The 71,314-nt window shown below is 41.9% G+C and overlaps 4 protein-coding genes and 1 long non-coding RNA gene across 10 annotated transcripts in view; 3 read left to right on the top strand and 2 right to left on the bottom strand.

The window, feature by feature from the left end:
- LOC137606542 (actin-binding LIM protein 3-like) overlaps window positions 1–14,689 on the top strand; it is a 41,314-nt gene extending 26,625 nt beyond the window's left edge. Inside the window, exons 14-22 of one of the 4 annotated variants that reach the window (XM_068331830.1) lie at window positions 206–256; window positions 2,300–2,437; window positions 2,538–2,602; window positions 2,891–3,035; window positions 6,261–6,290; window positions 10,188–10,246; window positions 10,498–10,564; window positions 11,867–12,126; window positions 12,249–14,689. In XM_068331830.1, the coding sequence (XP_068187931.1) occupies window positions 206–256; window positions 2,300–2,437; window positions 2,538–2,602; window positions 2,891–3,035; window positions 6,261–6,290; window positions 10,188–10,246; window positions 10,498–10,564; window positions 11,867–11,928 (617 nt within the window). In that variant the 3' untranslated portion in view covers window positions 11,929–12,126; window positions 12,249–14,689. The remainder of the gene's footprint in view (window positions 1–205; window positions 257–2,299; window positions 2,438–2,537; window positions 2,603–2,890; window positions 3,036–6,260; window positions 6,291–10,187; window positions 10,247–10,497; window positions 10,565–11,866; window positions 12,127–12,248) is intronic. The other 3 variants (XM_068331832.1, XM_068331831.1, XM_068331833.1) reach the window with 3 other exon arrangements.
- Window positions 14,690–16,533: 1,844 nt separating this feature from the next.
- LOC137606264 (actin filament-associated protein 1-like 1) lies at window positions 16,534–35,269 on the top strand. Of its 2 annotated transcripts, none has more exons than XM_068331443.1 (19): window positions 16,534–16,663; window positions 25,686–25,814; window positions 26,849–26,929; window positions 27,083–27,168; window positions 27,248–27,365; window positions 27,487–27,576; window positions 27,685–27,899; window positions 27,980–28,159; window positions 28,287–28,367; window positions 29,307–29,409; window positions 31,609–31,764; window positions 32,142–32,356; window positions 32,448–32,593; window positions 32,710–32,791; window positions 33,008–33,116; window positions 33,341–33,508; window positions 33,600–33,766; window positions 34,235–34,360; window positions 34,438–35,269. In XM_068331443.1, exons 1-19 carry the CDS (start codon window positions 16,642–16,644, stop codon window positions 34,462–34,464), a joined length of 2,301 nt encoding a protein of 766 aa, XP_068187544.1. In that variant the 5' UTR covers window positions 16,534–16,641; the 3' UTR covers window positions 34,465–35,269. The 2 variants fall into 2 exon arrangements, with proteins under 2 accessions (XP_068187544.1, XP_068187543.1); XM_068331442.1 differs by lacking the exon at window positions 16,534–16,663 and adding an exon at window positions 17,040–17,082.
- Window positions 35,270–36,618: 1,349 nt separating this feature from the next.
- Window positions 36,619–55,021, bottom strand: LOC137605988 (fibroblast growth factor 13-like). Of its 2 annotated transcripts, none has more exons than XM_068330991.1 (5): window positions 54,820–55,021; window positions 43,842–43,952; window positions 41,379–41,482; window positions 38,463–38,661; window positions 36,619–37,463 (listed from the first exon to the last, which is right to left on the bottom strand). In XM_068330991.1, the coding sequence occupies exons 1-5, from the start codon at window positions 54,866–54,868 to the stop codon at window positions 37,324–37,326; spliced, it is 603 nt and encodes a 200-aa protein (XP_068187092.1). In that variant the 5' UTR covers window positions 54,869–55,021; the 3' UTR covers window positions 36,619–37,323. The 2 variants fall into 2 exon arrangements, with proteins under 2 accessions (XP_068187092.1, XP_068187093.1); XM_068330992.1 differs by lacking the exon at window positions 54,820–55,021 and adding an exon at window positions 44,409–44,646.
- A 4,881-nt stretch (window positions 55,022–59,902) lies between these two features.
- LOC137606769 (uncharacterized) lies at window positions 59,903–61,390 on the bottom strand. The gene is made up of 3 exons (XR_011037916.1): window positions 61,254–61,390; window positions 60,856–60,961; window positions 59,903–60,100 (listed from the first exon to the last, which is right to left on the bottom strand). It is a non-coding gene; the product is annotated as an uncharacterized lncRNA (long non-coding RNA).
- A 5,427-nt stretch (window positions 61,391–66,817) lies between these two features.
- The window catches only part of LOC137606349 (coagulation factor IX-like), a 4,737-nt gene continuing 240 nt past the window's right edge, over window positions 66,818–71,314 (top strand). The window contains exons 1-8 of the mRNA XM_068331580.1: window positions 66,818–66,962; window positions 67,846–68,018; window positions 68,093–68,117; window positions 68,221–68,334; window positions 68,425–68,556; window positions 69,408–69,844; window positions 70,350–70,488; window positions 70,838–71,314. The exon at window positions 70,838–71,314 is cut by the window's right edge and continues 240 nt beyond it. Of these exons, the coding sequence (XP_068187681.1) occupies window positions 66,875–66,962; window positions 67,846–68,018; window positions 68,093–68,117; window positions 68,221–68,334; window positions 68,425–68,556; window positions 69,408–69,844; window positions 70,350–70,488; window positions 70,838–71,314 (1,585 nt within the window). The 5' untranslated portion in view covers window positions 66,818–66,874. The remainder of the gene's footprint in view (window positions 66,963–67,845; window positions 68,019–68,092; window positions 68,118–68,220; window positions 68,335–68,424; window positions 68,557–69,407; window positions 69,845–70,349; window positions 70,489–70,837) is intronic.

Below are 71,314 nucleotides of genomic sequence, written 5' to 3'. Positions count from 1 at the left end.
CCTTGCTGCCTTTTAACTACTGTCTTACATGTTATTTACTTCCTTGCTATCTGCTGCTCTTTCCTGTAATAAGCTTACAAATGCCTCTGCATGTCCGGTTCTCTGAATGCTTAGCGCCGTCTTGGCCATAGCTGTTTATGACCCATGTTATCAGCTTTTAGATCCATTTCCTTAGTACTTATTTGTGTGTTGTTTCTTTTCTCAGCTTCAGAGGAAACCAACATCTACAGAAAACCCCCCATCTATAAGAATCAAGGTTAGCCAGATCAACAGAGCATCATTGATTCCTTTGCTTAATCACTGCATCCATAGATTGAAACATGCTCGACTGACTTCATTAAGCATTTGGGGGGGGGGGAAATTGAGCTGAATCTCAGCTTTAGTTCATGTCTGCCTAACATCAGCTGCTTACCAGACTTCTTTCATTCAGAGGAAATGAATTCATTTCCACTTCAAAAATATTATTACATCCCGCTTCAAAGCGGTGATGTATCGTAATTGTCAGTGTTCGTGTGTTCGTCCGTTCGTTCGTTCGTTCGTCCATTAGTCCACCAAATATCTTGGCAACCGTTGCCGATAGAAAGATGGAACAAAAAGCACATTACTTGGATGAAAATGAGATGATGACCTTGACCTTGAGAAAACTAAGTCAAAGTTAAACTTTTGTACAATCAGGAACCGGATAAGATAGAAAGACGAGGGAGAAGGCCAGAGTAAGACCATAGATCAAAGCTAGTGCTTAGATGATGACAAAATCTGACAGACAAATACAAATGAATACTTAGAGTGGAGCGTTAGCTGCCACCCTGAGATCAGATCAGTAGCATTCATTAAGCCACATGCTCAGTCTTTATGCTGCCTAATACAACACTAAAATATGGTATTAAATCAATTTATCAAGAAACGTGAACTACAAACGTGACAGTTGTGGCCACATCAGAGGTGAGATTACACATTCAATTTGTGAGATGAAGTAGTGCTAAATATTCTGAGTGTGAGGGTAATCCATCAGACTCAGCTGTCAGGTCTGACAGAGTTACAGTTCCTCCGAAACACCAGCATGATTAACGCTGAGCTACAAAGTGCTGACTAACCTCTCTGTCTTCTGCCTGACCAGGCAATCTGTGATCTGCGCTCTTGTAGGAAATTTGAATTTACGGCACGAAAAGAGCAGTTTTAATACTAAGGAAGAACCGCATAATGAGAGACATGTGCTGTAATTAGTTATTTAATGTATGTTGTTGGCATCTTGTGCAGTCGAATCAGCGTTATTAATGTAGCCAGAAAGAGAGATAGAGGGGGGAGAGAGAGAGAGAAAGGGAGAGAGAGAGACAGCTTGAAAATGGAAGCAAAAAGGAGATGTGAGCGACAACTGTGAAGCACAGAGAATAGCAGATGCAGCACATAAATGATTACTGATGGCAAATGATTACAGAAGAATTATTTTGTCATATTTTTATGCTCCATCTGTATGCATAATGAATATGTAGGTCACAAAAACCTGTTATCATTTTTATTGGCTCTGTGATATCTGCTTAGGATGTAAAAATGTTTCTAGGATCTGCACATAGAATGTTCCATCGGCCTGAAACACATATGCACGGCATCTGTTGTGCATGTGGACCATAAAAGATATAATAAAAGATACCAGCTAACGGACTACTGCCGAAAAAGAAAATGCAGACGATGTAAAAGAGGTAACACACAAGTGCTTTGTTGGATTTCAGTGTCCAGTTTAATTCATCAGAGGCTGCATTTACATTTAGAGTATCATTCAAAAAATGGACTCTGTCATGGTGCTCCTTTTTCACCGTTGAATAAAAGTCCAAATCCACTGAAGCCACTTTTTAAAGATATTATTTCTCTCATACCCGTGATGAGATATCAAGACTGCCTGCTGTTATGTCTCTGGCATGAAGGATAACTTTGCATGATCCCTCGACGTTGTGCATCACTTCCCATCACATTTTGTGTCCTCCTTTCTCCTCTCTGTTGCTTCGTTTTGATTTCTCTCCTCTTTTCCTTCCCCTGCTATGCCTTCCTCTATTTGTAAGTAAATGCACTTCTTTGTCCTTGTGTTTCCTTCTGGGAAGACCCAAACTCTCCCAGACGTTGTTGAAAGAACAGTGAAAAAGATTAATCCTAGACAAACAAAAATGTTTTTGTGAATGGTTTTAAATTATTCCGCTCCTCCTCAGTGGTCTATTTGTTAGCATCCGTCACTTCAAGTGTGTGAAGTAGTCTTTGAATGTTTTTAGTTACTTGTGTTGATGTGTTCTCTGACTGTCTCTACCTTTAGACGCGTCTCGCTCTCCGACAGCCAATAAGAGCAAGATCAATGAGAACCTCATCAACTCCAGCCGCCTCTCCACCTCCAACTGTAACGGCCTCTATCACCCAGAATCCAACTACTACCCGTATACCGGCTCCCCGAACAGTACTGCCTCCTCTTTTTGCACGCACAAGTGCTTAGAAACTTATTTATACTACATCCATTATCCAAATTAATCTAGGTCTTCTTTTATCTCCACCTCTAGTCGCCAGGGTGAGGAGGTTTTCATCAGGAGGAGAGGAGAATGGATGGAATCACAATATGAACAGGGTGGGATAGGAGCTTCTTCTTTGCCTTTTAAATAATAAATGTGACCTAATATTAAACTAATGGTTGATTTAAGTATTCCTTCCACCTTTAACTACTTTACAATATGATTGTCCTATAATCTTTTCTCCTACCTTATTTTATTGACCGTCTATTAACCCATGTATCCATTCCTTTCAACCAATGTCTCCATCTGTCTGTCCATTTGCCACTTTCTCTTCTGCCCTCTTTAACCCATCCTTTATTCCATCTTTTGTCCCATATTCATCTTCTTCCCTCCACTTCTCTCAGGGAATTGGCAGGATGATCCTGAAGGAGGAGATGAAGGCACGGTCAGGTTGTCATGACAATGACCAGTGGGGGAGCAGATGCAGTTCCCGTTGTAACAGCAAAGAGGCGCTGAACAACTTGGGATTCATCTCCGTCAATGGCTGCTGTAAGTCAATGGTTTTTAAGCTAGCAGCGCTTTTAGGCCCTAGTTAGCCTGTAGCACAGAATACCGAAGAATAGTTTTGCTGATATACGATCATCATCAAGAACAAGGTACTTCAGTGAGGAGTAGTGAAAAAGGTTGCGAATTACAACAACTAATATCTTAATGTCTATAATATTGCTAATACAAGACTTTCCACAAAATATGCTGGGAAGGGTGTGTGCCTGGAATAGTCCCAGGGTAAATCACCCGATGGAGTCCAGATGGTGGTGGTGGTGGCTGATGAAGCTGTTGAAGCAATCAAGTCAGTGAATGTGTGAAAACCGGGCTGTGATGGGGAACAGCAAGCATTCAAACAAGCAGCTTGAGTCGACTAGATTTCTAGAAAGAATCATCGTCATTAAAAAGACAGCAATAAACAGTAAGTTCAACACCTGCCAAGACCTTTCAAATAAAACCTTTTGGTAAAGTTAGAGGGAAAAGTCAATGGCTTTTCCAAAGTCAGACGGATTCATCCTCAGGTCCAAATTAAATTGTTTCTTTGTTTTTTTGTTTTTTAATTAACAAAATTTCATGATATTCTTTGTCAACAATAAAGAATTGCTGCTATCATGAATGAATTGTAGGTTTTAAATCAACTTATGAATGTCAATGTTTCCCAAAGGTGGCATGGTGACACAGTGCTGTTGCCTCATAGCAAAGGACCTGAGTTAAAATGAGGAACTGGGACGTGTTGTGTGATGTTTTGTGTGAGCTTCACAAAATCACTAAACTAGAAACAAAAATCAATAGATTTCAACTAAATTTCCATTTGGTTAATAATGTAAAGAATGTAAATTATCTTAAAACACTAAAATCATCCTTTTGGGCTGCAACAGAATTAAGATTGTGGTTTTGGCTCAAGACTGAAATCTGCATAAGATCCCAGTGAAAGTAATGGCCATTAAATAATATATTCACCTTAATGGGAGGAGGAACATGTGTTGTTGGCTGTGATCCTGAGTGAGTATTGTATGTGTGTGTGTGTGTGTGGGGGGGCTTCTCTATTAATTCTCTCATTGATCCTACTCCTCATTACATTCAGCACATGTACAGCAGAGACAGAAATGGAGAGAATCAGGCAAAGAAAGAGAGTGTTTAGGTGTAGGTCAAATGAGAATGAAAGACTGGTTGTACTAACAGCAGAGGGACGATGAAGGAGATTGAGAGTGAATTAAATTTGAAGGGGAACAAAAAGGAGTAAGAGGGAGTGAAAAGTAATTTGTAGCTGTTGAGGGAAGATGTATGACCCACTGCCAAGAGGTATATCAGGGTCAGAGAGCAGCGGAAAGAGAGATGAGGTGTGTGTTCAGATGATGGAGGTGTTCTTAATGAGAGCCTTCAGTGCTGCATAATCATTGTGGCTTTATGGGGCCAGCTAATATTGTACAGAGAAAACACAGCGTTGTATGATCATCAACTTCTTAAAAGAGAGGCTAATTGCAAAACTCAGGAACAGGAGAGATGACACTTTTCTAACACAACTTTGAAGTAAACCTCAAACCTACCAACACCCTTAGGGATGAGATGAGATCTGAGGTGACATCAGAAGTAAGAAACAAGATGAGACATAGGACTCAATACGAGATAAGACATGAGATGACATGAGATAGGATGAGAAGTCATGGTTGTAGTTCATCATGCATTTCATCAATAACACCGAGTTTTATGTGGCATGGGTGCTTTATAGGGTGTCAGATATATATCTTGGAGTTCTAAAATGAACAATAGTTTGTATTTAATCAGTTTTATCCTTCTGTCCACCAGTACGCCGTGTGAGGAATGTGCAGTCAGGGGTAAAATTTCACACAAACTGAAACATTCCTCCTTGGATGTTCTCAGTGTGAAACATGAAAGTTATCCATGTCCCGGTCGGTTATTTAGTCAACAAGTCCTTCTAATCATAGTTGAGGGTCATAGGGGTCACCAGTTTCCTCAGCAGGTAACAGTTTAGTAATCTGGATTGTTTCTACTTGGGTGGTGACCATCGGTGAAGACAGCCTGTTGATTTTTTGGAGGTGGTTGTTACTGTATGATAACTATTGATTAAAACTGTTTAACTTAATTTTGAAAGAGCACACCAACAGAATCTCCTCTGAAATGACAGTGAAACGTCGTGTTTAACTAGAGTGCTGATGCCGCATGACTGCGGCCGCGCTGCTTCATATTTTATATATTGTGTAGGTTGTGATGCTGATTTGTCTGCGTGTCGATGTTGTCAGTGGATTTTTCCGTACCTCATACATAATACATAAAACTTCGAAGAAAAACTTTCACTTTGTCATTTTTGTGTCCTGATGCGTAGAACAAACACTAACACCAGCTCACTGTCTTTGTTCATGAAGGATGAGAACAGCTGTCAGGAAGGAACAGTAAAGCAGCTGAAATTATGCTCATTACAACAGATACTCCCCCCAACACACACACACACACACACCCTGCTAATTTACATGTAAAACAAACAAACACACCATAGAAACGATGACCTTCTTGGTGGTGCTTATAAATACTTTTATCTTATTGCTCCGTTGGGACACATTAAATGAGCATCTTCAGTCCATTAGAAGCTTTTACACCGGTGTTCAAGAAACGTTTGGATCCGCTAACAGCAAATGTTTCTGCTAGAAATAAATTATGTCCTGACTGACCTTTTATTGATTATGTCAGTGTTTTAATGCATTGTCCACAAAGGAACGGCTTTTTCATGCACTGTCTGCAACCTACCAGGCATGAATTCCTTTTTAAAATCTTATTTTGTTTGATTTGGGATGTATATACTGTATATGGTATGGTATTTCATTGTATATATTGCTCTCCAAGGGCAGCATGGTGGTGCAGTTGGTAGCACTGTTGCCTCACAGCAAGAAGGTTCCATGTTCAGTTTGTTTGTTCCCCCTGTGTGTGTGGGTTCTCCGTCTTCCTCCCACCTCCACAAATATGCAGCTCAGTTGTATTGGTCATTCTAAATTGTCCAAAGGAGTGAGCATGAGAATGATTTGTATTTTGGACACATGCATTTATTCCCCAGGAATTACTGTTGAGTCCTGCCGCTACTGGAAAGACTTCAAATGGTCAAACACAGCTTCAGAAAATTCAGGAAATCTTTTCTGACTGTAACTGAATTTTGAACTAGTGAAACTAGAAAAATTAATACATGGTCCATCTCTCTCTTCTCCCCCCCCCCCCCAGCTCCCAGGTCCATCTCCAGCGCTGATAGTGGTGAGCGTTCCATCAGCATATCTTAATCTGAGTTCATCTCAGGGGGACGGCAACATAGTGGGTCATCTACCACCCTCTGATCCCCTTCATCCCGTCTTTAAGGGGAAGATTGTGATCAACTCCTGCACACGCACACACACACACACACACACACTACACACACTTGGGCTACAGGTGGGCAGATAAACAGTACTGTACAGTCGATCAGGCCTCTTTTATCAGCTTTTCTGTGGCATGTGATCAAGGATCAGCGACCTGCACTCCTCAGCCATCTGTGTCACATAGGACAGTTTGATTGTAAAGATAGCATCACATTAACCACAACAGACCTGCTCACTACCTCTTTTTGTATTACTTCATAGATTAAATGGGGTTTTTTGTGTGCATGTAGACTGCCATATAAAAAATTAAAACAGGAATTATATAAACTATGCCAAAACCTTGTCTGTGAGGATTAAATAGCAGCAGCAATTACAGAGAGGTACTTGTAGTATGATAAATGAAATAATGAAATGCTTGGAGTAGTTTTCTTACATTTGGAATGCTATAAATGCTGATGAAGCTGACTGCTTCATTTGTGAGAGAGATGTAGATGACAAAACCCAGTGTAGCTCAGCAGCACATGTTTTACTGACCCCTCTCTCTCTCTCCTCTACTACATCATGTCATTTTAGCATTGCTTTCATTTAACATTCCCTCACGTAACTCCTTCTCCTCCTTCTCTCTCTTGCTGAGTGAACAAGAGAGACAAGGAACAGAGGGTGGACAGAACAAGTGAGAGAGAAAGGGTTTGGTAAAACACTAAGAAGGAACTATGAGGCCAAGAAAGGAGAGAGGGGGGAGGTGGGTGAAGTCAAAGAGAAAGGAAACTCCAGGTGATTAGTATGACTCCACTGCCCTCTGCTGGCTCAGCTGCAGCAGCACATGCACCAAAAAGATATGCAGCTACAATCAGGGCTTTGAACCAGAATTTTTTGCCAATCGATTCGTTCCGAACAGAAACGGAATTATAACGTTTCCGGTTTTGCATTCCACCCATAAACTGACGTTCCTGAACCGGTTAGAACAAAAAAAAAAAATTAAGTTCCTGAACCGGTTAATAACGTCCCTTGTAAATATAAATACAGTGATACCTCTGTACTCGACTGCCTCTATACTCGACCAAATCGGTGCTCGACCAAAAAATTCGAGTAGAAAATGTATCGGACCCCGAACCGATTTTCGGTGCTCGACTAGCCGAGTTGACCCGAACGCGCTCCTCGGCTGCGCTCCTCGGCCAGCGGGTAAGCGTCAGTTCGACTCAGACCGCCAGCGGAGTAACACGTACGCAAATTACGTACGCAAATTACGTACGGAAATTATAGCAAAATATGAAAGTACTGTACGAGTGTCCGACCTCGCGTCGCAGTACGAAATGGCAAAGTCAACCATTTCCACTATCTTGAAGCAGAAGCACCTGACAATGGACAGGTTCCTTCTTAAAGAAAAGAGGAAGGCTACTGCCCAGCCAGATTCACCTCCACGGAAGAGAGAGAGAAGGGAGAAAACCCCTGGAGGCTCGTTACCTAGCGTCATCATGGAAGGGATTCCCCTTCCATGATGATGCTAGTGCCATCAACCACTCTCTAAAACGTAAAGTAAATTATACAAAATGGTTTATAATGCTTTATCTTTATCATGTACTGCTTGTGCACATTTACGTATTCATTTTTGTTTAGATACACGTTCTTATAATATTTTAGGTATTTTTCTAAATGGTAAGAACGGATTAAAATACTTTCCATTATTTCTTATGGGAAAATTGGTTTCGGTGGTCGAACAAATCGGTGCTCAACCACCACCTCAGAACGGATTATGGTCGAGTACAGAGGTATCACTGTATGTAGGTGCTGTATTTTGCACACCATAAGACACGCTTAAAAGCCTTAAAATTTCTCAAAAATCAATGCTGCGCTTTTTAACATTAAGCGTCTTTTGTGTACACTGAGTTCCAAAATCTATAAAAATGTTTTTCTGTGACTTTAGTCAGTGATCCACCAGATCGGCCATTGACGTCACTACGTACGCCGGCAGCGATGGACTTTTAGAGATTAGAGAACATGACGCGAGGCTACGTCCGGCACACCTCCGGTAGATACCGGTGTACAGTTTAAATGCCGGTACTGTACCGCAGGTATGCTGTAACCACATTTGTTTGGCTAAAGACTCCCGACAATGACGTCAGCGGAGACACGCTTACGACGCAAAATGTGGATTGCCGATCCTGGACTAACGTGTCTGCTTTGACTTTTGTCTGATGTTTTGCAAAAGCCGGCATCATTACCGGAAAGACACCCGGAAACGTCATGGTCAGCGATAGTGAAATTGTCGAGCTATTCAATGCAGACCGAAGATGAGGAATTGAAATACGTAGTACAACACAGTTCAACCACAGTCACCTTTTTGCTTCCGTTAGCTAGCATGCACCGACATGTGTGTAAAAGTAGAGAGTAGAGTATAAAACTTTATTTATCTCTTAAGGAGGTTCCGTCAGGGCAATTGATTTCTCCGTCGCACACAGCATAGTAAGTACACAAAACACAGAAAAAGCACACAGAAAGCACCAGCACATAGAAAATAGCACATCAAAGTACAGAAATAAACTCTGCAATTTAGATTGCGCCTCTATACAATGCGCCAAATGGTGCGCCGAATGGTGCGCAAAATACGGTAACTTAAGGACTTTTGAATTGGAAACTAAAGTAATTAGTTTATACGTATACTATAGACTATAATTATATATATATCCCTAACCTACAGTAAACAGTACCACTGCACTACACCACTGCTTTATGCAAGTTGTATCACTGTAGTTAAGGCTTATGCCTCCTACTTAGACACTACACGACATAAGACAAGAATAACTTCCACCATGTCATTTATTGCTGAACAACAGATCTTCATTGTTCTTCTCCCATAGCTCAATATTGCTACAAAGCGCTGGCAGTACGGGAACACACTGCTCTGAAAATGACTGCAGCCGATGAGTTAATGTCTAAATCCTACATTTTCAGATTGACATACTGCAGTGTTTACCTGTTATGATTAAATTGTGACTGGGAGACCTCCCTTTTCCTAACTGCTGCTGATAGCCGCTACTTCTCTCTGCTCTCATCGCGCGTCCAGTGAATGACAGGAAGTGAAACATGAGGTCAAATATTTTTATCAAGAACTAAAAAAAACCCAGTATTAACCGGTTTACAATTATTTTCTGTTCCGATTCTGTTTCGGAACATTAAAAAATATAAAGTTTTCGGTTTCGTTTTCATTCCTGACAAAATTCCAAAAGTTTCCGGTTTTCGTTTTTCGTTCCAAGAACCGGTTCAAAGCCCTGGCTACAATCAACGAGTAATATCAAAGAAGGGATGGATAAAGAAACAATTCTATCATTGGTGTTGTGCAGCTTTCGTTAGCAACAGATGGCAGCTTGTTTCTGTGGTTTCAGAAATCTGAAATACCTGAGCAGAGGTTCTTTAAAAGGTGTTCGAGGCTGCAGGGAAGGTTTTAGATAAGGCATTGATTGTCATTCTAACAGGGTCTTTCTGATTTTACCAATGCAATTGAGGTTGTACCATGACTTCTCGTCAAGAGTTTGTCAGGGGAGGGAAAGGCAACAGATTAAAGAGCCTCTGAATTCTAGTACCAAGTCAACAAAGAGCTTCCCTCCAAACCCAATTGACAAAGATGCTAGACACTCATGCAATTTTTAAATACACATAAACCTAAAATTCACTCGTTTGCATGATGAGAAGTTAATCAGATATTATTCTTAGCTGCAAAATAACAGTAGTTTTACTACGTTCTGCACCTTAAGTCCACCTTGAATTAATGGTGATGGTTTTATGTTTGTTCTTTCAGATTCATATGTTGCCAAATCAGCCTCGTTGCCTGGATACGGCAAAAATGGACTAAACAGGGTAGGCAGTCAAAATTTGTGTGTGTGTGTATGTGTGTGTGTATGACGAAAAAGAAGATATATTGAACCAAAAGTCATGTTAAACTCCTCTGTTTACCATAAAACCTCTACAACTCCATTCAGACTGATTTGATTTTTTATGGTTGCAGTTTTTGAAGACGTTACTCTACGTTGTTTGAAGCCTTTTCCCGAGATTAAATATACTGTATGATCTCATTTGATATTTGCTAAACTAATTTTTCTGTTTTCCAGCCTGGGAGCAGTGGAAAGGATTATTCCCAGTTTGACAGCAGTCATGCAGATAATTGGCAGATCAGAGGTGAGCCTTTAATGGTCCACTTTTGTTCTGATTTAGTTTCTGTCACAATATACACTGCTCACAAAAATTAAAGGAACACTTCTTAATTGGGCCTGGCATAAAATCAATTAAACCTATCTGATAAGTTACTGGTTGGTTAAGCAGCTGAGGGCATCATTAATCACTTTCAGCTGTATTGGTTTTCATGGAATTAACAAAAGGTGCACTACAGTGGCAACAATTAGAAAACCCTCAAAACAGGACTGGTTCCACATGTGGAGGTCATCTCAAGTTTCTCCCTCTCGATTTTTTTTGGTTGGTTTTCCACTTGTGCTGGTTTTTGCTTGAGTAATTATCTCTACTGGCAGTATGAGGCGATTCCTTAACCATACAGAAGTTGCACAGGTTGTCCAACTTCTCCAGGACATGCTTCTCCACACATGCTGCAGCAAGAAGGTTTAATGTGTCTCCCAGCACAATCTGCCATGCATGGAGGAGGTTTCAGGAGACTGGTGGTTATTCTCGGAGAGCTGGACAGGGCTGTAGAAGGTCTTCAACCCATCAGCAGGACCGATATCTGCTCCTTTGTGCAGGGCGGAACAGCCTGAGCACTGCTCGTGCCCTACAGAATGACCTCCAGAGGGCCACTGGTATGAATGTCTCTACCAAACCATCAGGAACAGACTTCAGGAAATACCACAAGACACCATCCGTCGTCTTATTAGGAACATGCCGCAACGTTGTCAAGCATGCATACAAGCTCGTGGGGGCCACACAAGATACTGAAAAGCATTTTGAGTTGCAGAAATTAAGTCTTTGAAAAAATAGACTATCCTGCCACATCTTCATTTCACTCTGATTTTAGGGTGTCTACACGAATGAGCCCTCTGTAGGCTGAAAACTTTTATTTCCATTAAAAGGCTTTGCATCCTTTTGTTCCTAAGACATGGCCCTGTCGTTATTTGTGTGGATATCCAACTTCATATTGAGATCTGATGGATCTAGTGTGTTTCTTTTAAGTGTTTCATTTTTGTGAGCAGTGTATATTCAGGTCGTATGTAACAGTGGAATAAAGATGACAATATGTGCATCTGTTAAAAACTTGATGGGACATTTTCCTCATCCAAATATCTAAAAAATCTTATATATTTTGTCACAACAGCCAGTTTGTTTAGCATCTAGTTTTAAACTAGAATGTAGTTTAATCTATTTTTAATTAAATTTCCCTGACGGAACCTCCTTAAGGGATCAATAAAGTTCTACTCTACTCTAAACCAGTTCACACAACATAACTAATACTATATTTTATCTCTTCCCTTTCAGAATACAAGGTAAGCCTGCAAAGCAAGCTAACAGCACTACAAGTGAGACGTCTGGAACAGTAGATAACAGATTAGGATTATGTGTTGCCTATTTACAGTTTCTTCTACAATTAAAATTCTTCATTCAGTTATTTTAAGGGAATGAAGCATTTTTAGGATTTCTGTCCCTCTTTCTCCTAGATTTACCCATATAAAGCCCTGGTTGTGTCGGTCAGAGGACAGCAGCGTCTTCCGGGTGATGTGGACCGAGCCAGACTGGAGGTGACATTCACATTTCTGATTCTGATTGTTCATATTTATAGTCTGTTTTTTGATTAAGCTTATAAATAACCAGTTGCTCTGATTTATATTTTTTTAACTGTTTTATCTCCTCATCCTGCCAGCGTCACCTCTCACCAGAAGAGTTCTACAAGGTCTTTGGTATGTCCATGTCTTCCTTCGACCGTCTTGCTCAGTGGAAGAAAAACGAAATGAAAAAACAGGTCCGACTTTTCTGAGGGAATGGTCTCTTCAGAACCGTCTGAACCCACTGCAGTTCCGTTTCGCTCTGTGAAGCAGCTCAGAGAGGCATTACATCTGAACTCAGATTGACTCTGTGTAGCACCAGAAGAGGACGAAAGTAAAAGTGTCTCCTCCTATGAGGTGACTGTTGACCTTAGATTTTAGTGTGGTGTATGTTGTGTATTTGGACATAATAAGCAGTAGATGTGGCATCAGCCAACTGACCAAACCTGCAACAAAAAGGAACAACCTGGAATAAAAGAAGTGGATGTAGAATGAAGACTCTCAGGTACAGATGTGTCTGCAACAGAAAGTTAAAAACAAGGGAACCTTAGGCGCTTTTCTCCCTCGCACCAGAAGGTGGCGGTGTGTTACCAGAGCTGTGGGTGCCAGGTTGATATCAGCGCCTAGTGAGGCTGGAATATACTGTAAGGCATTTGGTACCATACTGAGAGTCTGCACAGAGCCAGAGGGCCTGACTAGCATCATTCTGAAATTGAGGGAGATTGCTTTGGATGCATGCAGACTCCCTGGACGACAGACGTGCATGATACTGAAGCAAAAAGACAACATCCATCTGCAACTCAAAGCTAAGAAGACAGGCAGATGTCACAAGTGTGATTCCCACTATTGAATGTGTTATTTAAAAAAAATACTGAAATCCTAATGTCTTCTCTTTTTTAATGCAGGCATGTGTTTGATTTGGATGTCAGTTTTTCTGAAGCCATATTGACTGCTGTCTATATCTTGAGCAGACTGTACATTTGACTGACACGGCTTGTGAAACATGATGTGGTTGTGAGGTATAATAGGAATGAGCTCAGAGACGTTGGGCTTCAAAATCAGGTTTTAGTATTACACAGTTTAAGACTGTGTTTCACTCTGTTATTTCAAAATCTGATCAAAGTTTTACCAAATTCATTACAGCTCAGAGTTTTAGTTGTACAAGTAGATTATAGTTAAACTAGAAGGAGTCATGATCATGAGTTAGTGTGTGTGTTACAGCAAATAGAGATTCTCCACTGCTGATATTCTAGAAGCCTTTTGAATATAGAGAATAAGCAATTCTGGACTGAAGGCAGGGGAAAATGAGGAAATGGTGATCCTAACAAGAGAAGGAGCCTATGAAGGAATGAAGAAGGAAATCTGGAAATGCAGACAAAAAATGATTAATTGCAGAGTTGAAAGATATCATGAAATCACAGTACTCACAAGCTTTAAGAGCATTCAGAGAGTTTTAACTGAGTTTTGAAAATGAAATAATGTATTGCAGTAACTGAAACCATGAAATGTGTTTATTGGTTTGAATTTTTATCATTTATAATTTCCTAAACCATGTCTGTCACAGCAACTTCTAATAAATCCTATAAGGATCTTATTTTTTGTAATGTTAATTTTTTTGTGTGTGTGTATTATAGTGATCCCACTAGGGAATTTAAGAGCATACTCGAGTTTCATCAAACACATGCGAACATGGGCCTGTATGTGCAGGCCCCTATAACACACACAAACACAGGTTAAGACATAAGTATATGTTTTACTGGTGTATTTAATGAATTGTGCATTAATATCACCTTTTTCAAAGAACAAAACCAAGACACTGTATGAACTCACATGACATTACCTACCTGCAAAGCAGTGTGACTTCTGCTGATGTTATTGAGAGACCAGTTCAGACATGCGTGGTTTCACCTTGGCAAGTGTTACTCTTATGTCATTTTCACAATAAAGTCTGTTTCTGTTGTTTTCCACGAAGTTTAAGGAAGTGTTCCTTTATTTTTGCCAGTGCGAGACTAGAATTGCTCAACTTGACATTCAAATCATGCAGAACGCTGACTCACATCACGTTCCGTTATACAGTACATGTAAATTCACGTTGCACATATTTGTCCGACCACTTTCTTTTTTTGTTCAACATAGTTACTATGAATTAAAATATTAAGAAAGCAATCAGATGACATACAATCATGACAGGCATAAATCGACTACTGTAGCACATGTAGCACAGGTAGGCTAATTGATGTACCATGATCAACTGCAGCCAATGATGGCTAAGGGAGGCATGTCATCATGAATTGACAAGATGTGTCAAACATACACAGTGATTTTCAGTTACATACACGATACAGTTACTCCAGTACATTATTTCATTTTTCATTTTCACTTCCTGTACTCCACGAAGGAAGAATGTGCCTTAATGTGTCCTATGAAGTACATTAACTAATTTTTTAATTTGGTATACTCGTCTGATCCCCGAAGGGAAATTAAGAACACACTCCAGTATTAATCCTTAATCAAACGCATTCACACATATTAGTGTGTATAAGCCCCTGTAGCACACACACACACACACACACACACACACACACACACACACACACACACACACACACACACACACACACACACACACACACACACACACATGCAATGGGAGGTAGAGTGGCGGACAGCTCCTTCCTGGTGTGCCCCAAATGAGCAACTTGTTGAGCAACATGTATGACTACTTGTATATCAAATGGTGTTTCGCAAGTATGTACTCACATTTAACTTTGAAAAATAAAGGGTAATGTTTTCAATCTGCAGTCGGATAAATGTAAATTAGAATAATATTGAATTCTGAATTTGCGTGTTCTCCCTGTGTCTGCGTGGGTTCTCTCCAGGTTCTCCGGCTTCCTCCCACATCCAAAAACATGAGCTTCAGGTTAATTGTCCGGCCCCAAATTGACCATAGGAATGAGTGTGTGTGTGTGTGTGTGTGTGTGTGTGTGTGTGTGTGTGTGTGTGTGTGTGTGTGTGTGTGTGTGTGTGTGTGTGTGCGTGCGTGTGTGTGTGTCTGAGTGTAGCTGCACTGGCGTCGTGCCTGGTGTTTCCCGGCCTCAAGACCTAAAATAAGCTGGGACAGGCTCCAGCTTCCGACCTGCACAAGCGGATGAAACAGGTTGAGAAAATGAATGAATGAATGCATGAATGAATGAATGAATGAATGACTTGTGTTAGAGGCAGGCCAATAAACAGAGTACATAATCCAGTAATGGTCTGAGCGCCCCGGTTATATCTCACATTTGTGTGTTCATTTATAAAACGGCTTGAAGTTTCCAAAAAAATAAAACATTTCTTTTTGGACTTGAAGTTTAATTAACGAGTTGCTCTCAAACTGTGATGGAAATGTTTATTTATAGATCACACATAATCTATATTAACTACGACCACTGAAGTTGACCCATTAATTATCATTTAATACATAGTGTCTATATTTCTAATCTCTGTTTCAGTGACTGTTTGAATATCACTGCATGAGTTATATTATCAAGCTCTGATCAAGTTTCACGGAGACTGGAAAAATCAGGAATTGTTTTCGGGCTCGATTTTGACGTCACAGGATGACCCACAACACAGTACAGTAGTGATCCACACCACAGTACAGTAGTGATCCACACCACAGTACAGTAGTGACCCACACCACAGTAGTGACCCACACCACAGTACAGTAGTGATCCACACCACAGTACAGTAGTGATCCACACCACAGTAGTGACCCACACCACAGTACAGTAGTGATCCACACCACAGTACAGTAGTGACCCACACCACAGTACAGTGGTGACCCACACCACAGTACAGTAGTGACCCACACCACAGTACAGTGGTGATCCACACCACAGTACAGTGGTGATCCACACCACAGTACAGTAGTGATCCACACCACAGTACAGTAGTGACCCACACCACAGTACAGTGGTGACCCACACCACAGTACAGTAGTGACCCACACCACAGTACAGTAGTGACCCACACCACAGTACAGTGGTGATCCACACCACAGTACAGTAGTGACCCACACCACAGTACAGTAGTGACCCACACCACAGTACAGTAGTGATCCACACCACAGTACAGTAGTGATCCACACCACAGTACACTGGTGACCCACACCACAGTACAGTAGTGACCCACACCACAGTACAGTGGTGACCCACACCACAGTACAGTAGTGATCCACAACACAGTACAGTAGTGATCCACAACACAGTACAGTAGTGATCCACACCACAGTACAGTGGTGACCCACACCACAGTACAGTGGTGACACAGGACCGGCGTTAGGACCCAGTGGAGCTCCGTGTAATGAACCATTGGCTGAGGACTCCCACTATAAACCGAAGCCGCCGTTCTGAGTCAGTTCCTCGCACCGGAGACTCACCGATCCCCGCCGTCCACACGTGAACCGTCGTTCACGGGTGGTTCCTCTGCTCAGAAGTCACCTCCACAGACATGGACTACCAACGCCAAAGCGGTGAGTTCCAGTCTGTCGTCATTATTCCACTGGTGGGTTGGCTGGCTTTCCTCCCCACTCCAAGTTTGAAAAGAAGGCATTTACAACTTGTGAGGAGAGAACTGGGTCGGTACACGTACTCAGAACAGAGACACGCAAAGTTGTGGTTTGAAACTCACCACAAGAAAAGAGAAGTTTCACATAGTTAGATCTGCTCCGTGTTGCACGACCGCGGTTTAATTTATTTTAATTTTAATTTGAAGGGCAAAGCCATCAGTCACTTTTTCCTCTGTGTGTGTGTGTGTGTGTGTGTGTGTGTGTCCTGCTTTACCGCTGGAGTAAAGAGGGTGACGTCACTCACGCAGCGCGCCTGCAGCAGGAATCCCCGCTCAGGTGGAGGTGATGCAATCTGATGCCAACACACAACGTCCCTGTTAGAGGTGAGGCTGCCGCAGCCTCGGCCGCTCCCGCAGCGCGATGTCCGCTCTAATTGCGGAGCCTTCAGGCAACAATTACGACAAAGGTGACGGGGCTGAGGTCCAAACTGAAAACCTGACGAACCAGGACCACAAGTCACTGTGTCGAGGAAACAAGCACTTCAGGTTCAAATCTGGCAGAGGAAGGAAAGTCAGTCACGCATCTTTTTGTCAATTGGGATGATTGTGACGTTAAAAAAAAAGTAATCACTTTCTATAAATATAAAAGAGAATTTCACATTTTAAAAAGGAGGTACTGCGGAAACTATAAGAGCTTAATCTGCCAAGGACCAACTATTGCTCTGAGAGAAAGCATGGAGATGGTACATATTCTAAAAAGTACTGGATCAGTCCCTTTAATCAGGATCCCCTTCAAACTTTAATGAGTTCCTCATTCCTTCTACCAAGTTTGATCAAACTGCATCAGGAAGTTTATACACAGTAGCAGGAAATGGTGAGAATAGCCCAAAGTCTTGATATTTACCAAAAAATGCAATAGATTCTACCCTGTGTTCACTGAGGGTCATGAAAGTCAAGTCAAGTTGTTGTTTTTTTGTTCTTCCTGCTGGGAGACAAACAAACAAACCGACAGCAGTGAAACCAGAACCTCCTCCAGCAGACAAAACTACTGATGTTGTGCACAGCCTGAGAAGAAGGATCCACTTTCTTTTAATGGACAGTAATGAGTCAGATCTCATCATTATCATTTAAAGATATTTATGGTGTGTTAATGAGTCCATTCAGTGGTGCAGTACCGGTGCAGCATGACTCCCAGACTGTGGTAGAATAGGCTATAATAAAACATCTGTTTATGTATGAGAGCAGGTGTTACTAATAAAATGAATAGTGGCTGATGTATTTAAGTTTCCAACCAACCCAACTAATCACCAGAGTAAACATCCAGATGTTTCTGCAAAGCGATGGATGAGCTGAAACTTAACCTTTTGTAAGTGGAAAGTTCTAAATTTTGTCTTTTTTATGTTTATTCAATATCAATGCCATGCTTGAAGTCAGGTTGGGTTAATAGTCGGAAAACGTTTAGTTAAGGTTAGCGGAAGATGATTTTTAAGCCTTTAAACTTGGTTTTGTTAGGAGTGTTAGAATTATAATGCCTCTACTATTGGCTTATGTCTGGGAAACATCCTGCTGTTGTTGACACAAAGAGCTGCTGGCCTCGGTTGTCTGTCACCGCTGTCACCTCACGACAAGAATGTCAAACATATCTGGATTTACAGAAATGTTCAATGTCAGCATTTCAGTCTGGCATCTGGGGAGTCATGCAGAATACCTGAATCTGTCAATCACCAGCCGTCATTTAGGTTATCGTTTGAATTCTCTATGAGCTGAGACGCCTGTGAAACTGGGCCCAGTAGATCAGTTGTCATTTGTCTGCAGCTGCGCTCTGTAGAGGGAAATGATCTCACATTGGACACAACAGGAGTTATTGATAACGACACTCTGTTCCAGTAGCACAACTGCTGCAACAAACTGGGACACACACACGTACTGTCACACCAGATCGTTCCTCAACAGCTGTCCTTGACCTCCCTCGTGGAGTTCTTACATTTCCCCTTCCCTTTCCTCACACAGTGATCCTCCACTGATACCCCAACACCTCCCCAAAAACATACCACGGCAGTCCATTTTCTTTAGCAGTGAAAAACTGCTGCAAGTTTTTTTTCCCCAATTATTTATGTTATATTTATTGAAATTACTTCAGCTTTGTAAACCATTTAACTGTTTGGGATTCTGTCGTCTGTGATCTGTTGACAGGTTCCTGTAACATTGTGGTTTTCTTAATTAGAATAGAAGTTCAACCAGAGAATTAAATGTGGTAAAGCGACAAGTCAGAGCTCTTTTATTCAGGGTTGTGTATGGATTATGTTTAGAGGTGCAGGAATGCAGATCGGTTTCATAGAGCTGGGAGATTTAACATAACCCTGCCCTCATTTCTGGTCTTTATGCTATGCTAATGCTCCTTATGCTCCAACTTTATAGACGCCTTCAGGAATAAAAAATTTTCATTTGACTCTTGGCAAGGAATCTAAGGGTTTTTTTTCTTCCCAAAATGTGAACTTTAAACTGTTCAAAAAGACATAGTTTCAGACATTGGTGTTTATCCTTAGTGGTTTTGGTATAGTCCACCACTTTCACATGACACAATCTAATTACATCATAATATTGACTATATTACCTAATGCAGCAGCAGAGAAAAATAATTTTGGGAATGTGTATTACTTTTTTAAAGAAGACTAAAATCTGTGTAAAATCTGTAGAGACAAAGAGTTTTTTATTTTTTATTTTACCAAATCACAATAATTGAACAACTCACTTGGTTCTCTAATCAACATATTTGTCTTTTTTTCCCCCAGATCAAGCCAACAAAATACTAGTTATCAAACTTGTAAGAATTTGCAGACTCTGTTAACTTTTGGAGAAAGCCAAACCTACGTTCCAGTGGTACTTTTGTCTGATTGCAACCCAATTTAGAATTGCATTACTCTGGCTCTGATCCAGCATGAAACCTGTGGAGTTGTCAGATAAAATGATTAGAGCCAATCGTACGATAGATGCCACCAGAATACAATGGAGTGACAATGTGAGGGTGTTGGGGATGCAAATGCTATTGTAAAGTACCACAACGTTGCACTTAAGTGCAGTGACTGACTTACAAATCTACTTTAGGATATTACATTACTGAGCCTTCACTTCAGACATTTAAACTACTGCTGCATCACGCTCCTCTGTTTTCTGCACCCGCTCATCCTTTACTATGTGAGAGAGATAAGATACTGAAAGAATGTGAAAAACATAGAAATCCACAAGTTCTTCCCCAGCTGGTTGTTTTTAAAGCTGTTGCCAAATTTGTTGCAGAGGGAACTTTTTAAAGAGTCTGACTGAAGGCTAACCTCAGGCGAGCAGTGACACCATGTTGTTGTCACGAAAATATGAATTACTGGATGCAGAATCTCTGAAGTAGACTTTTGTCTCCAAGCCACCAAGCTTTGAACTCTGACCTCAGTCTGAAGAGGATGGGTGTCTGGAGGAGAAATGGAGAGAGGCAGGCGAGGGCGAAAAGTTAAAAGGAACAGATCAGAGAGGAAGGCGGGAGAAACAGAAAGGAGTGGAAGGCAGAATGTGGGATCTGGAGGGACCTCAGCCTCTGGGAGTGTGGGGGAGGCAGGAAGAGGACGCCTGCTGCAGAGCGGACACGCAGCTTCATACACTTGAACGGTTGAAATTCTCTTAAAATTTAAGAGGAAGGAAAATAGTATGTTTGTGTCACATAGACATAGACCTTGGAGCTTCCTGTTGTACATAATCACATGAATGTGTGAAACAACCAGCAATTATTTAAGTAAAAAAGGAATTGTCATGACTGAAGGAAGTGACGGCCTCAGGTTAGAAAGGAAAATGTATTTTTTTTATCACCCTGCCTCCTGTAAACACTACTGAGGAAAACAGCAGCATCTGTGAACTTATTTTGTTCTGAGCAGCGACCAAACACCACATCACTTCAGATGAGAGTCGCGTGGCTCTGGTCTCATGACCGACCTCGTTCGGGCGGCCCCGTCTGCAGAGACACACAAAAACATGTATTTTAAAAAGTGGTCTTGTCACCGTATGTTTGCCCCGTGTAGGATGATGTCTGTGAAGATGCAAGTTTGTGTGTGGTTTCATGCATGCTACCCGCCAACCATCCGCGAAAACAGTCAAAGGGAAAATATGTGTATGTGTGGAATGGGGGGGTGGGTTACAAAGATCCTTCTGTGGGTGAGACCAACCACAAGCCTTCAGAACAGCTGATTCCTGGCCTCTGAACCCTTGAGTTTCCCCAGAGACAGACAGAGACACACACACAAACAAAATTGAATGAGAGCGAGTAATAGACATACAGCACATGATTGGATGGAATCCCATTTCTAAAGTTAGACTTCAAGAAACATAAAACATCCCTATTATTTCTCACAGAGGCTGAATTGAATCTAGTTTGAAATCCACCACTTTAATGTGACCGTCAGCTGATGACAATAGAAAATAGACAGTGCGCCCTCACGCATCAACAGTCGTGACTTCAACTCATAGCAGATTTTTAGTAGTCAATCACAATCCCGTACGTACATTCTCTTGGCTTACGGCATCCAGAAGTACGCTACGTTCCGTGACTCTCTGACTTCCTTGAGACAAAAGTGCTTTAAACAGTCGAAAAGACTGTGGGAAAAGGTAATCTGAGTATGGGGAGGGTTCATATTTAAAGTACCGTAAATAATAACATAGTTTGTCGCGAAATCGCGGAATTCGTTATTCGCGAGTGGTTCCTGGAACGCATTAATGGCGAGTAACCCTGTAGATATAGTGGAGGATTGGGCTATTGGGACGGAATGACAAACAACAGGATGGAGAGAATCAGAGGAATGAAAAGGGAAATGCTGGAGGAGGTGTAAGAGGAGGTGAAACTCAGTAGGATGGAGAATCAAGATCAGGAGAGAGCAGAGAGAAGCTGCTGTCCACAGCTAAGACAGGAAACCACAGCTGCTGGCTGACACACACACGCAGAGCTGCTGGAGATATGTCCATTAACCCAGAAAGAGACAATGCAGCTGCATCGTACCACACCCCTCTGACACTGTGTTTGTTCCTGTTTTGCTTTTTGTTGGACTTTCAGACATTGTGTTGTTTGCGCCGGTCTTTCGCGCAGCAATGTGGTCATCTAATTTTGGACATTGTGGAGACAATGGAGTATTGTCAGAAAAGGGGGGTGGGTGGTGCCAGTGTGTGGGAGAGTGAGGGCTTTTCTCCCTCTGTGTCGTCCCTGTGTGAGAGAAGTTTTTCATTTAACCCTTGTGTCCATTCATTTGTATTTGTTTTAGTTTCGTCCATATTTATCTGCTGCCATGTCATGCTTCATATTGATTTTGTGTCACTTTAGAATGATGATGAAATGAAACATGATACCTGAGTTTCCTCAGAAAGCTTTTCATTTTCATTTCACATGGAGCTTTATGAAGGGGGAATACAGTGGGTTTTTGTGAAATGTTACAATTTTAATGCCAAAAATGACTCATACTGGTTTGCTCAAACTATGTACATTTATTACAGGGTAGATGAAAGAACACTTAAAGATCATGTTGCTCATAAAATCTCACACCCAGGGTTAGCAGTTTCAACATAGAATGATCGCTCCACCTTTTTAACAGCAGGATTTTTCATTATGTAGTTAAAGGGTGTCTGATGATCCTGGATATCCAACATCTTTCATATCCAGCATGTGCCTCTCAGACCTGTGAATGAATGATTTGGTGAATGAGTTAACACAGCATGATGGGCGGTTTTGTACTCAATTCTATTTTACTTTGGCTCCATTTCCTTGATGGAAGGAAGCTTCCTGTCTCCTCCTCCTCACTTCCTTTCCACTGTCTTGCCCGTTCTCCTCCTCCACTGTGTCAGCAGGATGTATGTGTGGCATAGCTTTTGAAACAATGTCAAGGTCAATAAAACACACACACACACCCACACTGGTGTTGAATGTGAAACCAATTATTTTTCAAAGAAAGTTGGAGCAGAGCTGTCATGGTGCAACACCCTACCTAAACAGAGGTAATAACGAGTTTTAAATTGTACAAATGAAAATATTCTCCACCCCATCAGCTGTTACAACAGAAGGCGAGCTGTGCTCCCAAATGATTTCATGCTCCTCACGAACTGCTGGGTTTAGCCCACACGTGCCCGTATGGTCTTACATGCATGTGTTAAATTGATCAGGAATCTGAACCATGTTGAACTTTTCCATTGTGAAAACTTTGGTGCCAAGAAATGATTCACTGTCACCCTACCAGTGGACCATCAGGGCCACAAAAGCCTTCTCTGCTGGCCCAACATAACCAAAAATCATATTTACAATAAAAGTTAATTATATTTTAATGCATTTTCCTTAAATTTATTTCTACATATATATATATATGTTGCGAAGACGTAGAGGTTTGCCTGCTAATCGTGAGATTGGGAAAGAATCTAACGTTAAAGGAAAAGGCACCTGTCAAAAGAACAAGTGGAAAAGAAATTTTAGAGAAATGTTGGTTCTGTTAGCTGATGACATGAACAGAACTGTATGTAGTAACTTGACTATTTTTGTTAAATGCATTTTGGATACTACATCGATTGGCCCATTCCAAACGGAAACCATAGCTGGACAGACTGTTCATGCTAGCCAGCTAGTTTCACTCAGAAATGAGTGAAAAGTGTGTGTTTATAAAACATAAAAAAGCAAATATTAATATTCCCGTAGGAAAATTACTTTTAACTCCAAATGCTTACACACACACACACACACACACACAAAATGGAAAATGATCATTTGGACATGACGAAAATAAGAATACAGTAAACTTGTGCAGTGAGGGAAGGGTGGTTGGGGTTGGGGTATGGACAATGATTGTGCTTTTGTAACGTTTAGGTATAGTCAGTGATTATGCTTGGTCATATCATTGGTTTTTATTTAAAAACAACATTTTTGTCCACTGTAGCAGGCCTCAGGTGATTTCTTTTTCTTTTCTTTTTTTAACAATATTCCCCCTGCTTTAGAAAACACTCGCTTTACATCGCTGTCAAAACTCACGGCACAAACCAAACCACTACCTGAATCAGGCCATATTCACACGTAGTTCACAAGTGCGTTGATCAACACATTTCGAGACCAGGACATGTGGAAATTCACGCAGTTCCTCCTGGAGGATGACCTCCATCAGAGATCTCCCACTAGCAGGCAGCGCATCCCGGTCTGACCCAGAACTAGCATCAACAAGGAACATGAATGAATGAATATATAAACTTTATGACTCAAAGAAACAGACGAACAAATATCCAACTGTCAAGCATGTTTATCAACCCGTCTTTGACGTGGAGCTGTTATACGTAAGAAAATAGTCGGTTTTTATCTCCGTTCATTCTGTGTGTACATGTAGACACGGGTCACACACACCAGACGTCACAGCGGTTTTCATCGCAGGGAGACTTAGTGGCGGGCAGCATCGATTCTTCACCAACAGTTCAAGGTTTCTTGGTGTAACCAAATATCAGTTTGTCCCTCCTTCAATAACAACAAGGATGAGACCAAATCCAACGGTACTCAGCGGGAATTTATTTTAGGTCTGTTAGTAGTATGCTGACCCAGTCCCGTAAAATGAAAAATCTTTTTGTCATTTATAAACTTAAGATGTAATACAGGTATATTAAAATAAAATAAATTCTCATCAATTACAATATAAAATGAAAATTCAAAACATTGTGAAATATCTCCTTTCAACCAGTCTTTTGCAGGGTATATCAAAATGAATCAGTCCCTTTTATTCTTTGGTAATGAACAGTTAATCCTCTCCACAAATTCTCCACAATTTAGAAATTCTTAATCCAAAAAAAAACCCCCAAAAACAACCCCAGCTAAGGAAAACTCCGTATAATGTTTTCAACATTAAACACACATACACTAATAATCATTACAGTGACTCGTTTCCAAGTCTGCTGGTTGTTAGTGCTCAGCTAGAAATTAGCGGTTAGCTCGCGATTAGCATCTAGCATAAAAAAAATGCATTTATATTTACCAATACAGCAGGAAACTCTTTTTACACCAGAAGCACAATCACATAACATCAATGGATGGGCTCACCTAGCAGGAAGAAGTATAAGTGGTGACTTGACGTGACAGACGGCCAGTATAGACCGGCTATAGCTTCGCCATGTCTTGTTCCGTCTCAGTATTAATCAAGTGCAACCCGCGGATTCTCCCGCTCTGAGATCGCCACTACTCAGCCGTAAAGCAGGGCTTTACTGTCGTGACTCTTAAAGAGACAGTGTCCACAGGCTTGCTAGATAACCACCGGTTTACATTGGCAGTACGACTCGTCACAAAGTTAGACGCTCTCAGTTCGCTCACGTTTGTTGATGGTGGCCATCAGTAGCTGCTTTGCCACGTTGTTGTTGTTGTTGTTTTCTTTCAAAAAACTTCAAAGCTTTTGTCTTTTAACGCTTTAATGCTTTGATGTCCAGCAGTGTTGAAGGCTTCATTGACTCATTTGTTAGCTTGTTGCCACATGTTACACACAGCGCAGGAGACTCACCTGTTGGAATAAAGCCGTATTGTAAGTAGGACTCCTCATGTTATCTTTTAAATGCAGATTTTGTGTTCTTGGAAGCCGTAGGCTCTTCTGTCTCGGCCTTTTCCCCTTTCCAAAGAGTCTCCCCAAAGATTTTTTTTTTTTTTACTAATTTTTTCTTGTGGGCTTAATTTTGGGGTTAACGGCTAGTAATTTGTCACGTGACTAACACCTGTCAAGAGCCACAAACGCAGGTATTTGTCTGTGCGTCATTTTGCACATAAGTCGCTTTTCAAAGTAAAACATCTATATACTGAAAATCAGTTAAAAAAAAAAAAAGTCAAACATTCTGTGCGCCCGAGACCCGGTATGTAAGTTTGACAAAGTAGGACCTCACTGAAGGCCTAGGTGTAGAATGCACAGTCCGCCACTTCCTGACTGCACAGACCTCAATATTTTCCTTTGTGTTATTTTCAGTGGTGATGGAGCGACTTGTGAACGAGTTAGGCTCTCTGCTGAAGATGCTGGACCATGAGATGGTCAGTCCCGCCACCGCTGACAAGATGGCATCCGTACGTAACATCTTAGGCTCGCTGCAGTCATCAGGTACAGAATGAACCCTCAGGTGGAGGTCTCTCTGGTCTTCTTTACCATCATTAGATGCAGTGATGTGACACCTCCATTTAGACATTATTGTTAATGCTAATATTTTGTCTCAATGCACACAATTTTCTACTTGTGCAGCACAGCAACACTACTGCTTGTCGAGAGTGAAAAACTAAAAGGGAAATGTAAATGAGTTATTTCATAGATGACAAGGGTGACTTCTTAATCTAAGTTTGAAATCTGAAATTTGAAGTTGTTATTCCGTGTATATCAGTCGTACATCCATTTGACAGCTTGACATTTGCAGAAGTTCAGCTGAAGCATTTGTGAGTTAAGTAATTTGTTCAAGGTTAATTTAATAAAAGACATGACGTTACTTTCTTCATCTTTATTTCATGGTGCAGTCTTCCAGTCATGAGACAGTCACCACATGTTATACGGTAATTTTAGTTACAAGCATACCATCAATTGCAGTCTTTGTTGAATCTGACTTCTGCTTCAACTTCATTCTGGTCTCAGAAAACAAATTGTTTCACAATCTAATAGACAGCAGAAAGGACAATACAAAAGTTAAAAAGACACAGACAAGAAATGCTACTGAGGTGTTTACAGAGGAAGCGTGTTTATCTGTGAGAACACAGGATGTCGGAGAGGATGAAGGGATTAAGGTAAGAGGATAATGCAATGGTAAGTTGAAGAAGATGATGAGAAGAGGTCATGGAAAGGAGAAAAACAAGACATTCTGACAGAAACATCTCATTCACAGCACATTATATCAGTCCCCATCAAATCTGCTCATGACATCAAAATATTTGGAGATTTATTTCTCACACTGATTCTTAAGAATTTTCACAAAGCTTAGGAGGTTTGGTTTAAACGTCCCGTTTTATTTATAACTTAAGGTAGTTTTGTTGTTCTGGGTGGGATTTACATGCACTGGTTTACTGTCCCTTGCTGTTTTTTGTTGGAGTGTTGATATTCACTGAGAACTTGCTTGCCTCCTGTTGCTCAACACCAAACGGTCTCTTCTACAGTCAATGGATCTGATGTCTACATGAACAGCTGTCTCTATGGCAATGGCACCAGCTTTGTTGAGTCTCTGTTTGATGATTTTGGTGAGAAAACCTTCAAAACTCCATCAAACCACCTCATCACTAGAAAGTCTTAGAAATATCATTATTTATATTAGTTTCCTTTACATAGCATCTAATAAATGGATTGTAAAATAAAAAACAGCGTGTAAAATCTGTGCTCTGTTGCCTTACCAGACTGTGATCTGCACATGCTCAGTGCATCTCCAGTGGAGCAGAAAGAACACAAAGAGGAAGAGGAGAAGACTCATCCTAACAAATCTGTAAGTGTCGTGCGGCGTCTGCCTCTCAATCCTGTCAGCTTTTCTTGTGCTTAAACTTTGGCATGACTTTCTCCTCAAGACGCCGACAGACACCCCACCTCCTCTACCAACCACCCCACTTCCTGATGACTACTATGAAGAGGCTGTTCCTCTTGATCCTGGATCGTCCCCTCAGTACTTTACCACTAATATAAACAGTTCTGTACACACTCTAAAATACAGATTTTCACCTTCATGAATAATTACAAAACAATGAATTATTAAAGGTTCTTCTGGTATCTTTTACCTCATCTCATCTCTTCTGCTTCTCTCCTGTAGCTTCCAGGAACTCGGTGGAAGATGCCTACTATGAAGACGCAGAGAATAACTACCCCACCACCAGGATTAACGGACCCCCCAAGAACTCTTGTGAGTCACTTAAAATGTACTGTAAAGACATTTTCTGATATACTGTATATATGAACAGAACCAGAGATTGTTGTTAAATCAAATACTGTTACTATTCTTGATGCTCAGACAACGACTCAGATGCTTTAAGCAGTTCATATGAGTCGTATGAAGAAGAGGAAGACGAGGAAGCCAAGGGGCAGGACCAGCCCCAGAGATGGACGGCTGAGGATAACCCAAATGGACCAGTTGGAAACTGTCGCATCTGTGCTTTCCTCCTGAGAAAGAAGCGCTTTGGCCAGTGGGCTAAACAGCTAGTTGTTGTCCGAGACAATAAACTTCAGGTAAACAGACCGCCTCATTAGTTTGTACTGTATATATTAATTGATAAAACCTTTAACCCCAGAAAGTTTCTCTTCTGCAGTGTTTTAAGAGCATCAAAGAGAGCACCCCCCACACGGAGCTCCTGCTGAATCTGTGCAACGTCATCTATGTCCCAAAGGAAGGCCGCAAAAAGAGACATGAGTTGCGTTTCTCAATGTCTGGAGGTGAAGCTCTCGTCCTGGCTGTTCAGAGCAAAGAGCAGGCCCAGCGATGGCTCAAGGTACTCTTATTCACTGCTTTAGAGCAACGCTGCTTAGACGAACAAAAGTTAAAAAAAAAAAAAGGAATGTTGCCGAGGGCAAAGCATAAGGTTGTTTAAAAATTAAGGTGTTTTTTTTTGTAACCAGGTTGTTCAAGATGTTGGCAGTCAGGAAAGACTGGATGAGTCCACATCTCCCATGATAAAGAGGAAGTTGGAACTTGATAAGGTGTGAGCATGTCGCTTGTTATTTAATCTAATGCATTTTCTTTGGGCATTTTAGACAGGTGAGAAAAAACATAGCAGCTCCTAGTTCTCTGTCATCATGTCTGTGTGCTTATGTATTATTTCATTATTTATTGAAGTGGATTTCATTTGTAATCTATACTCTAGCTTTTACATAGCAATCTTTGTCTGTGAAACTCCACACTCTGCTTGTGGTTTCTAATAAAAACAGAGTGAAGTGATACTGAGGTTGCTGAGCTGGATAGTTTTAGAATAACGTCATAACCTCAAGAAACATTTGACACAAAGCTGCAGAGGGAAGAAGCTGAGTCGGATTGGTGTGGCAGCTCATGTTGGCAGAACAACTGTAACAACAATTCAACAAACCTGAGTGTCATTGCTGCAAACATAGTTGTGGTTGGTTGAAGGACTGAAGTGTTGAGTGTTCTCAGAGCTCCATATACTAATGCTTGTGCAAAGGTCCCACCAAGCTGTTTGGCTTCCAAGTCAGATGTAGATAAGGTGCTTTGGAGTCTCCAACTCTTTTCAATATTTACATGAACCTTAGAATTACTAAGCACAAAGTGGAGGTATATCCAGGTGCAGGTTTCAAGATCAAGTACGGTATTTCTAATGAGGTATCACCAAGAGAACTCCTAGACCGAGAGGCCAGAGAAGAATATTGGAGTGTCTATATGCAGATGACCAAACCATCTTCACAGAATCAATAGAAAAACAACAAACCATCCTCCAGATTTATGATAACATATTTGCGCTGTTCGGACTGTAAATGTTGTATACAACCTGAGATATGAGACGATGGCGTTCAATGTCAGCGATGCCGTCAAGAACGAAGATAGTGTGGTTGTTGTCAGGGGAGCCAAATGAGGATGAGGATAAAGAGATGTGTTGAAATGAAACATTCCTCTCATCCCCTTAACAGGTGCTGCAGTGTGATCGGCAGGCATCAGACTCAGACAGCGGGCCAACAGCAGAGAGCCAGCCCTTTGTACAGGGACCCGGACGGGACACCATTGACTCGCTGAGTAAGTTTACATTCCTGTGTGAACAGTTTTCATCTGGTTATATTTTTTGACTGTTTTTAATTGTTGTGTAGCACCAGTAACCAAACCCATCTGTGGTGAGATTTAGCTCTGGTCACTATAATTTATATTTATGATGTAAATGTGTGTGTTAATGCTTGTTGGACTGTGAGGATGTTGGCTCTGTTGAACTGGTGATCTGTCCAGGGTGTAACCTGTCTCACCCAATGTCAGCTGGGATAGGATCCAGGCATTCATGACCCTACAAGGATAAGCAATTATAATTACAATATGGATGGATGGATGGGTGGGTGGATAGATAGATGGATTACTTAAAATTACTGAGAACATTTCTAAATTTTTTGATTAGTGATTTAAAAGAGAGATTCATATAAAGGCAGCAGGTTATGATATTTTCATGGAAATACTTTCTTTGGCATACCGAGAATCCAAAACTGACATTCACATTAAAATGTCCTGACTTTGAGGGGCAAAAACAACATACACACATATACGTACGCACCCTTTAAAGTCCGATCAAAGTGTGTGTTAGTGTGTCTGTTTATACATCCTGACAGTCGGTAAGAATAAACGTGGGAATCCATGACGGCAGGTCAGAATGTAGGTCAAACACTCGTGTTGTTTCAGTGTTGTTGCAACATATTTACTGACCGAGTGACTCTGAACATGAAGAGGCACCAGAGAGAGAGAGACAGGAAGTGAGGCGAGAACAGATACGGCATCCTTCCTGTGCGCTTCCTGTGATTGTCTCCCAATGACATCACAGGAAGTTGGGTGGACAGAGTATTGCTGCACCTGGTTTAGGCAGCAAACACACAAACACACTCTAGGCATAGGCTGAATACGGTGCCTTGCGAAAGTATTGGCCCCCCAAAAACTTGTTGACATTTTCCCACATTTCAGGCTTCAAACTTAAAAACTGAAAATATTTTTCAAGAATCAACAACATGTGAGACACAATCGTGAAGTGGAACCAAATTTATTCAACATTAAATATTGTGTTTACAAATGAAAAACTAAAAAGTAGGACGTGCAAATGTGAGAGCAAATGACACACAGGTGCACTCTGTTATTGTTGTCATCTAGGTCGACATTGGATCATTCAGAAGTCATCAGAGAACTTCTGAGTCGGTTAGCTGAGCTGAGAGAACAGGGGGCCAATATTTTTGCACATCCTACTTTTCAGTTTTTTTATTCGTAAACACAATATAAAATGTTGAATAAATTTGGTTCCACTACACGATTGTGTCTCACATGTTGTTGATCCATGAAAAATATTTTCAGTTTGTTATCTTTAAGTTTGAAGCCTGAAATGTGGCAAAATTTCAAAAAGTTCTTGTGGGGGGCCAATACTTTCGCAGGGCACTGTATATACAAGATTTCTCTGAGAAGACTTGCAACAATATACAGTCAACCCTCGGTTTTTGAACATAATCCGTTCCAGAAGGCTGTTCGAAAAGCGAGTTGTTCGAAATCCGAAACTATTTTTCCCATTATAATCAATGTAAATAATTTTAATCCGTTCCAAGTCCAAAAAACAACTTTTTCTCAGTTTTTTTTTTACTATTTTACACCATAAACTGCACTGTATATTGTTTACCATAAATAAAAAAGGCTAGAAATAGACGCTGTGTTTTATTTTAATAAAAGATATCCCATCGAACTTTGAACACGAATGCGCTACGGAGGAAGCATCCTGAGCATTCGAGTTCGCTCGGCTCCCGAGTGAGTCGCGTTCAGGTACGCTCGGCTTCTTTCGGTTTGGTCGAGAGCCGAATTTTGGTCGAGTTCAGAGACGTGAAATTCTCTGATTTTCTGGTCAAAAACCGATTTGGTCGAGAACAGAAGCGTTTGAAAACCGAGGTTTGACTGTCAGTCATCTTCAGATTACCTACGCTATATCCGCCACAGCGGCATAGGGCGTGAGGCAGGGGACACTCCGGGCACGACGCCAGTGCACCGCAGAAGTTTGACTGTATTGTCTTTAAATTCTAAAACTCCTGACCTGATGGATGCTCAGTATTCACAAGAATATCTCTCACTTGAATTCTTTCATTCTTTTCCACTTGAATACATATCGCATCATTTATTTAATTTATGATGATGAAAATAAGGATAATGAGGATGATGTCAATAATTTTCATTGTCAGCCTCCTCTGACGAAGGTTTGTTTGATTGCAGACAGAGGGAAGCGTGGAGCATTTTCAGAGTTAACGGAATCGATGAGTCGAGCAGCAGGGAAGAAGATCAATCGGATCATCACTTTCTCCAAGCGGAAACCTCCTTTACCCGGAGAACATTCCTTATCGTCTGGTCAACAGGACAATCCACGCTGTGGTGAGGACACATACTAATTTGATGGGCTGCTTGATTAGCTTGTGTCCTGCTTATTTAAATGTCTGAGAGAATTTTTGATTTGTAGTTATAAACACCACTACTCTGAAATTATCCTCTATGGTTCTGAAATCATTAATTCTTTTTTTAAAATTACTCACATATATACACTTTATATAAACAGGAATTTTGTCCTGCAACATAACACCAAACAAACAATGATGAAGATTAAATCAAACCTTGACACATGAGTAACAATAAACATTATAGCAAGGCAATGAAAAGATGAATGTAATATTTTGAGTCTTATTTGAGTATAAATCACCCAACTGTTCATAGACCTTTAATCACTTTCATATTTCTTTTCTTTGTCTTCAAAGGCTACCTCAGTGTGTTCCTGAGTGGCTCATGGAAGGAGCGTTGGTGTGTCATTCGAAACGGAAGCTTGTACCTGCAGAAGGACCACAGCGATCAGCGGCAGCCGGTCGCTGTGGTGCCACTCAAAGGTGCAGAAGTGGTTCCTGGGGGCCTCGGGCCCAAACATCCCTTCTCCTTCCTAATCTGTCAGGGAGGCAGTGAACTAGCGTCTTTAGAGGTATAAAAATCAAGGACATGTTTTACAGTTAATATACAGTAGATTAGCATCACCTGACTTCTAACAGAAAGGAAACATGTGTGTCCATCAGGCTAGCTGCTCAGAGGATCTGGGCCGATGGCTGGGTGTTTTGTTTGCGGAGACCGGCAGTGCCACCCTCCCTGAAGAGCTGCACTACGACTACATCGATGTGGATACACTCACTGACATACGGCACGCTGCCAGAAACTCCTTCCAGTGAGTCACTTCCTGCAGCATTTGCATGTTTCCACATGTATTCATTTGGAGTTTCTGCTTCTCAGTGGGTTTTTATTTCCTCAAATGACCTCTGCCTGTCTGCTTTTCCCTTTGAGATGGGCCACCACCACTGCCACCTCCTCCAGCAGCACCTCAACAGACTCCAGAACGTACGACGAGGTTTATGAGAGTGTTGAGGTGAGGAAACACAATGTGATCCAATGACAGACACAAACAAAAACACCGATCCTCTCTTCTTCCTATCATGCTCAGTAGCAGATTTTTGTCACTTCTGCCTCTATTATTCTGCTTTAGTATATACTTGAATTTGTAGGTGGGTCCTGAGGTTTAAACAGCAGATAAATGATGGAATTCCACATGGGAATGCTTTTTAAACTTTTTTTTAACCGACAGGATGCTGATGTGGCAAGAGGAGCTGGACATGTCAGACGTCATGCCTCCTTCTCCAGCCGGGATTCTGAAAAAACTGAGCAACAGGCAGCCATTAAGAGACACGCCTCCAGTGAGTCTCCTTAAAAAAACATATGAGAGAAAAGGTGGAGGCAGCTCACTCTCTGGTTTAATAGATAGTTAGATATGAGACATCCGACATTAAAATGTCAAAGTTTTTCATTATGGAAAATTTTATATGGAGTTAAAGTCAAACGTTTGGACAAAGTTACAAGTGAATCTTCATCTTCATCCACATCACTCTGTCCACTTGTATCCCATCATGCATTCTGTTAGGTGTAAACCAGTACGCACGCTATGGCAAGACACGTGCAGAGGAGGATGCCAAGAGGTACCTGAAAAAGAAGGAGGAACTCGAAAAGCAAAAGGAAGAAATCAGAAACTCCTTGATTTCCCTCCGTAGGGAGAAGAGGGAGGTGAAGGAGATGATGAAGAGCGTCACAGGTCAGAGACGAAGAGACAAATCACACGCATAGTTTACAAGTCAGTGTCATAGCATTGCTAAATATCTGTGTGTGTATGTGTGTGTGTGTAGGTCATGCTGTGGAGCAGCGGTTAGCCAAGCTGGAGACGTTGTGTAAACAGAAAGAGGAGGAGAGGGTGGAGCTTGAGCTCAGACTGACTGATGTCAAGGAAAACCTGAAGAAGTCATTGGCTAGAGGAGCGCTGGGTCCGCCCACTGACACCACGATCAGTGTCAAGGTAGGCTGCTGCAGCAGAGACACTATCCAGATGAAATCTAGAACCAAAAGACACTCCTAATGAATTTTGTTTGATGCTGTGAGTTTGTTGCTTCTATGTGAGCTGTTATTGGATTTCATCATCAGGTCAAAAAGCTGGACATTTTGGATACATGCTTATTTGCGATATTGCACAGACTGATGAGAGCATCATACTAATCTAACGTCTATACACTCAGTGCTACCTTCTGAATTATCTTCTGGTTGCCTGGCAACTTCATACAAACCTCCAGGAAGCTTTTTGACAGGAAACATTCCAAGAAAGTTTTATTACAAGCACAGATTCATGAAGGGTATCGATCGATCTATATCGATAGATATAGATCGATAGAGGTTATCAAGAAAGTTGATAACCTCCAAAAATCCCCAGAAGTTTTCTTGTAGATTATGCTTATGTTTGCTGTTCTGGTCTGTGTGTTTGTGTTTACAGGCAAAGGGCAGTAAAGTTGAGAAAGTGTACAACGAGACTGTGCCGGTGAATTCAGCATCTGAGCTCCGTAAACGTCCTCCATCTCTGTACGCCTCCTCCAAGGGGAATGTCATGCAGAAGGCGAAGGTAAGAGTTTCTGTGTGGGAGAAATGAGAACCGACAGAAACATTTCTACTCACTTTGTGCTCTCTAATGTTTTTCAGGCATGGGAGTCAAAGAAGGCCACCTAGGGGGAGCACGGAAGGTTCAGCTCTAGGATTTTAGTAGAGAATCAAGTGAACTTTGACAGGAAGATGTGTAAGTGAAAAAAAAAGTGAAGAGATATGTAACTGGAACTGAAAAGAAGAAGAAAAAGAAGGACAATTAAAGATGAACTGACTCATTCTCTCTCAAATGGAAAAGAGGAATATATACAACTACAGTCGGCGTGGTGCTGTCTCAACCCCTGTAAATATGGCAAACGTACCTGATGTACCAGCGAAGTATCAGTATGGATTACTATGAAAGTGAAATATAAATGTTTATGTACATTTGCATGTATGTTTACATTTGCACCGGGCTGCCAAAAGTGAAAATGTGATTTCTCCATAGAGGTGCATATGAAAGGGACAGTGTGGTTTACCAACACTGTGAAACCTGCTCCTTGCACCCACTGATGTCATTACGATGTTACAGGACACTGATGTAAAACACTAGAATAAAATTAATGAAAGTACTATTCTTATTATTACTTTAAGTTATCTTTATTAGTGGCATCTTGTGAGACTTGTGAGATTTAAACTATTAGGAAAGCATATTGACTATGACACTGTTCCTGAACAAATGAGTAAAATGTTTATTCTGGCAATGTGAAACCATTGGATTTTAAATGTTATATGTATTTTTTCATAATTGCCTTTTGCACTTTATCTTGTTGTATTCTGTGATTACACATGTGTCTAAGGAACTAGCTTTAGCACCCATCCTGACAGGATCATTTGAGGAAGAATGTCTGTTGTTTTCCCTGACACATACGATGGAGTAAAAGAGTTTATCAAAAAAAACAAATTGTCTGTTGATTTATTGGATCTAGTTCAGTATTAAACTATTTATTTTTCTCCTGTCACTGCTGCAGGTTATGTTTGAGCCTGATAATTATTCCCAGAATAAACCTGCACATGGGATCCCAACTATGAACTACAAATGCCATCTAGTGGTGGCTTAGTCTGTTAAATGGGATGTGCAAATTTTCTCAAGAATTAATGCAGCCCACAAGTTTGAACTAAGCAATTAATATCTTCAACTTCAATAGTGATTTCTGATGTGCTCTAGAAGATGTGACCAACCTACAACTGATTAAGTGTTTACATATTAGCTGATCAACTGTTGTCATCATGCATGCTGATACTTGGAGTGGACAAGTCATGTTTCTTGTCTGAATTGTAATTACTTCACATTTCCAAAACAAAAACATTTCTATTGGCACATCTATAAGCAGGTAATCGAAATGTTATTTTCCCAGTTTACAGCTGAAGTAAAAGGAATTCCTTTTTTTAATGCACAGTTGCTCAGAATATAGTTATAATTTCATGAAGACAGTGAAACTTCATTCCTCTTGTGTCCAGGTGGTGGGAGAAATCTCGGAGGCAGATATCCTGGATGGCATAACAACACAGAACCAAAGTTGTGTATATATAATTATATATTAATAACACCAGAGGCACAGTGTTCAGTCACGTTAAATTTTAAACATGAGCAATGCATAGTCGACGCTACACTGAAGAGTAAAAGCATTTCAATATGAGCTCAACCGAGATACAGATAGTAAAAATCAACAAAATGAGTCAGTCAACACACAACTTCTTTAGAAAGAGTTTATTTAGTGCATTTCTAGTTTGTTCACGGAAGGAACCAAAATATTAGGTTAATCTGTGCTCCCATTGGTTAAACTGGTTCTGGTTGAACGCAATTGGTCCATTCCTGTTGTGGTGCAATACTATGGGTCCAATAGTGTTCCGACACCCCCACTCATTGGTTCACTAGTGTTCTGGTATGATACTATTGGGTCACTAGTGTTCTCTTTTGGTCAGGAACACGCAAGACCAGAAAGAAAAAGGACCTTTGGCATGCTGCTACTGAGCAGAGGTCCACAAGCTTCCATGCAACAACAAACAAACAAACAAATAAACAAGCAGCAAGGAGACAACAACTACAAACAGAAAGATAAAACAGCAGCTTTGCTTGTAAGAAGTAAGCATGGAAGCATATACAGTAAACCTTTTTTAACCTGCTTAAGCCCTCAGGAGGTTTGTCTGATATACAACAGATCTTAAAAAGGTAGAATCCCCCCCCCCCTCCACCCAGCCCCCCCCAGACACATGCGTGTACACACACACACACTTGCTCTCACTCTTACACATAACAATCTACCTGCCCAGCACAGGTTGTACTTACACACACACACACACACACAAACACACGCACGCACACACACATACACACGCACACACACACACACAGGCACGCGTGCATGCAAACAAATGATCAGTCGTCATAAATGTACCAGGAATACGCTGATTTTAAAAATATGACTTGACCCCATGAGCTCAGTGTAAACATAGCATACAGTAGAGTAAATAAGGACTTCCCTCCTTCCTCTGTCACTGTGAAACCTGCTTGACACTCACCTTTCACCCGCACTAACTCTAATAATACTTGGACTCTTTGGTTCTCAGTAACAGTCTGTAAACCTGACTACAGGACCGACCGACTCGTCCGCTCTCCCCCTCCCCTGTCGTGTCCTCTCAGGTCATCATACAGAAGGAATAGTCAAGAGAAGATATTCACAAGTCCTGTCCCTCTGCAGAGCACAGCAGCAGATCCAGATGGATTGATTGTCCTTGAATTATTTACATCACAGTCAGTCACAGTACGGTCCGTTAAATGGAAGAACACACTCCTGTCGTTCTCCAGGTTCTCTCCGTCCTCCTACCCTTCAACAGCCTGATGTGTGGGCGTGTCAGCCTGAGATCTGTGTGCGTGTGTGTGTGTGTGTGTGCGTGTGTGTGTGTGTGCGTGTGTGTGAATGAAATGTGGAGGGGGTGGGGGGGCTAGGATAAGTCATTGTTGCTGGGTGACTTCCCTCCGCCGTTAAGTAGAGCCGAAGCGCTGCGACTCTTGGTCGGTGTGCCGCTGCCTGACCGCGAGAGTTCCGTCAGGTCATGGAGGGAGGGCTCCCTATACATGGCGACTACACACACACACACACACACACACACACACACACACACACACACACACACACACACACAAAGAAAAGAATAAATAATTAATGTAAGCTGTGACAACTGTTGCATATAAACCCAATTGATTATGATATTTTATCTTCATTAGCATGACATATTGTTAATTTTTTTCCTCGAAGCCACCACGGAGGATTTTTCCTAGTTATTTGTAGGCTGTGAAACGAAAGTTCGATTCAAAATTTAACATCAGTATATATTTGAGATCCAAGTCTATTAGCAAACAATAGGCTATTTGAACCCAGAACAGGGACATAGCGACATCAACATTCATTCAGAGGACAACATTAACTGTCCTTTTAGCTGCACTAGCTTAAGGAAATATCTTCTCTACAAGCGACTGAGTGTAATCTTTCTCGCACAAATTATTTTTTAGGAGGTGTCCTACAAGAACCAACTCAATTAAATTCTTCTGCTATTTCACACACAAGATATTTCACCTTTGAGTTTTGACAATCAGGCCTGTTTGAATTGGGAGGGGCTACCTTGGAAAGAAAAATGATGTCATGTATTTGTAAGCATCAGTCAGAACAGTCAAAGTCTGATGATTCATTTTTTGAGACGCAGCTGTCACTCGAACCAAAACACACCCGCAGAGTCCTGATAATGCAGTTTGAGTTTAATAATATGGCATTGTTGCTTTTCCAGACATTAATTTCAACTGTTTCATATATTATTTGATAGGATTATAGGGATCTTTTACTAATACTGACACTATTTGGAGGTAAAATTGGCAGAAAACTGTCAAATTATTTCACATGAAATATTTCTGCATTCTTGTTTTCATCAATGCTTGTATCACTATTGTAAAGGTAAGAGGCTTCCCATATTCCTGTGAACCAGTTGATGACATTTCAGATCACTTTATCTTTTCAAGTCACCATCAATCAAATCTCAAACTGAATTTTTAAAAAAATAAAAAACAAAAATTCTCCTAACAGTCTTACCTTTGAGGGGTTTCGGTATGAAGTGTGCGGCAGCCTTGTTCTTCTTCACGTGGTTCCCCTTCATGATTCCGCCCTCCTTGTTGAGGCCCAGGTACCAGGCCCGACCTGAGGCCTGCTGCCGGTACAGCATGGAGGAGTATGTGACGTAGTAGTTCTCAAACACTGACTCCTTGAACTTACACTCTGGGGTAAAATGTTCCTGAGGGCAGAGTGACACTTTTCAGAACAAATCAAATAAGGAGGGTGAGAAGGTGATTAAACAGACATGGAGAGGTGGGGCTGTCTCAGTGAATGATTTTGTAATGACAACTCCATTAAGTAGCGTTTAATCATTCCACCATTTGTTATAAATGTATTCATTAATCTGTTGGCTAGTCCTTTAATCATTATCTTGGCCAAGCTGTGGTCTCCAAGAGCAAACTGCACCAACTTAGGACAGCTGACATTTGCATTTCCTTATTCCTGCATCTCCATGGCAACTAGCTACTCCCTTGAATACCAACCAGCCTGCTGAGAGGAAGATGCCCAAAGATACAGAAAGAATGCTTTCTCTATCATGTGTCAGTTTGAATAAAGTTTTATGTTTATACAACCTCCTGAAACATCCAGTATGAACAGAGAGAAAAATGAATTTGAATGTACATATAAGTGAAGCCGATGTAACTCAAAGAGTCAAGGACTGGTCAAGACGGTCTAGGTACTACGATGACGTACAGTACGTGTCTGCCTGGCTACAGCAGCATGGCTGTTCTTACGTTGAGCTGTTTTCACCTTCGGCTGTTTCACCCATGTTTATTTTGCTGGATTGCTGTGATTTCTGTTGATTGTGGTTTGTTATTGCGTCCAACACCCACCATCTCTGCTCAAGAACTACAGTGAAGCACTTATGTCACAGCCTCCAGCACCGTCTGACCTGTCTGAGAAACTGAAGCGGTGTCTACGTGTAAATCTGTTGGTAATGAAACACATTTCAGGAGCTGTGTGTAGTTGCAAGCAAAACAATCTTATAATCATAGAAGGCCAATAAAAAAAGACGCTGGGTTGTAAGAATCCAGTGGAGGCTGACCTTCAAGCCAAGACTTTCATTAAAGAACAGCTGTAATAGTTGGGTGATGATGAAGATGGTGATGATGATGATGATGATGATGATCATGATCATAAGAAGAAGAACAAGAAAAATAAGAACTTTATGTCACCAAAGTTGGCAAAGTCAACAATTGGCAGTCATTAGCAGGCACCTGCCAATGATCTCAAACAGTGGTTAGGCTAATATTGCTGTCAGATTGCTAACATAGCAGTAATCAAACTATTCAAGGCATTAAAAACAAGCAATGCAATCATGAAATAAATTCTGAATCTCATAGGCAGACGGTGAAGGGCAGCAATGACTGGTGTGATGTGGTCACTTCTCCAAGTGAACATTAAAAGCCTGGCAGCAGCATTTTATATGGGCTGTGGTCTTTGAATGTAATGCGCTAGTCTGGATGAAATGAAAGTGTGGGTGACCTTCCCCAAATCTGCCAACAAGAGCAATGACCTGATTTCATTTAACCATCATAGTTGAGAAAAGCAGGACTGCATTAATTCAGTCACCCAAGTGTCAAAGAACACTTCAGGGTCAAACACATGTCTTTGGTTTCATTCCTCTTTTCAAACACTTCTGGATTAGGCACTGACTCAGATGGTTCATATTATTTCTGAGTTGGACTTGTGATAGATGCTGGGCATTTTTGGATATCTGTTATTACTGAAGCAGGATACAAAGTGGGATAACATGGAGGAACCTCTCATTAAAAGGAAAAATAGAAGGGTATCATCCAAGTACCAAAGGGAACTCCCCAGATACAGATCAGTGAATAATAGGGAACCTAAAATTGATCTTTGGGGGTCCCAGCACAACAGAAGAGCTGATGAAGAGGAGGGTTTCTGCAAGCATGACAAAGAAAGCAATTTTTACAAAGAGAAGAACCAATCAGGAGCCACATCACTGATGCCGACAGTTTTCTCCAGCTGAATGAGATATCACGTTCCAGGGTATCGATCACTGAACACCAGGTCAAGGACGGTTCTGCTCGCTGTCAGCTGCTAGAATTAAATCTTCAGTGACTTTGACAAGGGCAGTCTTGAGAGAACAAACCAGACTGAATTTTGTTACTTTTGTTCTTATTCATAAAATAAATTTACTGTAGGTCGACTCCTTGATAAAATACAGCAGCTTAGAGAAGGGGTCTCTCATGGCTGGAGTCAGCTGGTTTGTCAGACAAGGGTTGACTGTTTTATAAAGGTTTCTGGGACTGTGACCCTGTTTGGCGACTGGATTTGGAAAGTTTCTTGCTTCCTGGATTCCACACAGATAACAGGACATTAACAGTTTTATGGAGGTAAAGGGAAACTGTCTCTGGCCTTTTTTTCCACTTCCATCCTGCTGTCCTGTATTCTCTCTTTAACCTCATTGGTACTTCACTCAGCCGTGTCTGAGAAAGCACTTGATTTCATAGCTATGGAGTCTGAAACTACTTATAACACTAACCAGCTCCCCGTTGGTGCAGCCATGGAATCTACCAGCATTCAAATATATCTTTGAGGCAATAAAAGCCTGACAGAATAGAGAGTGATTTGAGAGGAGGCAGTAACCAATTGATGTGTGTGTGTGTGTGTGTGTGTGGGGGGGGGTTCAGTCTTCCAGGAATGAAACCTGGAAGAACACTGAGTTCTGATCAGGCATGATAAAATCAAACAAATTCACATGAATTTAGTCAGACTGAGTAACTAATCACAGAGAACTGCTTAGTTACTCAGTCTGACTAAATTTCTAATAGTATGTAACGGCGATGATGGTGATGAGGATGATGGTGATGAGGATGATGGTGATAAAGATGATGCTGATGATGATGATGAGAGTGTGAGGTGACCTACAGAGGTGTAGAGAAACCCTTCGTTGTTCATCGCCAGATAGAGTTTGGTCTGGACGCCCTGGATGGCAACCACACGGAGCCCCACTGGGATCAGGTTGAACACAGCTACACACACACACATAGAGACACACATTAACACACAATAAAATACAAGTGCAAACAGCAAAAAACACACCACAAACACCCTCCTCAATATTGATGTCATACGTGGTGTGATTACACCTTCGTTTCACCACAGAGATGCTTCGCCAGGTCACAGAAGTGTCGAGACGGCTGAATCGCGCTAATGATTGGGAGGCAAATGTTAAGTATGTCATGCAAAGGGTGAGAATTTTGAAATGCCATCAGGCGAAGAAGCAGCTGCTCATGGGATAACAACTCAACAATTCCTTTTTAAACCGTTGTGGTCTTTGTGTTCCTGACAGTGTCAACACTCTAATGGTGAACTATTAGATGAGCACTCTAATCTACCTATAGTAGGTTACCTCTATTGCTCTGGTAGTGTGAGGAGTGTGTCTGACTACTGGAGGTGTAGCTGCCTTTATTTAATAAAAAAATGTTTAGCATTATTATGATTTTACTAGGATAAAGCAGAAGACTACCTGGACACCCAAAGCCCTGCTTTTACAAGTCAACTATCTGACCAATCACCTGCTTCCTTCCTTTAAACATGTGAACCGGACATTTCCAGGCCTGCAAAGATAGAGGTTTTCATTTACTTTAAAAGCATGATTTATGAATATAAACAACATAAATGAAGCTGAGTTGTTTGCTTATAATACCTAACAGTGAATATGACCCTGAAGCAGCACGTTGGTCTAATTTAAAGGAATTTCCAAATATGTTGGATGAGCAGATTCAGGTTTTACAGAAGATGTAAAGCTTCAATATATGTGGGGTGTGTGAGAAATGTTCCATTACATCACAGTTATCAGGATACGTGATACTTTTTGCTATTTTTGTTTCCTTCCGTGGTTTGCATTCAGAAGGCACAGCAAAAAATAGAGTAATTTGTATGTTTCTATAGTAAAAGCTCTGCAACAGAGACATAATTATTCCACACAATTTGACGAGTCAGGCCCTTGTTTAATTAGATTCATTTAGTCAACCATATACTTTATAATGGCTATGGTTATATTAAGACATGGATTTTATGGATTATCCATTCAAATCCACTCATGGTAGACTGGTTTCATGTGGGAAAGCACTTACATGATGTATACACAGAATATAATTATACAACTTAAGAACGCGCTTGCTTTATGGACACATTTCTCTCTCTCTCATGTATAACAGCTGGTGGTCAGAGGAGTGGCAGAGATTAATACCTGATGCTGACAACACAGAGCGAGCACGAGAAGGAGAGTGATTGCTGTCTCAACCACAACAACAGAATTGAATTAGCCCTATCAATCACTCATTGCTGCCTGAGCGTGTGTGTGTGTGTACGTGCGTGCGTGCGTGGTGCGTGTGTGTGTGTGTGTGTCTGAGACAGAGAATGAGACGGCGCCAGCCAGAGAGAATGTGTTGACTGGTTGGGTTCGACCTTTCATTATGTCACCCATTTGAATCCTGCGGACGTTTAATCGAATTCTGAAACATCTAACACAGATAGATCGCCATGTCGGCATGTGAGCTGAGAAAAGACAACCTCAGTTAACTAATTAAATGAAGGCTTGACGTGTTGTTACAATCAGACAGATTTCCACAGGGTGTTGTTTGTCAGTAAATTGGATTTAAACTGGGTCTGTTTCCAATCTGGGTGAAGAGGAGATAAACAAAGTCAGATGCTACAAAACATAGAAACTTCAATATGCCGTCTTTCTCTTGTTCCTCCAATGAACAGAAAAATCAAAATAAGGTTTAGATTCAATCTCTGCTGAGCAGTCTTACTTTAAAAAGTCTAATGATAAAACTGATAGATTAAAACTGCATCACTCAGCCTGATTCCTGCTGCTCAAATATTCCTTCCTTTTTAAAGGGACACATTTGTAAAGATTTATTTGTTTCCTTTGTGTCAGGAATAGAAAGTGGTTTGAAGCCACTTCAAAGATTGCAATTAATAACTACCAGTGGTGTTGGAGGAAATTTTTGTTTTCTAGGAAACTTCAAATGAAAAAAGCTGATTTTAAAGCTGAAACTTTTAGTCAGTCAATCGGAAGAAAAGAAATTCCAAGAAAACCGTAAGAATATAACATTAGTATGGAGTAAGTCGTTCAGCAACAAAACTAGTTTTTTCTGAATGACTGATTTGATGCTTTTCATTTTCATACTGGACAGCAAGATGGATATCTATGACTTTTTGCCTTGTTCTCCAAGGAAACTGTTCCTGATATTTAATAGCTAAAGTAATGAATCATTAAGTCAGGAAACCTATCGGTGGTTCACCATTAAAAATAACCTTTAACAGAATCAGTGTGGATGTAAAATGTGAGTAACCAGTGAGTCTCGGAGCAGGACTTACCGTAGGTGCTGTCTTCATCCTTAGTTCCATCGATGGTGCCGTCAGGCTGCATCTGCAGCTGGAAGCCCTGGCGACTGGACAGCCTGGTCACAATGCCCTTTAGCTGGGGCTCTGAGAGGAGGAGAGGGGTCCTGTTAACCGTCTTGGGTTTTTTTTGTATCTATCATGTGAAGAGTCGGGCCTTAAGGGCCAATCCCTGACCCCTGTGCACCGTGTCACAAACAAACTCAAAGACTAACAGAGATCTGCTGAACAGTGTTTGATTCCCATCAGCATCACACACACACACAGACACACCACTGCAGACTTTTCACTGGGACAATAAGTTATTTACATGAAGTGTCCACAGTGACATGCAACAGGATTAATTCCTGAACCACTGCCAGCCAACACACTTATGCAGAGGGTGATGGTTGATGGGAGTGTGGAAGGAGCAGCACCACTGATGAGACAAGAGAGGGGGTAAAAATGGTGGTGGTGGTCGGTGTTGGTGATGATGGTGAGGATGCTTCAGGTTGATGGTGCTGCATCCCCTCTACTTTTTTTCTCCTCTCCACTCTCTCAGACCTGGGGGTCGCCTTCTCTTCCGTTTCTTCCTCGATCCAAACAATTTGACGCGGGAGAACACGTTGAGCTTGCTCGGCTTCTCGTTGGTGCCTTTGCTGTTGCTCGGACTGCCGTTGCCGCGGCAGGCGTTCGCCTTCTCCCGCTCCCGCGCCTGCCGCTTCTGGCGGATCAGGGAGCTGGCGATCGCCGCTGCCCGGGACATGTTCTCCCCTCCAGGTGGAGCGAAACCAGGCTCTGCGTCCGGATGGAAGCCGGGTGGGTGTGGGGTGGGTGGGTTTCGCGGATAAGGCGAGGTGTTGGGTTGCGGGGAAGTGGGGGGGGTCTACACCACCCACGGCTCAGTTCGCATCAGACACCTCTGCAGCCTCGCAGATGTCCGCGTTTTTAAAAGGCGTCCAGAACCCTCCATCTGTGCGCCCCGGCGCATCGCGGAAGCGTGAAAGAAATCCAGTTATCTGCCTTAACGACACCCCCCGAACGGGGCTGAGTGGCAAGAAACTGTCTGACGCCCCCCCTAGGGCGAATATTTTGGCCGTCCCAAGAGAGAGAGAGAGAGAGAGAGAAGGGGGGAGAAGAGGAGGAGGAGGGGGGTGCGTGATGATCCAGTTCGGGTCCAAAGATACGAATCAACAGCTGTGGAGCTGGAGCGAAAAAGCACCGGGAGTTGTTGTTGATGTTGATGGAGACTGCAGCTGCTTCCTCTCCTGCTGCTCTGCGCCCCCCCCGCCCCCCCCCCCCCCCAGCGAAGATCCGCTCCTGGACGCCAACCGTGACAGAAATGCAGCAGCCGAGATGTTCGTCAGTGGAGCGGCTCGGGGACGGAACGGGAACCGGGATCAGCATCAGGACCGAGCCGTGCTGCAGCCCTGCCCGCCCCGAGGAAGACGAACGAGGAGGTGTGGGGGGGTGGGTTGGTTTTGGGGTGTCGCCAGCTCTTTCTTATGGGGCACCTGTAACCCTGAGCCCCACGTGGTATCACATGTACACTAAATACTGATGTGTCATAGATGGGGGAATGGGGGGGGGGGCAAAATAAGAAAATAAGAGGCAGTGTGGAAACAGGTGAATGAATGAGATGAGGAATAATGGAAAGGGGGCGGCCTAATAGAGAAAATGAGATATTGAGTGTGCCTATGAGAGGGAGGGAGGGAGGGGGGAGAAAGAAAGAATGATGAATGAAAGAGGAGGATAAAAGGCATGGAGGCAAAAGAGTGAGGGAGATATACAGTAGTTTATAGAGTGTGAGTGTGGGGGGGGGGCAGAAAAGTGAGGGGGATGAAATGTTAAATACAGGAGGAGGAATGGGGGGATGACAGAAGGGACAGGAGTTGACAAGAGACAGACCCTGTGAGTGTGTGAGGAAGTGTGTGTGTGTGTGTGTGTGGGGGGGGGGGGTGAGGGAGAGAGGAGGGGCTCTCATCTTCTTTTGGTGCAGAGGTTCACCGCTGCCGAGAGGATGCAGCGTGCAGGAAGGAGGTGAATGACGGAGGCGGCTCCTCAGCCCACATCAACCACCTCCATTTCTTCGACGTTGTGTTTTGCATCACTCCCAGCAGCAATCAGCCACTTCATGCATGTCGACTGGCTGCAGGCACACCCCCCCCCCCCCACACACACACACACACAGGGGGATCAGAAGCACAGCTGTCAGCGTCAGATACAGCTGCAACAGCGCATGGCAAAAGCAACTCCAACCGGTCTGGAGGAAGAGGAGGCGGCGGATGAAGGGTGGACTGAATCACATGCGAGGTCGACACGGAGCGCCAGGCGTTGAGTGACAGGCCTGATGTTCTCCAGCGGAAAAGGTGGTGAAAATCAATGAGTGGAGAGCGAGAGGTCGTGTTCAGCCGTGAATTACATGGCTGGAAAGAGACAAGAGTCAGTACGCTGCTGCCCACTGAGAGAATGAACCAATGAGAGGAGGAGGAGGAGAAAATGATGGACTGTGGACAGAACCTGGGGTCGGGACCCGGTCACTGAAGCCTTTGTCCTCCATTAAGAGTTGAGGTCACGCCCTTAAGCTTTTAGGTAAGAGCCGCCATCAGAATGTATTCATGAAGGGATTTAGAAAGGCACCACGCTTTTAATGGCTCATTTCAAGAAACCTGGTTGTAGATGTGGGTAAGGTTTTGTGATATTTCATTGACTTTTGTGAGTCTTTCGCATGAAAACAGAAAACCTTAACATTTCAGTCTGAAGGCCTTTGATGCAACTGATCCCAAACAACCATTCTCCTGTTCAAAAACACCCACCACTACAGCATAAAGTTTGACATCCGACACGATATCTGCAAGAATGCCACAACTGGAGTAAGATGAGCATGATCCACACCTGTCAGAGGTGAGACAGTGAGCGAGATAAGTCACCAGAATGGTCTACACTGTTGTTGTGATCAGAGGATCAGAAGATCCCCAGTCTTAAATGTGTAATGACTCAGAATCAGGATCAACTAATACGGTTTTGGCACCGTAGGTCTGTAAAACAGTCAGCCGAGGCCTGGTGGATCAGATCTTACACTGGAGCCGAGCCGATGGGACGCCATCGCCGAGGTTTAGTGTTCACCCGGTTTCTGTAGGAATGACATCACGGTTCTGGAACAGCCACAATAACCCCACTGGAAACCTGAGGGGTGGTTTGGTTGAGTGGGGGTGACAGCATGAACGTTCTCCACAGATGTGGCAGAAACTCAGGCGGCTCTGACTGACGAGTGGATCGTCACCCCGCCTGGTGACATCATCCAGAGGCTGCACCAATCCATGAAGAGGAGGATTACTGCTGTAAGCAATGGGAGTGACCATAACGACCGATGGTGCAAAATGTTGTTTAAGCCCCACTGTACTTAAATATTCGACGTTTGTTTCTATTCCTGAGTAAATTAAGATTTGTTTAAGTTAATAAGGAAAGAAGTTGCAAATTAATAAAAACACAAACTACAGTATTCTCCGCACTTTAAGGCGCATCTAAAAGCCTTTAATTTTCTCAATTTCTTATAATTCAATGCCTTATATGTGAAAAAAGTTTAAAAATAGACCATTCATTGAAGATGAGTTCTCAGATGCGTTTTATAATCCAAGCGCTCTTTATAATCCAGTGTACTTTATGTATGATTTTTTTTTTAAATAGGCCATTCATTGACGGTGCGCCTTATAATCCAGCGTGCCTTATAGTGCGGAAAATACTATATTCCAAATGTGCAAATAAACATAGTGGTGCATTTATAAATGCCTTGAGTGTCATTTAGACATTTCTCTGCTGCTCTTTCTCTTCCGGAGAGATAAAACCTACACCACACCACATTTCTTAACCAATATGAGATCCGAGACATCAAACTATGAAAGCGAACACGCAAAACCGCTGTAATGAAATAACTGAAAGCTAAGTTGAGTCCTTCATCTTTTATTTATGAGACCCTTGCTTTCAAAATCCAAGTGCCCCTAAAAGGAAAAAAAAAAAAACCACACAACCAAGAGGTTAAAAAAAAAGTGATGTGCTCAAGTGCAGGGAAAACACAAGCATCGTTTCTCACTTTCTGCATTAGTTCAACAGCAAAAAAAACAAATGGAAATGTCAAAGAAAACAACTTAATCAATAGGAGGCTCAATAGCGATGCAATTAAGAAAGTGCACAAACAGGACAATTGGGAGAATTCCGATGAATAACAGTTCTAGTCTGTATTTGCAAACAAGTTACAACAGCAGTCTCTGTGGAACCAAATACCGCTGCTGTGGAATTAACATGAAAATACGAGCAAAGATAAATCCCAAGTAGCTTTTTGTCTGTGTGGATTTGTTGCAGCGCTGCAGCGCCCCCTAGAGACTGAATAAATGAGGAATAAACGACCACAGCAAGCACATTACAGGAACGCAGCAGCTGAGGTCTGGGGAGAAACCATTAAAGGTGCTGAAACATTAAGTAACCATGACATTCATTTATTTTCCAATCATTTCATTGATTAAACGATTAATCGTTTAATTATGGCTAATATAACGGTTACTTTTTCTTTTTCTTTAGTTGGAGGAGGTTGTAGGTTTTATTCAGGGTCTCTGAGGTCTTAACTTTCAAACCGGGTTCATTCGTCACAGATGCGTTTTAGTATTGGGAGTGTGTGGAGCGGTGAGGCCCGGGGACAAATAACTCAGATCCAGAAGGGCTTGAAAAATGAATTATTTGGTAAGACTGCTGGGGAAAAGGCTAGAAAATATTTGGATCTCATATACATGTCGTTCATGGTGCAGAATGAAGCCCAACTGGATGTAGTTTGTCAGCAGGGCGGCCCGACAGAAGGGCGCGTCCGGCGCTCCTCAGCACCACAGACAGAGACGCAAGTTAGTTTGAATGAACTTTAACTCAGATCAGTCATTTAAACCCACAAAAAAAAGTTGAATGTCTGGTTTTTATTGTAACTCTACTGAGGTTAACTTGACCACTAAGTCCAGTGTGTTGGAAATGTAAAGTTAACAAAGATGCCAGATAAAAATGACAAGAAGCACAGTAAACACAAGACTAACCAGATTCACAGAGCTGTTTTCACAATGCTGCTCTCCATACATTTTTATCAGTATCAGTTTGAACCCGATGAAACCTCTTGATCTCCGACCGATCTGCCCCCACAACCCCCACCACCACCACCACCTGGTCCTACCTGAGGTCGATCGGCGGAGAGGGAAAGTCATGCTGCGCCCGTGGAGCTCCGGAGCATTGTGCTCCTGGGCTCTCAGTGTTTCCTGTTGTGAGCAGCTCGACCAAAAGAGGAGGATTTACCTAAGTTCAAACAGGAGAATTCTCCACGGCATTGAATCCATTAAGGGCGCGCACATGACGTTGACGAGAGATCATTACAGAACATTAGAGGCCATTAAGCAGTTGGAACCGGTCATTAATGATTCATCTCAAGGCCCCGCTGATCTGGCACTAAAGGAGAGGGAGGGAGGTGGGAGGCCCTTCCCAAATCCAAGGCTCCATCCAGGACGCAGAGAGAGTGTGAAATCAGAGTGGATTAGAATTACATGTCTCCACAAGCAGTAAAAACCAGAGGGAAACACACCTAAAGTTACACTCTACCAACTCTATATGTAACCTACGTTCCCTAAATTAATAGCTGGCTCTCTCTCCCATTTTTAGTTTACCTCTGTTATTAATGTAATGCCAGCATTTATTTATTTGTTTATTCATCTGTCTGTTAGCAGAACTGCTTGAATCCTTAATAAGAGAGTTGACCTGTTTTTTTGGAGAGATAGGATTGCATCCATTATCAGAAGAAAATGATCAGATAGAGGAGTTTTATTATCAGGGTCAGACTGTCATGATTGTTGTTTTATAGGTGAATTAAAATCACGTTAAACTGAGCAGGTTTATGTTCACCAGGTGCTGCCTGCTTATTTATGTGTCTCAACACTGCATAAGTCTCCTCATGTGTTGTTCCCATCATCAAACTATCAGGTGGATAATTTTTGAGTGAATAAAATCAATCATTTTACATTTGATATATTATACTGTTATTACATAGTTACAAATAGTCATAAAAGACATAATAAAATAATTTGATGTTATTTTACGTATATTTTGCCAAATGACATTCCAAAACTAATCTTCACTCAACTTTTATCATTATTATATACATTATAATACACAATTTATATATATATATATATATATATATATATATATGTATATATATATAGATAGATAGATAGATAGATAGATAGATAGATAGATAGATAGATAGATAGATAGATAGATAGATAGATAGATAGATAGATAGATAGATAGATAGATAGATAGATATAGATACACACACACACACACACACACACACACACACACACACACACACACACCGCTGAAGAATATGTACAGTATATTAGATAAAACAAAAACATCAACAAACTCTACCAAACAAGAAACCAGAAGTAAATATCTGGCATTTTTACCTAAAGTAGTACTCAAGCAGCTGATGCTATTTAATTTTAGTCATCACACAATTTAGGAAAGGATGAGAATTTTTAAAAAATGGACTCAATACCAAGCAATTTTTGATGGACTGGATCAATATTCCATCACAAAGCTTTAATGAAAAGCTGGAACAGGATGGCGCAGACAAAACGTGATGTTTTTTAACACTGATATATACAATTTAACTTTTCACCTTGTGTTCAGTCTTATTACAGCCTCCTGTGGATGTAATCCAATCATAAATATATTATATTTAGTGTTAACTCTTATCTAAACATGTCCTTCAAAAAATAAATGAAAACTCAAGACTGCACACACGCACACACGCACACACACACACACACGCACACGCACACGCACACACACACACACCTAATGTCTCTGCTGTCTCCCAGTGTGTCTGTGGGTTACCCTAACTGCTCACCATCATCACACATTATATGGTAACCACACTCACAGCAATGCTGCCAGACCAGAATTACACACAGACTCCACACAGCCACACATAGCTGTACATCATCAACCCATTACATTGTTGTCCTGCTATAATGCTTCCTGTGAAGAGGCCCGTTAAAACACAGCAGCATCCATATTATTGAGTTGATACAGAAATTATTACAGATTGCAGATTGCCTGCATGCTGCAGGGCAGGACCGTATAAAAGCTGCTGAAGGCAGAGGAACAGGATGTTGCTGGAGAAACATGAACACTCAGCAACTTGAAAAGTAAAGCTAATAGTGATCTTGCAGGTAAAAGTGCTTCTCGTTCCGATTTTCTTAATCTTCATGTAGGTCACAACCCATATTATTGTTCATCGTTGGAGGAGAGATCATGATCACTTATAGAACTATAATGGGTTAATCAATAAATACTCAGACACCTTATGATGTTGCACCACTATATGAAATTGTAGCCCATATCTGAGATACTGGAATATTTATTTGGAGAGGGATCAATACATGTTGGGTACTGCCACCAGCTGGTAACTGAGATCAGTTAGTTTCAGCGTCGTGCAAATGGATTACATGTTGTTAATGGTAAGAAGTTTAAAATAAAAAATGACAGAAAACTTTATTTTAGTGATAAACTCCTGATGATAAACTTGTGGATCTCAAGGGACCAGGGAGAAGGTGCGTGTTCCTAAGCTGTTTTTGTTGTCATAATTATATCACCATATAATGGCCTCCTGTGATCAGGAAATAACTCTATTCAATCCAGCTGATCGATGGTCCTGTGTTTCACACCGACCATCTTTCTGTCTCTGCATCCGCACTGAACACACAACATAACGCCCAGCATAATAACTTTGTAGCCTCGGCTTTAAATAGCTAACCACAAAGATGGCAGTCAGTTCTGCTGAAGGTTCCTGGGCAAAGAGCCTGGGCAGATTTCCAGTGTTCAATCACTGCAGTCTATAAAAGGAAAAAAAATCTGTCCCTTTACTAACTGTAGTTCAGGTAAACTGCCATTAGATGGCGCCATGTCATCAGCGATGACGGGACGCAGTGAGGCGCGCCTCTTCCAACTGAACCACAGGGTTCTTTGGCTTTGAGATGAAAATAATGTTTAATAAGCATCTTCTCTTCCTCCCCAACAAGTTTACGGTCCTTTGTATAAAAAACACATTCTGTCATTATGAAAATATTCACCAAGAAATTGAATTCATCAACACTTGTCGTTGTTACAGGGGGTTCTCCTCTCCTGTCCTGAAATCAACGGCCTACATCCCTGACTCCCACCTGGTCAGACATTCAGGACAATAAGGAACACCGTGTTGAACAGATGCCCTCAGGCTTCAGTTTCCACTACTACAAAGTTCAATGTTTCCACCCACCGACTTTCTTTATCACCAGTAAGGAGTTTAAAGTGCTGTATTTGCAGATTCTCTTACTCCAGAATCCGGATCAACAACATAAATATAATGGAGTCTTCCTCAGCACACGTCCAATCCTTCTACTAAGTTCTATCACAGTCTGTCAGGCAGCAGGACAAACAAAGCAAACTAAACTCCTCGATATAAACTCCTTTTACTACCATATGCTGTATATCTACACTGAGCAAAATTACGTCACATTAAAAACAAGAATAAAACTTAAATAAAAAGTATCTTTCATCAGTCTTTCTCACTATTTTATGGTCAATTTCAGTACTTTTTCTGTAAAACCAGGTTTTCATTTTATTGGAACGCTAACAATTGATTCAATCAATCTAATCAATCAATCTATTTACCTATTGATTGATTGATTTTTAAACGTGTTGACGTATTGTAAAAGGAAGAAGCCAATCAGATGACAACACTTTATCATCTGACTGGCTGCACATCCATGACGCTGCTGACACACCGCTGTGTCACAATCAGGATTAATTAGCAGCAGTGTGTCTCTAGTTAATCCTGTCCTGTTGCTTATCTATCTGTGAGTCCACACACACACGCACACACACACACACACACACACACACACACACACACACACACACACACACACACACACACACACACACACACACACACACATTCACAAACCTAATCTCTTATAGAACAAGATGTTAATGAGTTCTTATTCTGACTAAAATGTAATCCTAAATGTCTCTAATATTAAATACATTTCTGATGTTCACTTGGATATTTTACTCCAGAAACAGCCTTGATTTATTTCTCTGAATCTGTGATATTTATTTGGCTATTAAAGTAGTAACTTACAAGTGTTTTTTTTACTCTCATCATTCATAGTTCTGAACTGTAGAAAGTACTGCAAAGCACTGTTTCTTAATTTATGTGCTGCTTTGTGTACCAAGATCAGCTTCACTCAGATTCGATTGGAGGTTTTGAAGCTTCATTAATTATTGATCAGCATTTTAATGTGACAACTGACCAGGCCAGTGTTGGTCTGAAACAGCTTTGATTACAGGATTGTTGTTCAGGACTCAATGTGATTTGCTGGGTAGTTATTGCTGTTCTGGCTTCTCAGAGGATTTATTCTTTCATAAATCCTCAACTCTTGTTTACTGGATTTGTTTTATTTCTTTTTCTTTTAATTGATGCTATTTTTCTTGTATTGTTAAAGGTCCTTCATGAATAAACAATACCATAAATAAGCTTTATTATTATTCCCCTGCTAAGTTCCAGTTGAATGTTCCCATATAGAAAGGGAATCTGTCAGAAGTTGTCTTTAACCTCTTGGTCTCAGGGGGCAGTAGAGAGCTACTATTTAGCTTTTTTTGCTTTGTTATTTTGATATTTACACTCAGCACTGACCCTACCAGTGTTTGCCTCATTCGGTATAAATAGTGATGTCGCTTTGAGTTGTCATGGTGGTAGTGTCATGCCGTTATAACACTGGTATAAGCTGTTTCCACTTTGGGCCATCTTGCTAGAATACCTCCGTATATTGGCATTCTTTCTTCTCAATTTGGCCAGAACACGGTTTTATTCTCCATGAAACTGTTTCTTACAATGTAATGAACCGACTTGACCTTTATGCCAGATGCCCTGTTCAGTCATCTCAGTTTGGGACAGGCACCAACAAAACTCTGGTTTATACTCTCCCACTTGGTCCCTTATGTTGGCATACATTCCATTTCTATCTTATTTTGTCAATTTTTTAAATTTACTCTTATTTTCCCAAATTTTTATTGCGATGGTGGAATACTTTGCCTTCACTAGTTTTCACTTTTTTTCAACACTAATTGTTGTAATTAAACATTCCTGACGGTTACATGACCTCAAAACAGTTATTGGTGAAGTCAGCAGACTGGCTATAGATTAAATTATCATATAGTTTACTTACGATGCAATTGTATAAATAATACATAAATATGAATCATTAGAATTGTTTATGGAATAAAGATAAATATTCTTAATTCTCACATTATTAGTCAGTCTGTTTCCATTTTCAATAAAATCCCTGCAGTTGTATATTTCTTCTTTCTTGTGTGAATAAAAATCGAACCTTTACCAGATTCAGAAAGAAGAAGAAAAACCAGCTTTAATGGACCTCATCTGCATGAGCAGGTGTCTCCTGCTCTCTGTGGGTCACGGTATGTTTTCAGCTTGCGGGCCACTCCCTTTTTTGTCTCCATGGTAATGTAGTTTCCCAGCTTCCATTGCGCGCGTCAATTTTATCGCTGTCCAGAGGGTTAAAAAAAAAATGAATGCGTTTGCGCGTCACTGTAATAACACAGGAGAAGCTTAATTCTTAGCCTCTATTAGAGATTTTACTGTATGGCTTTTACAAATGTCTTGATTCTCTTCCAGTGAACACACAGTAACACCATTAAGGCTCCATCCCCCTGATTGTAAAGCTGTGGGAGCAGCGGACTAAACATTTCATGTTTATATCAATATCATTCAGATAAATTTGATCATTCAGAGTTTTCAGACGCTCTCATTTGTTTTTCACAATCCAAAAAATGAGAAAAGCGTCAATTTTGAATGGAACTCTGGTTCCTTCTCACTCACCTTTGGCGGCATGGTCTTTATCCTCTTTGCCTTTGGATTTTCCGCTCATGGAGCTCCACCGCCGCTGCCGGCTGTAGGATTAAAGTTCAGCTGAGAGATGCCGGATGGTGCTTCACTTTCTCATCCTCCTCACATGTCTTCTCGTCCCCACACAGCAGCGGTCCAACTCTCCTCCCGTCCCAATCTGCCGCTTCTGTCTCAGCTCGACCCTCCGTCTGAGCGCGCCGTGTCGAGGTGTCGCCATGTAGTCCAATGACAGGAGCGCTCCCACGCGTGTGCGCGCAAAAAGTACGCGCACATCGCGAGTCACAGAAAGATGACAGAAATAGCGCAAAGAGCAGCGCGTAAAGACTCCCACGACACGTCCTACACGCGATGAGTGGAGACGTAAAGGTGAACCTTTAAGGAGGTTATAATGGTTAAACTGTGATGGTGGATATTATCAGCACCATAAATACTCTATTATTAATAAATATTTAAAAGATGAGTTATAGGTGAAGTGTTCAGAGTAACTTGTGACTTATCTTAATCAAAATCATTCTGACAACTTCTCCTTTTAAGCTTTATTTTATTGTTAATGAGTTTTATTACGATCAACTTGTGTCATATTTTAGTCTCATGTTCTACTTTGCGGATTTAATCACGTTTCTGTCTTTAATCTTTTATTGTTAATGTTGTACCGTTTTATTCATACATTGCGGGATGGCTCCAGCTCCCCGTGACCCGCAATGAAGCGGCAGAAGATGAATGAATGAATGAATGAATGAATGAATGAATGAATGAATGAATGAATGAATACATTCACTATTGAAATTAGTAGAAGCAATAGTATTATAGTATAATGTAATGTAACACAATGTAATGTGTAGAAAGTTAATTTATATTAACTGATGTAATTAATAAAGGAAATAATGGTGTGAATATAATTCATAGCAGTATCGTAGATAGATTAAAAGTAAAGAAGTATAATGGGCATAATCATGACAGTCATTTGTTGTAGTATAATTAGAATTTGTAATTAGAGTAATCCATCTTCAGCAAGCCGAAGTTCTAAACTAATGTCAACATGTGTGACAGCACATTAAAGAACTAACTGGAGATGTTCTCCTGACATTTATTACTACAGGACAGTGACCCACATTCCTCAATTACTCATACAAAAGAGAATGAATGACTTTTAGTCCCACCTAAACATCATTTAGATTTTGGCGATTCCTGAAGGGAAAAGCCGAAAGGAGAAGAAGAAGTAACTCCTTAATGAGATTGTAAATCTTTGACTTACTGCAAATTAGAAAGCTCCAAAACCTTTTATTAATGAGGGATGGGGAAAATCTGATTGTTTATTAGAAAGCCAGAACACCTTTGTGTTCTGAATATTATGGCATTAGTTATAGAGATGAATAGCTCTAACCTGCTGCTACACTTTGTCATAAATGTTGCATCTTTATTATAGTCTCGCAGGTTTCCTGATGAATCTGCTATTATTAATCCTAATAAAACACTACAAAGACTTTTTCTATCAATCCACCCAACCCCCCAAAAAAGTTGTTGAATAAGACATTTTATTTCCCTATTTAGATAATGATGTAAACTGAAACACATAACAGGATGCACAGTTTATCTGTAGCTGACCTAAAGAAGGTCACCATATTCACAAGGTTGTCTTCAACTCGATACATGTAGATATACCTGCAAACTCAGCAGATAATACCATGCTAATGAGAGAGTTCATTGATCATTTAATCAATGTGTGCCTGAAAATGGCTTTTTCTCTGAAGCAGACAGAATACATTTATATTTAATCTTATACCTTTTTGAGGGGCTGATTGTCTTATGCCATCCTCAACATTTATATAATACAGTATATGTTTACCATAATGTAGCCGCAAGAGGACACAAGCCAGTGTCTTATTGTGCCGGTCCCAAGCCCGGATAAATACAGAGGGTTGCGTCAGGAAGGGCATCCGGCGTAAAACTTTTGCCAAATCAAATATGCGAATCAAACCTATGACTTCCATACCGGATCGGTCGAGGCCCGGGTTAACAACGACCGCCATCGGCGCTGTTGACCTACAGGGCGCCGGTGGAAATTGGATTACTGTTGGTCGAAGAAGGAGAGGAGGAAGGTGCGTTCGCACGAAGAAAGAGAAGAGGAACACCAAGAGTATAGGACTGAGAGTAGGGACGTTGAATGTTGGAACTATGACAGGAAAAGGTAGCGAGTTGGTTGACATGATGCAGCGGAGGAAGGTAGACATACTGTGTGTCCAGGAGACCAGGTGGAAAGGTAGCAAGGCTAGAAGTTTAGGAGCAGGGTTCAAGTTGTTCTATCATGGTGTAGATGGGAGGAGAAATGGAGTAGGAGTTATCTTGAAGGAGGAGTTTGTTAGGAATGTCCTGGAGGTAAAAAGAGTGTCAGATAGAGTGATGAGTCTGAAGCTAGAAATAGAAGGTGTGATGTTCAATGTTGTTAGCGGGTATGCTCCACAGGTAGGATGTGAGCTGGAGGAGAAGGAGAAATTCTGGTCGGACTTTGATGAAGTGATGCAGAGCATGCCTAGAAGTGAGAGAGTTGTCATTGGAGCAGACTTCAATGGACATGTTGGTGCAGGAAACAGAGGTGATGAGGAGGTGATGGGCAGGTTTGGTATCCAGGAGAGGAACGCAGAAGGACAGATGGTAGTTGACTTTGCAAAAAGGATGGAAATGGCTGTAGTGAATACTTTCTTCCAGAAGAGGCAGGAACATAGAGTGACCTATAAGAGTGGCGGGAGGAGCACACAGGTAAACTACATCTTGTGTAGACGGTGTAACCTGAAAGAGATCAGTGACTGCAAAGTAGTGGTAGGTGAGAGTGTAGCCAAACAGCATAGGATGGTGGTGTGTAGGATGACTCTGGTGGTGAGGAAGATGAAGAGGGCAAAGGCAGAGCAGAAGACGAAATGGTGGAAGCTAAAAAAGGAAGAGTGTTGCATGACTTTTAGGAAGGAGTTAAGACAGGCTCTGGGTGGTCAGGAGGTGCTCCCAGATGACTGGACAACTACAGCTAATGTGATCAGGGAGACAGGTAGGAGAGTACTTGGTGTGTCATCTGGAAGGAAAGTAGATAAGGAGACTTGGTGGTGGAATGAGGAGGTACAGGAGTGTATACAGAGAAAGAGGTTAGCCAAGAGGAAGTGGGACACTGAGTGGACTGAGGAGAGTAGACAGGAGTACAGGGAGATGCAGCGTAAGGTGAAGGTAGAGGTAGCAAAGGCCAAACAAGAAGCTTATGATGACTTGTATGCTAGGTTGGACAGTAAGGAGGGAGAGACTGATCTATACCGGTTGGCAAGACAGAGAGACAGAGATGGGAAGGACGTGCAGCAGGTTAGGGTGATTAAGGATAGGGATGGAAGTCTATTGACAGGTGCCAGTAGTGTGATGGGAAGATGGAAAGAGTACTTTGAAGAGTTGATGAACGTGGATCATGAGAGGGAACAAAGACTAGAAGAGGTGACTGTTGTGGACCAGGATGTAGCAAAGATTAGTCAGGATGAAGTGAGGAGGGCATTGAAGAGGATGAAGAGTGGAAAGGCAGTCGGTCCTGATGATATACCTGTAGAGGTTTGGAAGTGTCTAGGAGAGGTGGCAGTAGAGTTTCTGACTGGGTTGTTCAACAGGATCTTAGATAGTGAGAAGATGCCTGAGGAATGGAGGAGAAGTGTGCTGGTGCCCATTTTTAAGAACAAGGGAGATGTGCAGAGTTGTGGCAACTACAGAGGAATAAAGCTGATGAGCCATACAATGAAGTTATGGGAGAGAGTAGTGGAAGCTAGACTAAGGGCAGAAGTGAACATTTGTGAGCAGCAGTATGGTTTCATGCCAAAAAAGAGTACTACAGATGCAGTATTTGCTTTGAGGATGTTGATAGAGAAGTACAGAGAAGGCCAGAGGGAGCTGCATTGTGTTTTTGTAGATCTGGAGAAAGCTTATGACAGGGTGCCCAGAGAGGAACTGTGGTATTGTATGAGGAAGTCTGGAGTGGCAGAGAAGTATGTTAGAACGGTGCAGGACATGTATGAAGACTGTAAGACAGTGGTGAGGTGTGCTGTAGGTGTGACAGAGGAGTTCAAGGTGGAGGTGGGACTGCATCAGGGATCAGCTCTGAGCCCCTTCTTGTTTGCTATGGTGATGGACAGGCTGACAGACGAGGTTAGACAGGAATCTCCATGGACTATGATGTTTGCAGATGACATTGTGATCTGTAGTGAGAGCAGGGAACAGGTGGAGGAGAAGCTAGAGAAGTGGAGGTTTGTCCTGGAAAGGAGAGGAATGAAGGTTAGCCGCAGTAAGACAGAGTACATGTGTGTGAATGAGAGGGACCCAAGTGGAATAGTGAGGTTAGAGGGAGAAGAGATCAAGAAGGTGGAGGATTTTAAGTACTTAGGCTCAACAGTCCAGAGCAATGGAGAGTGTGGAAAAGAGGTGAAGAAGCGTGTCCAGGCAGGATGGAACGGGTGGAGGAAAGTGTCAGGTGTGATGTGTGATAGAAGAGTTTCAGCTAAAATGAAGGGAAAGGTGTACAAAACTGTGGTGAGACCAGCGATGTTGTTTGGTCTAGAGACAGTGTCACTGAAGAAAAGACAGAAGACAGAGCTGGAGGTAGCAGAGATGAAGATGCTGAGGTTCTCTCTGGGAGTGACCAGGAAGGATAGGATCAGGAATGAGTACATCAGAGGGACAGCACATGTTAGAGGTTTTGGAGATAAAGTCAGAGAGGCCAGACTGAGATGGTTTGGACATGTCCAGAGGAGAGATAGTGAATATATTGGTAGAAGGATGCTGAGTTTTGAACTGCCAGGCAGGAGACCTAGAGGAAGACCAAAGAGGAGGTTTATGGATGTAGTGAAAGAGGACATGAAGGTAGTTGGTGTGAGAGAAGAGGATTCAAAGGACAGGGCTAGATGGAGGAAATTGATTCGCTGTGGCGACCCCTGAAGGGAAAAGCCGAAAGGAAAAGAAGAAGAAGTATATGTTTACCATCAGGTCGTGTTTTTCACATTAAATAAATGTAAAGAACTGTCAGTCAAATGTTCTTCAGGTCTTTAATGTTTCTTGCTGACAGGTTCATTCTACAGATCTACATTTCTTCTCATGTCTTTTTGTCTGCAGGGTGAACAGATGATGCTAACAACATCATGTGGCTTTATGGCACAGGACAGGCCTGGTGGAGACAGCCCCAGATTTCTGACCCAGATGGTCACAGATTCATCAGAGAAGACCTAGTTTACCAAGACTTCTGAAGCAGAAGAGGAAGTAGAAGATATTAATGGTAAATATCTGTGTGCGCTGTGTTTGTACTGTATGTATGCATGCGTTTGAAGTACAGTATTTACTAACTAGAGTGTGCTCTTAAGCGCTGTCTCCCCTCCTGTGGGTTTCACTGATTATGTCTCCAATTCGTCTTATGATCAGCAAAAGAATGATCTTCATCAATACTGTCCTGCAACAATGTCACTTGGTTTAACTTAATATTTATTTTCCCTGTCTGACCCCTGAATGCATCATAATATCCCTGTCGCTTGTAAATCACACATCATTGCTCACATCGTCTCACACGGCGAGCTCGTCTGATCTTTGCATATCAGGTCTGTGACGTCAGCTTGTGGCGGCTTTCACTCTAGCTCAGAAACCAGCCAACAGACCACAGCCCAGCTGACCCGCTGCCAGAACCTCCCCTAGAGGATTACTGTTCTGTGACCAGCTGCTCCATTAGAACAAGAAGTGCCTGCTTCTGTTCTCATCAACTTTTATAAAAACAGACAAGGCGCTTAGCTCATCGGCAAAATTGTATGAAGATGAAAATACAGCCCATTTATTTTTTCAGTTCATTTATTCGTTAAATGAGTGTCTGCTTTTATTGTCCTCCTCGGTGCAAACAAGTGTGTTCAGGTAAATTAAATCCCAACAAGTCAGATAGTGGCGATGAAGTGTCAGTGTCATAAGAGAGGTGTTTATTAAACTGCTCCTGAAACACATTCTCATCAGTCTCACCACAGTGGGTCAGTGTCCTGACAGCTTTTCACAATGGCAAGTCTCACGTAAGGTTGAGAGAAAGCTCAGCTGGAATGAGCATAGAGTACAGAAAACATTTCAATATCTGTGAGGAGAAGAAAGAATAAATCTTTTACTTCTATGAGGAAAACTTTTGACTTAAATCTGAATTCTAAAGGTGTTCTGTCAAGATTTTCTCAGCAGCAGATTCAGATTAACAACGGATATTGTCAGTTTAGTACATATACTATTTAATGCAGCTGAGTTGATGTTTATGTTCGTATTACGTTGTGTTTGGATTGAGGACATGTGAGGACAGCCTATTGCCTTATATGGACAACTCACAGAGAACACTGGCCTGATTTTAGTCTTTAGATTCTTTGAGTAGATGTCAGTACCTGGATTCCTCCTGTTCCACCTGTGGATTTTAAAAATATTGGTGTAATTTCCTTCAGACATCCGCAAAACATCCACACAAATGACGCTCATTTTCACAGCGTCATTTGTGTTTAGCTTTCAGCCTGCCTGCACTGACTATCACCTACTCTGACCTCACATGCAAGTCCAAAAATATCTGATGAATCCCACCCACTTCTCAATCAACACCGCTCTTTCCATCATAAACCCCACCCACTCTGAACACAGCTAACATACCCCTGCTCTAGGGTATGGACTACATCACTCTGCGAAGTTCATTGTAAACTGGTCTCAGGTCAGCTGTCCTCCACTCAGTGCTGGTGAGGGAGGAATGTCAGAGACATTGACCTCAGGAGTCACTGGAAAGGAGACGGGACATTTCTGTATTGACTGATGACAAGGTGACATGAAAAAAAGGTTATTGATTTGATCCTTGACCAGAGTCCAGAGTCTTTATCGCAGCAGCTCTGCAAACCCTGTCGGCTCAGTCCTCCGGAGCCAACGGGGCAAAGATTACTGAAACCTACGGGATACTTTGACTCACTAAAAGATAAGAAAAACAACCATTGTTAGCACAATTTAAAACAAAAAGAAGCACTACACACATTTATAAAAATGTGTATATATATATATATATATATATATATATATATATATATATATATATATATATATATATATATATATATATATATATACACACACTGTATTAAAACAAAATGAAGTTTGAGGAGTTTAAGGCACACACACACACACACACACACACACACACATATATATATATATATATATATATATATATATATATATATATATATAGCTGAAGGGCAAGAACAAGGTCCGAGCCATCAACATGTATGCACTGCCGGTCATCAGATACCCCGCTGGGATCATAAGCTGGCCAAAGGAGGAGATAAAAATTTTAATTTTTTTTTTTTAATTTAATTTTATATACTGGTTTGATCCCCGAAGGGAAATTAAGAAAGCACACTCTAGCTACTGATTACAAACGCATGCATACATATTTGTGAGTACAGGCCCCTGTATCACACACACACACAAGGGGGCCTGTGGGCATGCAGGGGAGGTAGAGTGGCAGGCAGCTCCTTCTTGGTGCGCCTCAAATGAGCAATTTGTAAAGGGGACGGCACCTTGCTCAAGGGTGCCTCGGCAGTGCTCCGGAGATGAGCTGACACCTCCCACTGTTAGCTCACCTCCGGGTATTTTTGGGGGGGCGGGAGCGGGAATCGAACCGCCGATCTTAAATCATAGGACGACCCGCTCTACCGCCCGCTTTACCACTGAGCCACTGCCGCCCTAAAAGCCACAGATATCAAGACTAGAAAGCTCCTCACCATGCATGGAGGGTTTCACCCCAAGTCCAGCATCCTGAGGCTGTACACTAAGAGGAAAGAGGGAGGCCAAGGACTAGTGAGCATCAGGGCCACTGTCCAGGATGAGCCATCAAAAATCCAAGAGTACATCAGGAAGATGGCCCCAACAGATGAACTGCTCAGTGAATGTCTTAGACAGCAGAAACCTGAGGAGGAAGAGGAGGAGAAGGAGGAGGAGGAGGAGACAACATGGAGGGACAAGCCCCTACACGGCATGTACCACCATCAGATAGAGGAAGTGGCTGATATCAAGAAGACCTACCAATGGCTGAATAAAGCTGGACTGACAGACAGCACAGAGGCACTGATCATGGCAGCACAAGAACAGGCCCTAAGTACAAGGGCAATAGAGGCCAATATCTACCACAGTAGATCTGACCCAAGGTGCAGGCTATGTAAAGAAGCCCCAGAGTCAGTCCAGCATGTGGTAGCAGGGTGTAAGATGCTCGCCAGCTCAGCATACATGGAAAGGCACAACCAAGTAGCTGTGATAGTGTACAGGAACATCTGTACCCGGTATGGACTAGAAGTACCCAAATCCCAATGGGACATACCACCAAAGGTGGTTGAGAACGACAAGGCTAAGATCCTGTGGGACTTCAGCTTCCAGACCGACAAACAGCTACTGGCCAACAAACCGGACATTGTGGTGATGGACAAAGAGCAGAAGAGAGCAGTGGTGATAGATATGGTGATTCCAGCTGACGCCAACATCAGGAAGAAGGAACACGAAAAGATTGAGAAGTACCAAGGGTTGAAAGAACAGCTGGAACAGATGTGGAAGGTCAAGGTTAATGTGGTCCCCGTGGTAGTAGGAGCACTTGGGGCAGTGACCCCCAAACTGGAAGAGTGGCTCCAGCAGATCCCTGGAACAACATCTGAAGCCTCAGTCCAGAAGAGCGCAGTCCTAGGAACAGCTAAGATACTGCGCAGAACCCTCAGACTCCCAGGCCTCTGGAAGAGGACCCGAGCTTGAGGATGACACACAGATACCACCCCACAAGGGTGAGAGGGACATTTTTTTAATATACATATACACAGTGGTACCTCTACTTACGAAAATAAATACACACACACACACACACACACACACACACACACACACACACACACACACACACACACACACACACACACACACACACACACACACACACACACACACACACACACACACAGTGGTACCTCTACTTATGAAATTAATTGGTTCTGGAAGAAATTTCATAAGTAGAAAATTTCATAAGTAGAGACGTGTTTTCCATGCAAATGCCCTAATCTGTTCCAAGCCCTCAAAAATTCCGACGTAAATGTTTTATAAAGGATAAAAATGCATCAAAACATGTAACAAATACATGTTACGATTAGATTATTACACAATAAATGAGAGTTGTGCATAACGTAAAAAACAAAGAATAGAATAAAGAATAATAATGACGGTCATTTACCTTTTATCTACTGTCCCCATTGTTTTTTGCCCTCTTTGGTTCATGCGCTCCTATCTCACGATGCAGAACAACAGAGTGAATTCCAGTCCTCCTTTTGAACTTCTCCAACAACCCACGCAATGCCTTAAACTCCTCAAACTTCCTTTTGTTTTAATAACGTGGCGATTGTAGATGCATTTCGGCCATATTCTTTGGCGAGATCAACAAAATGCATCCCTTTTTCAGCCGAGCGAACTGCCCAGGATGCTTCCTCCGTACCGCATTTGTGTTCAAAGTTCGTTAGGATATATTTTATTAAAATAAAACACATTGTCTATTTCTACCCCTTTTTATTTATGGTAAACAGTATACACACACACACTCGCAACTTCACCTCATCCGGAAGTGTGCTAAGTTCTATGAGTCTTGGACGTCTGTGAGACCCAAGAGTGCTTGAGGCAGTCGATAAGAGTGAGGGAAAAGGTATTACAGATAGAAGGTGGTTTAATATCAGTACTGGGAGGGTTCATAAACGTTTAAATTACCGTAAATAATAAGATAAATGATTTGTCGCTATATCGCAGAATTTGTTATTTGTGTGTGGTTCCTGGAACGCATTAACTGCGAATAGTTATGATGCGACAATACATTACACATGAATAATAATTCAAACATTTGAATTGATGTAATTACTTTTTTCGTCACCAGTTTAAATTCTGTTTGCAGTGAAGACGATCGGATCATTCACTTGCTCATCAAAACAACTTTCACGCGGATATCAGATTGAAGTGAATCTGACGAGTTATCATGCAACGATACGTCGTCTACACCGGGATCAGCTTTCCCACTAGCGTGGTTTTGTCCTTCATGGTGCTTGGAGATGCTTTCACATTTCAGATGATTGACGTCAGCGACCTCGTCCTTCACCGTTCAGCTGCTCTTCACAGAGATGACAGGATGCTAGGCAGCACAGCTCCAGTCAGATTTGTCCTGTCACTGTGCTAATTGTTGTGTTCTCTTGTTGTACTTTATTTACACTGTAAAATTCATGATTTGCAGGATGTGTGAATTTAATGTAGTGCGTAAGTAGCGTTTAAAGGAGGGATGCTACCCTACCTCACCTCACATTAAATCATCCTCAGCCAATAAGTCACCACAAGGCTGCCGCTGCCAAGGAGCTGCTGTCTTCAGGCCAGCCGACCCGGCTGTCAGTCACAGTGATTTGTCTACAGCCGCGCCCTGTGTAACTCACAGTCTAATCAAACAGCATTCAATATTCAACACTCAGCCAGGAGTTGAGGTGTTTCTTATTTTGGTTTGTAACTGGCCGCACTATCCGAGGAGTTAAATTATATTTTCGATCTCTTGTGATGTTTCTAAATGACTGTAATCGGATTTGCCTGCTTAGATTTACAGTAACATTTATCCATCCGAATTATGTGTGTGTGTGTCTGTGAGAGAGAGAGAGAGAGAGAGAGAGAGAGAGAGAGAGAGAGAGAGAGAGAGAGAGAGAGAGAGAGAGAGAGAGAGAGAGAGAGAGAGAGAGAGAGAGAGAGAGAGAGAGAGAGAGAGAGAGAGAGAGAGAGTTGTGTATATCATCTTGACAGGAGCAGTCACAGTGAAAAGTGAAGGATATCTGACCCGTCTTCTTCCAGGCTGCTTTATGATCAAACCTTCATTTAAAGGTCTTTATATTTAGCTAAAGATCAGTGAACTTCACCGGTGATAAATACGGTAAAATGATAAACGTGTGAACTCTGTAACAGCAGTCTGAGTAGAAATTAGTTTAAAAAAAAATGTTAGAAGGCTGCAGTGAGACGGGACAACCTAATATTTTCTTAGTACTGTATATGCATTTGGAGCTGCAGGTCATGCAGTGACAAACGGGGTGACGGGATTCACAACCTGAGTGAACTCACACAACGTTTGGTATTCCTAATGAATTTAACATTTGGTTTGCAGATTTAAAAATACACCCTTCGTTTTCATTTCTCTGTGTCTCTTAGAATTATCTTTAGGTAGGGACCGTGACGGGTGAACGGTTAATTCCCAGGTTGAGGGAGTTCTGCAGCCAGAGAGCATTATGATCAGTTCTCCATGGAAGTCAACGTCTTCAGCAAGCTGCAGTAATCATCGTCTTCATCATCATCACTGTCATTGTGTGACTGAATTTTAATCTTAAATTTTCGATTTGCCCAAAAAAACACTACAGAATTTTAGTTATAGAATTCAAGGAGCGGAACAAGAGCAGCTCAACTCGGATCCATCCACCTCTGTCCGCAGGCAGACAGTGGTGTGAGGTCCTGTGGTGGTGGGTTAGGGCTATGGCCAATAGAGTATAAGGTAGACACAGATATGGAAGTATGGATGGACGTTAAGTGTGTGTGAGTGTATGTGAGTGTGTGTGAGTGTGTGTGAGTGTGTGTGAGTGTGTGTGCCTATTTATCCCAACTGAAGCTGGTACATAAGCCATGGAGCAAAAGCTGCTTATCAGACAAGACTCATGATGATAAACAACATGATTCACTGATGGCAACACACACACACACACGCACACACACACACACACACACACACACACACACACACACACACACACACACACACACACACACACACACACACACACACACACACACACACACACACACACACACATTTGCCACATTCAGCCTCGCAGGTGAGTAAACAGTGTTGCTGTACTTTGGAGTGAGGGATCTGTCTTTCCTGCTTTCATATTTTGGCTCTGCCGTCAAAAGCAGACGGACATCTGACAACGACAAGATGGCTGGAGTTTGTTTACTGGCTTTCATCGCTGGTTTATTACTGGAGACATGTGCCCTACCCACCGCGATTCTCGGGGAAAATACAGGTAAACAACACAACAGCAAGCATGGATTGAGGAGGCAGCCAAAGGTCAGGGATGTGAAAATACATGAACATAAAGGCATGGCGGTAAGTCATGGATTGCATCATGTTTAGAGGCCTGATGGCTGACCCCGAGGGCTTAGAGGGACACCACTCACAAATCTGTTTCACTGTGACTGGAAATAAACATGAATATCCAGATAAATGCCCGAACCTCGACGGCCATCTGTCATCCGTCCACAGGCTGTTTATTGCATTTGCAACGAATAGATTTAGAATGGTTCTGTAATCACTTTTAATCACTTTTTGGGTTTCTATTTACATGGGGCATATTTTTATGATCCTGCCAAAAGACACATTAACATATGACCCATAAAGTCGCTCTTATCTGTTTGAACTTATGTAGTCCTCTATACACATCCATCCATACATATGTAATGGATCACATCTCATCTAAAACCTCTGGACAGAATCCAGTAAAGTACTGAAACGTGTGGCCCTCCTCACTGATTTAAATTGTGCAGATTAAAATTAATCTTGCCGCTAATTGTGACACGTTTAGTTCTATTGTTCGGTCCAGCAAGTGGAATTTGGTAAGATCTTATTGATCGAAATGCATCACAATTATTATCTATTGGTTTAGAATCAACTGAAACTGAGAACGTTTGCATTTTGTTCCGTGAAGAATCACAAACAAAGATTAACTTGAATGTTAACTCTCATGAATGAGGTTTTAAATGTCAGAGACACATTTATTTGGTTAAATAAAGACTTAAGAAATCCTGTGCACCTTGTCTATACCCGTAATATAATACTGTAGTTATGGACGCTGAAGAATATTATTAGAGCTGTCTTAATCTTTCTTTTCTCCTCTGTTAACATTTCAGGAGGTGTGTTTGTGTCTCAACAGACGGCAAACAAAGTGCTGCTTCGCCTGCGCAGGTACAACAGTGGCCGTCTGGAAGAGTTAACTCAAACTAGCAACCTGGAGCGGGAATGCTGGGAGGAACAGTGCACGAGGGAAGAGGCCAGGGAGGTGTTTGAGAACGATGAGAAAACCGTAGGTTGCACACATTCCCATGAGCATCACATCTGAACTTGGAGATTTCTTGTTGATGTTTGCATTTCTTTCAGATAAAATTCTGGGCTGGATACATCGGTGAGAAAAGTGAAACATACGTTTTCAAAGTTACTGTGAGTGGACAGTAAACTCTGACCTCTAATCCGGTATACATGTGTGTGTGTAACACTTTTGTGTGTAGATGGCGACCAGTGTAAACCGCCCCCCTGTCAAAATGGTGGAGTGTGCGAAGATGGAATTGACACGTATGTTTGCTGGTGCAAGCCCGACTTTGGCGGCAAGAACTGTGAGATCGGTGGGTGTGAAAGGTCGTGGGCAGAAAGGAGTTTTATTTTGTTTTAATCATAAATATTATGTTCAATTGTAATTCCTCACTTTATTTCAGAGGTGTCGAAGCAGTGTTCGGTCAACAACGGCGGGTGCTCCCATTCCTGTGTGATGCAGGGGGAGACACCTGTGTGTCAGTGTGCACCTGGTTACCAACTGGGGCCGGACAAGAGGAGCTGCCAGCCCACGGGTAGGACTTCAGGACAAGACAACAAAAGAAACGTTTTGATCCAACTCGGAAGTGAATCGTACCTCTGATGGCTATTTGACACTACAGTATTACACACAATCTATCTACACAAGATGAGCATGGACTGGTCAGTGATGTGTATAGCTTTCAAAAAAAGAACATCATTGATAAGTTGTTGGGAGTGTGAATACTGACCAACCTAGAGAGATGACTTTTAAAGCAATTTATATTCAAGCAACTGCTTGAACAACTAGAACTCGTCTGTTTTTTTTTTCATAAACAAAAATTAAACATAAGATAATTTATGATCTTAAATAGATTGTGACATAACCAATGTGCATCCTGGTTCTGTATTTTCTCAGGAAGTTCACCTTCTGGCTCTTTCCCCTTCAGAGTTCAGAGCGGGGGATTATGTTTAAACATATGTGAACCCCCATCCCCACTGATATTAAACCACCTTATATCTGTATTGCCTTTTCCTACACTCTTATCGACTGTTTAAATCACTCTTGTGTCTCACGGAAGTGTGCTGCATACGAGACTCATGGAACGTAGTGCGCTTCCAGATGCCGTCAGCCAATAGAATGCTCATACGATATCACGTGACTACCTACTAAAATTCTGCGATGAGGTAAAGTCGCGCGTGGTGATGCACGACTGTGCGAGGGATTACTGCATATGAAATTGAATAGAGGTAGTGGTGAAGTACCTCAATCCTCTCAGATTGTATCTCCAACCTCTTGTAAAATAAAAAAAAAATGATGCAGACAAAATCTGAATATAATAAAAGTCTATATGGAATTATTTTATTAGAAAATTCAGAATGTATTTTATAATCCCTCTCTCCTCAGAACCATTCAGCTGTGGTCTTGTGATCTCGTCCTCCAACACCGCCACCAGAGCTCTGGCAAACCCTCGGTCAGCGACACACAACTCTGAAAGACAAGACAACTCCAGCAGCAGCCATCAGAACGACTACAACGACATCAACGTGACAATGTTCTACGAATACTATGATGACTTTACGGATGATGCAGATGTGTTCTCCACCTCTGCAAACCCCACCCCAAAAGTACGTTCAGTCAGGTCAGCTTCAGACCCCTCTGGAAATCCAGAGGAGGTCGTCATGAGCGGGGAGGTGAGTGGTTTCACCCAATTGCCGAGGGAGACAGAGCCGCTGCCTCACTGGGCGTTCTTCCCCACACTCCCCTCCATCATAGAGAAGAAGATCACTGACAAGAGGATAGTGGGAGGAGATGCAGCCATTCCTGGAGAGATACCCTGGCAGGTAGGCTGAAATGAGGGATGAGATGGAGTTCACTGACAGGATGCATTCAAATGGTTTTGGTTTCACAGGGACGCAGGAAGCAGGATTTAAATGAAAAATGTGAATTTGTGCAAAAAAATTTCCTTAGTCAAGACATTTCCAGGTCACAGGAGCAAGGAAAACATTATGGGATATAGTAAGGAGAAGATTAATAGAATGGAGGTGGAGTAGATAATGGGACACGTATGACTGGGTACTTGTTGCAGTTTTTGGTCATTTATTCGGCATTCTGCCACATGTTGTGGATGTTGTGATGTTTACATTTATTATTTCATAAAAGTTTGAAGATATTAAAAAAAAATTAAACCACAGACAGTCAGGACAGTCAATGATACCTGAACTCAACAAAATCTAGTCAGAACTTTTTTGCTTTAAGTGAAGGAAAAGGAAAGCTGCATTTGGCGTATTAAACAGATCCCCAGCTGTTCTGTTGCTGTATTTCATGCTGGTGTTGGTGTGTCTGTAGGTGGCGCTGATGTCTCACTCTGACGTCCTCCAAAGGGCGGAGCCTTTCTGTGGAGGATCTCTGCTCAGCGAATTTTGGGTCATCACAGCCGCCCACTGTCTGACACAGGCTAACAAGCGACATTTCTTCGTCCGAGTGGGTAGGAAAGATATTATTTCCAGTATTTTCTCTCTCATCTACATCGGTCCAGCAAAAATAACATTAGTCTCAATCATTAGCATTATTTATACTTATTTTAAAGCGCTATTCGGCCGTGATCCAAATATTTTTGTTTGAATTTTAGATTGGTGCGACAAACACAGCACATTTCTATGCATTACACAGATGAAATTCAAATTCAGTTAAAAATAGTTTTGTTTTGTTTTCAATTTACCTAAAAATGGAACTCTACTTACCAGGAAGTGTTTCCAGGAGCTGACTTCAGTCACAAACACGATCTGGAGCAGAAACACTAGAACTGGATTATTTACACAGGCCTCTACTTTCAGGTGAACACGATGTGAACACAGTTGAGGGTCCAGAACGAGACCACGTGGTTGCGGAGCAGCACGTCCACCAAATGTACGATTACAACAGGTCACCATATAACCACGACATCGCACTGCTGAAACTCTCCAGTCCAGTGGAACTGTCCCACCAGCGGCGTCCCATCTGTCTGGGCCCCAAAGACTTCATAGAGAACCTCATGAGGGAGTCCAGCAGCTCCTTGGTGAGCGGCTGGGGCCGGCTGAGGTTCATGGGGCCTGAGGCCACCAAGCTCCAGAAACTGGAGGTCCCTTACGTGGATCGTACCTTGTGTAAGAAGAGCAGTCGGGACCACATCACACGCTTCATGTTCTGTGCAGGATTTCGTACTGAAATAAAGGATTCATGTCAGGGGGACAGTGGGGGGCCACACGCCACCAATTACAAAGGCACTTGGTTCCTGACGGGAATCGTCAGCTGGGGGGAGGAGTGTGCCAAAG

The sequence above is a fragment of the Antennarius striatus genome, chromosome 13 (genome assembly GCF_040054535.1).
Source record: "Antennarius striatus isolate MH-2024 chromosome 13, ASM4005453v1, whole genome shotgun sequence".
NCBI lineage: Eukaryota > Metazoa > Chordata > Actinopteri > Lophiiformes > Antennariidae > Antennarius > Antennarius striatus.
This window is presented reverse-complemented; position numbering and strand designations above follow the sequence as displayed.

Coding starts and splice junctions, on each gene's coding strand:
- LOC137605988 (XM_068330992.1), bottom strand. CDS start 44,610: ATGTCCCGGGCAGCGGCGATCGCCAGCTCCCTGATCCGCCAGAAGCGG. Junction 43,953..44,408: donor GAAGAGAAGGCGACCCCCAG/GTCTGAGAGAGT, acceptor TCCTCCTCTCAG/AGCCCCAGCTAAAGGGCATT. Junction 38,662..41,378: donor AAGGGTTTCTCTACACCTCT/GTAGGTCACCTC, acceptor CTCTGCCCTCAG/GAACATTTTACCCCAGAGTG.
- LOC137606264 (XM_068331442.1), top strand. CDS start 17,055: ATGCCAACACACAACGTCCCTGTTAGAG. Junction 29,410..31,608: donor GGACACCATTGACTCGCTGA/GTAAGTTTACAT, acceptor GTTTGATTGCAG/ACAGAGGGAAGCGTGGAGCA. Junction 33,117..33,340: donor CATTAAGAGACACGCCTCCA/GTGAGTCTCCTT, acceptor GCATTCTGTTAG/GTGTAAACCAGTACGCACGC.